This window comes from Hibiscus syriacus, unplaced genomic scaffold, assembly GCF_006381635.1.
Source record: "Hibiscus syriacus cultivar Baekdansim isolate YM2019G1 unplaced genomic scaffold, ASM638163v2 tig00002237_pilon, whole genome shotgun sequence".
In the NCBI taxonomy this organism is placed as follows: Eukaryota; Viridiplantae; Streptophyta; class Magnoliopsida; order Malvales; family Malvaceae; genus Hibiscus; species Hibiscus syriacus.
This window is the reverse complement of record NW_024061918.1, coordinates 19,009,588-19,081,676: the sequence shown is the minus strand read 5'-3', so window position 1 is coordinate 19,081,676 and position 72,089 is coordinate 19,009,588. Positions and strand designations below refer to the sequence as shown.

The following is a 72,089-nucleotide window of genomic DNA, read 5'->3' as shown; positions in this document are numbered from 1 at the left end:
CGGGATTCGGGTATAGGAGAAAAAGAGGGTTGTTTTGGGAAAATTTTAAGGTCACCGGTCGTCGTAGGCTGCGGTCGGAATCACTGAGCCGGCGGTGCCCGACCTTCCCTCATGTGAGGTATTTTAGAGATATATGCCAGAGCATCTCATTCTTCTCTCTTTTTAGAGAGAGGATGAAATTGAAGAAATGAGAAATAATGACTTTAATGGTCTGTTTTAGGGGTATTTATACCCAACCCAAAATGACATTGTTTTGAGGGGGTATTTGTAATTTTTAGTGTATGGGTAAATCATTCCTGCAGTTGCCCTAACTTTGTAACTTTACAATTTCATCACTGAAATTAATTTCCACATGTTTTAATTTGGTATTCAAATTTTATTTTGTTTATATTTTAGTAATTAATCGTATTGATATGTATTTTCGGGTAAAATATTTGATTTAGTCCTTAGATTTTAATAATTTCTATTTCGATCCTGAAATTTATTTATGGTTAAATTACACTGCCAGTGCCTCGATTGTACGATTTTTCTGATGTGGACATTAATTTTGTTTATTTTGCATTTTAATATTTTTAATAATATTGGTTTATTTACTATTGTAGTACCTATAATATAAGATATTTGCAATTGTTTTCTTGATCTTTTATTATTTTTATAATTTAATCACTAAATTTATTATATTTATTATTTTAATTTTTTTACATATTTGTAAATTTTTGTTAATTATAATGTTTTTAAATGTTATTTTTACTCGAGTAATTTATAGAAGCACACCTTAACTGACAAGGAATGTGTTCCTAAGGATTATTCGTATAATATACTATCCCATTTTTTATTTTTAAGTATCATAATTTAAATAGTATTCAAATTTGTCAATTTCAATAATTGGATGACGTATAATCGTGTAAGTACCAATTTTTGGACGTTGTGGGGGTGCTAATCCTTCCCCACATGTAATCGACTCCTGAACCCTTTTCAAATTTAATCTCTTGTCAAACACATATCAAATTTTTTCTTTTAAAATTATTTTTCCTAAAATTATTTTAAATGATATTTTTAGGTATTCGACTTATTTAACCCAAAAGTCGATGGCGACTCCAAATTTGTATACTTATGTATTTATTTTAAAATTCGACATGTCTCAATATTAAGTTAGATCAATCCTCGAAAAAGCCATAAAAAGCCGGTGGGGACCGTTTCGACAATATATATATATATATATATATATATATATATATATATATATATTATATATACATTATACTTATATAAGTATATACATATAATGAATGCATGAATATAAATGTATAATATACATTATATATACATGAAATATATTATCATGACATTCATCATATATATTATATATACACATTATATTTATAATATATACTTATATAAGTATATACTTATAATGTATGCATAAATATAACGTACATTATAATATATATACATGCATTATATTATTATAACATTCATCATATATATATATATATATATTTATACCTATACTTTATAGTTTATATACTTTATATTATATATATACACACTTATATACACACACATATATATATGTATATTATAAGTATAATGTATACTTATATTATATACTTATATAAGTGTATACATATAATGAATGCATAAGTATAAATTTATAATATACATTATATATACATAAATTATATTATCATGACATTCATTATACATATTATATATATACATTATAAGTATAATGTATACTTATAAGTATATACTTATAATGTATGCATAAGTATAATGTACATTGTATTATCATAACAATCATCATACATATCTACCTACATACATACAAACATACATACGTGTGTATATTATATTTTTTTTTCAATTTTTCTTCAACTTTTTAAATGAATGCAATTCATTTTATTTTACAATTTTTTCCTCACATTTACAATTATTTCGATTTGATTTCTCTGTTTTATTTAATTTATTTAAATTTATAATTTTATATTTGTTCAATTTGGTCCTTAAAATTATATTTGTAACTAAAATTGGCCCATACTTATTTATATTTGTGTAATTATTTTCGATTTGATCCCTCATCCATTTTTATATTAATTTCAACTTTGCATTTTATAATTATTTAGATTTGATCCCTCATCCATCATTATTGTTTAGTTTATTTAATTTTTTTAATTTCATGTTTGTTCAATTTAGTCCGTAAATTATATTTTTACCAAAATGTACCCATAATTATTTATATTTTTTGTAATTTACTCCAAATCATATACAATTAAAAATTACAATTCATCGTTCATGAAAAAAAAGAAATAATTAACCCAAGAATGACCCGACCTAAAGTCAATCCGTACCTGGTAAGATTCGACATGAATTTTGTCGGACAATTATGTGAACCGATCTGAACGAGATCCGACCTGAAGTCCATCCGAACATGAATTAACTTGGAATTTAACTGATTCGTACTTGAACCATTTTGAACTGGACATGTATCAATTCGAATTGAAATTAATCCGATCCAAACCCGACCTGAATCTGATGTTAAAATCAACCTAAAAATGACCCGAGTTAATTTGTCCCAGACCCAACTTAATCCAAGCCGAACCATTACCTGACATAACTTGTATCTAATTTGACTTGTCCTAACATGACAATAACTGACTGAAACTTTAACAATTACCTGATTTTACATCCCTATAATTAATGTTGTTGCTTCAGTTGTGCAGGTAAGCTTGGCCATTAAAAAATTGTTCAACTATTTTACCGTGTAATGATAGACGTGGTGGGATTGAAAAGTTTGAGTTTTGGTGATTGAAGCCATTAGGCTACAATCAAACAAGGTCGGTCTATTGTTAGTCAACAAATTAATTTATGAGAAAATAACTTCAGTGACCGAAAATGCCTTATAATATACGATTTTAACCAACTTTTTTTGGATTTTCGAAAATGACCAACAAATTCACAACGTGAACTCCAATTTCATAACACAGGTTCCAAATTCGCAACTCGAATAGGTAAATCACAACGATAATATGTAAATCGCGTTGCGAATTTGAAAATTACATTGCGATAGTACTGTTTACATTGCGATAGTATTGTTTACATTGCGATAATACTGTTTACTTATATCAGTAATTAGCATTGCAAATTTGAAAATCGCATTGCAATAGTACTGTTTACATTTCGATAGTACTGTTTACCTATATCGGTAATTAGCATTGCGAATTTGAAAATCACATTGTGATAGTACTGTTTACATTGCGATAGTATTGTTTACCTATATCGGTAATTAGCATTGCGAATTTGAAAATCGCATTGAGATAGCACTGTTTACCTATATCGGTAATTATCGTTGCGAATTTGAAAATCGTGTTGCGAATTTGGAAAATAACCAACAAATTCGCAATGCGAACTCCGATTTAGCAACACATTTTCCAAATTCGCAACTTAGTTTCGGAAATCGCAAAGCGATTTTCAAATTCGCAACTCTAATTACCGATATAGGTAAACAGTACTATCGCAATGTGATTTTCAAATTCGCAAAGCGATTTTCAAATTCGAAACGATAATTACCGATATAGGTAAACAATACAATCGCAATGTAAACCGTACTATCGCAATGCGATTTTCAAATTCGCAACGCTAATTATCGATATAGGTAAAAAGTACTATTGCAATATAAACAGTACTATCTCAATGCGATTTTCAAATTCGCAACGCGATTTTTATATTCCCGTTGCGATTTACATATTATCGATGCGATTTTGGAACCTGTATTACGAAATTGGAGTTCGCGTTGCGAATTTGTTGGTCATTTTCGCAAATCCAAAAAATATTGGTTAAAATCGTATATTATAAGGCATTTTATGTCACTGAAGTTATTTTCTCATCTCAAATTCGTAACGCGAACTCCAATTTCACAACACATGTTCCAAAATCGTAACGCGAATAAGAAAATCGCAACGCTAATTACCGACATAGGTAAACAGTACTATCGCAACGCAAATAGGAAAATCGCAACGTGAATAGTAAAATCACAACGCTAATTACCGATATAGGTAAACAGTAAAATCGCAACACGAATTTCAAATTCGCAACGCTAATTACCGATATAGGTAAACAGTACTATCGCAACATTATTTTCACAAATTAAATTCACCAATTTCGTAACTTAATTACCGAAATAGGTAAACACGGTAGATAAAAAATCCGAATTCACCAATTTGAAAACTGAGTTGCGAATTTGACAAATTCGTGTTGCGAAATGTAAAATCTCACCTCTTAAAGAAAAAAATCATTTCGACTATTTACCTATATCGGTAATTTGCGTTGCGATTTTCCTATTCGCGTTGCGATGGTACTGTTTACTTATATCAGTAATTAGCGTTGTGATTTTACTATTCGCGTTGCGATTTTCCTATTCGCGTTGCGATAGTACTGTTTACCTATATCAGTAATTTGCGTTGCGATTTTGGAATCTGTGTTCCGAAATTGGAGTTCGCGTTGCGAATTTTTTGGTCATTTTCGCAAATCCAAAAAACGTTGGTTAAAATCGTATATTATAAGGCATTTTCGGTCACTGAAGTTATTTTCTCTTAATTTATCTGCCTTTAATGTTGCTCTAGAGTCTACTTGTATTTTATGTATGGGATTTTCAGCTAATTCTTTTTTAGCTTTTGGTGGGCTTAAAATAAAAATAATTACTCAATATATATATATATATATATATTTAAGTATTTAAATTATTTTTATTAAATTAAACCCTTAAACTATTATAGAAAAATATTTTTCGACTAATAAGATACATGTTGCCACGTCGTATGGTATTAGGTACTTGTTTTGACAAAAAAATAGTTTAGGGGCTTAAAGCAAAAAAGAATCATAGTTTAGGAACTTATTTTGACTAAAGAATAGTTTATATACTTAAAAGTGGTTACTTACAATAATTTAAGGACACTTATAATAATTTAAGGACTCAATTTGACAAAATAATAGTTTAAATGCTTAAAACAAAAAAACGACATAGTTAAGTACATTCTTTTAGTTTAAACCTTTCTCTTACCCGTTGTTTTCATTGAATATTCTAATTTAGTTGAATTTTATAGAAGTTTAACATTTCAGATCCCAACCTACTTTTTAAGTGGTCGATAATAATTTCGGGCGCAATTAAATTTTTTATAGATATTCATAACATTTTTAGTTTTTAACTTATGTTGTTATTGTTGGAATGTCTAAGGCCCCAACAGCTAAACTCCGGTAACATTTTAAGTACAACCGAATTTATTACACACAAGTTTAATATTCCGGATCACAGTCTACTTTCTTAACAACAGATTATATTCTTGGGCGCAACCAAATTTCTTATAGATATTCCTAACATTTTTAGCTTTTAGCTTATTTTGTTAATGTGAGAATGTCTAATAAGATTGATAACATTTACAGTTTAGAATTAACTTTGTTACCATTTATAATTTTTTAGGTGCAATCTAATATGTTACTACGATTGATAAATTTTACAACAAGGAACCTAAATTCATAAAGTCAATATTTCCTTTGCCCCATTTTACATACAACGATAACATTTTCATTTCCAACCATTATTGTTATCAGTACGATTAACTTTTTTCAGTTCCTAATTATAATATTATGTGGTTCGCTTTTAACATGTTGTTTTAACGGGTCACCATCGATTACCTTATTTTAATCGCCTCACATCAAAACTCCTCTTACAAATCTGTAGCTAGTTGGAATTGTAGGAGGATTCAAATTCCAGGCCCCATAGGCTTGCGAACTCTCTCACACTTCCTCCATGACCACTTTGAATTATAAGGTAACGACAGCATCATGAGTCAGGGCATACAGAGCATTGATCTCCTTTTTAAATACCAAGTTATCATCTCAAAATACTACATCACCCATCAATGTTAATAACAGTACTGGTGAAAAAATGGGCTAAATTACATAACTGACACCGTTTTTTTTTAATTTTCCCTTTCTGACACCGTTTGACCAATATTTCCAGAAGTAGCACATTTTCTGCTGAGGCAAAGGCGCGTCCCCGGGGACGCGCTTTACCCGTGTTTTCGCTGAGTTGGATGCCACGTGTGAAAGGCGCGTCCCCGGACGCGCCTTTGCCATATCAGCAGACACGTGTGGAAAGCGCATCCCCGGGGACGCGCCTTCCATTAAATGTCATAAATGCCCCCATCCGTTTTTCCTAACTACCCCTCCTCCTCCCCTATCAACCCTCCCTCATTCTTCACACCAAAATCATATTCTCCTCTCTTATATAACTCAAATTCTCCAACTATTTGAGTTTTAAATTTGTTATTAGTGGTAAGAAATTTATTTTTATGTTAGTATTTTTTTAAATAGTTATTATTTTTTATATTAATATATTTATGTAAATATTATTTTTTTATTAAATAATATTTATATATTATTATTTATTTAGAATTATTAATTTTTTTTGCTAATTATATTGTTTTGTCTACAGTTATAATGGAAAACGAAATGCTGTTGCGATTGGATATTGATCATATCTCCAGACATTTTAGCGATATGGTAATATTTTTTATAATTAATGTTAAATTTAAATTTATTTTTATTTTTTATAATGTTATTTAGGATGATCGTATTTTAGAGACTTTTATTAAATATCCACGTATACCGACACCGGAACGTATTTTGCCATATTTGGCTTCTGCCGGGTTCGGGTATATTGCAACAATTGTAGGCGGTTGCAAACTCGAACCTGTCCTAATTTCTGCACTGATTGAGAGGTGGAGGCCCGAGACACACACTTTTCACCTTCCATGTGGAGAGGCGACAATTACATTGGAGGATGTCTCTATGCATCTGGGGCTTCCCGTCGACGGAAATATGATGTGTGGTATGGCGGATGGTGATTGGCAATCAATGTGCATTGATTATCTTGGAGCTGCTCCGCCAGAGTTTAATGGAGGTAGAATAGCTTTTATCTTGGTTGAAAGCTAATTTTGAGGTTTTAAATGAAAATGCTTCAGAGGATCAAGCAAAGGCATGTGCTCGGGCATATATTCTACGAATAATTGGAGGAATATTGATGCCCGACAAATCTCGCAACTAGGTGCATTGTATGTGGTTGCGGCATCTAATCGATTTTGATGAAGCTGGAAGATATAGTTGGGGTGCTGCAGTTTTTGCATTTCTCTTTAGAGAAATGTGTCGGGCGACCAATTATAAGAAAACTGATATCGGTGGATGTCTTCTGCTTCTACAATCATGGGCGTGGTTCCGTATGCCTTTCTTATGCCCGATCGTGAATGAACCATACGTATTCCCCTTATTGTTGAGGTAATTTTCGAACTAAATTTTGATTTAAATATTTTCAATTAAATAGGGTGATATTTAGTTTATATTATATTTCATAGGTGGTCGATGAAAAGAAATGACCATAAAAGTATACCTACTGGGTTAGAGGAAATTCGTTTACTTATTGATACGAAAGCTGGGTCTGAGGTATGTTTTTAAATTTGTTTAATTATTAATATTTTAACTTAAAATGTTAGATATAATTAGAATATTTTATTTATTTGAATTGTATATTTATATTTCAGTTTCAGTGGATACCTTATGCGAGCGATGAAGTGAAAGCTTGCATCCCACCCCACCTTAGTGGGTTATTAGAGGTATGGATATCGGTTATACCTCTTATATGTTATGCTATTATTGAGTGGCATCCAGTTGATCGCGTGCTCCGTCAGTATGGTTGTACGCAATATATTCCTGGAGCTCCTAGGAATTTAGACGACGTGCATAACATAGATAGACGATGAAAGAAAGATGTTAACTGGGTGGTGAGACACAGAGATTGGATTGCGCTTTGGGAGAACCGATATACACTGTTGGCCCCTCGACAATATTACGCTGAAACTGGTCATATGGTTACGGATAACTATATGGACTGGTTTAATGAAAATGGGAAGTCGTTTCTACTTTCGGCGGAAGCACGAGGGGTTAACATTCCTAGGCGCCGAGAAAGACGTCAACCGTCTCAATATCATCGTCCCCCGACGCGTGGACGGAGAGAATGCGCTACCGGTTCTGCATCAGTCCCACCACAACATCCTTATTCGTCGATGCCGCAGGGGTACATGCCCAGCCCTCCACTTCATATGCCAAGCCCACCAGTTTATATGCCATCTCCGCAGGGTTACATTCCGAGCCCGCAGGGTTACATTCCTAGCCCGCCAGGTTACATGCCTAGCCCGCCAGGTTACATGCCTAGCCCGCAGGGTTTTATACCATACGGAGGTGCATATACGACTATGTTTAATGATCCAACATATGGTTCATATGCATCTTATTTGGCTGGTGGTGCTTCTCCGCAGACACCTCAATCTTCATCTAGATCACATACATCGATGCCAATGTTTCCACAGTTTTCACAGTTCCTGGGGAGCGGTGGGATTGTTACTAGCACTCCTCCAGGGTCGTTATTTTATACAGGCCCTTCAGCCCCTTCAGCGTCATCTACACCAAATGAAGAAAATGCTGCTGATGATGATAGTGAAGATGAGGAGACTGAAGAACAAGTTCCACGAAGAAATCCTCCACGAAATAGACAACCACCGCCATGTGGAACTCATTCGAGAAGACGACATCGGTGATCCAGTTATATTTAATGTTATTTAAATAATTATATTTCAGAATTTTATGTAATTTGGTTATGTTATTTAAATGTTTCATGGTTGTTATATACATATTTTTTAATGTTATTTTTTATTCACATTTAACATTAAATGTTTGATAAATGTTTTTAAAATACAAATTATATTATTCGAAATATAAAATAAAAATAAAAATAATATTATTCAAATTTAAATTTAAAATATAAATTATAGTATTCGAAATTTAACATTAAATTTCAACTTAATATTCCAATTGTATTCGAAATTAAAAGTTATATTCCAATTATAGTTCACAATACTTAAATTGAAATTAAATTTATCCATACATATGATTTTATCATTAACATATATATTAAAACGTATACATTAAAATCAACTTATGTTGAGTTCATCGATCGACGGAATCAGCCAAAAGGGGGGTGAATTGGCAATTTATTCAATGTCACATTTCAATGCTCATTCCATACAATTTCAATGTCACAATCAACTTATCACTTCACATTTATTCAATTTATCCATAACATTTTATCTAATTTATTCAAACTTCACATAACGTTTTAATTTAAGTTATTCTTAACTTGCTGAACTTTCAAAAGAAGTTAAATTTTGGTTATAATTTACCTTATTTACTGATATATCTAGTGTCCCCGAGGGACATGAGTGACATAATAGGGCAATGATAACATATTCTCTGACGAAATAATGGAAGGCGCGCCCCCGGGAACGCGCCTTCATGTGAATAGTGAAATAATAGGTACTGATATATCTAGTGTCCCCGAGGGACATGAGTGACATAATAGGGCAATGATAACATATTCTCTGACGAAATAATGGAAGGCGCGCCCCCGGGAACGCGCCTTCATGTCCCCTGAGAAATAATAGGTACTGATATATCTAGTATCCCCGAGGGACATGAGTGACATAATAGGGCAATGATAACATATTCTCTGACGAAATAATTGAAGGCGCGCCCCCGGGAATGCGCCTTTATGTGAATAGTACTCTGATTATAGACACTATTATATGCAACGTATTATAAACTTTCAAAACAAACTTCAGTTCACAATCTTTCAAATTCTCAAATTCCCAAACTCTAAATTCTCAAATTCTCTGAAAATGAGTCGTCTTTCTGCTGTTGTTTTGTAAGATGGAGAAATTAAGGAAGCTGAAGAGGGGGTTGTTTTTGAGTCAGATCATTATATCCCCTTAACCTTGAAGAGAAACATCACAATTGAGGAGTTAATCACAAAAATTTCGTTAAAGATTCGTGTAGCAGGGCAGAAAAGACTATCTTCACTTCAGTACAGATTTCCTATTGAACTTTTTCCGCTCACGTATACATCATTTCAGCTTTCAAACGATGATGATGTTTCTATGTTGGTTGATGCTCATATGGGGAGTTCACAATCTCTTATTGAAATGTATGCCACTTTTATTGAGGTTCGTGCAACTCGTGGTCTCTCATATTCCTCTCACTTTGGCATTGCATATCAAACTGATCAAGTTGATAGCCCGACACAACTGATCTGTAATGATTTCACATCATTAATGGCGGATCCAACGCCATATACCATGCCATCAAGTTCAATAGGAAGGCATTCATCTGCAACTGCTTATGATCTCAACCCACGTGGCTTCACCAATAATCCATATGGCAACATCTCTTCTACTTCAAGGGGCAGACATTCATCTGCCAATGTTTTTAACTTACATATGGAAATGCCAACGAGACGACAGTCTATTCACATCCCACATGATACAATGGCCTCAAGTTCAAGGGGAGGACACGCAAGCGGGAACTTATTTGACCTCAACATTGGATTATCGGAGGAACCCTCATCTCCACCCGAAGAACCTCTTCGGGAGCCAGGTGCAGATGGTGCTGAAACGGGATTATTCGTTGAACCTGACTCACCACAGTTTAACGTACATTCTGATGATGACGAGGATGATGTTCCGATAAATACAACACCAGCCGAACTTCCTGCACATATGTATGAGGCTGATTATGATGCAATGTATGAGCCTGAATTTTCAGATCTTCCTGATGTTGGCAACTATGGACTTCAATCATCAGTCAATGACGGTAATTTACATATTGGAATGGAGTTCACATCGAAGGAGGAAGCAATGATGGCAATAAAGAGTTACAATATTCGTAACTCAGTTCAGTCCCGAGTTGATCGATCTAACACGGAGAAATATGTCTGCTACTGCGTCCAACGTGACAACGGATGTCAATGGATGGTCCGTGTATCAAAGAGGAAGAGGAAGAACAACTTATGGGAACTAACCAGATACAACGGTCCTCATACATGTTGTGCAACAGGTATAAACCAGGATCATCCCAACTTGGACTCCAACATTATTTGTTGCCCATTGTGAAGCAAAGCTCTCATATAGCTGTTGCAGTGTTGATTTCTGCTATACAGTCACAATATGGGTACACTGTCTCATATAAAAAAGCGTGGTTGGAAAAACAGAATGTCATTTGCAAACTTCATGGCGAATGGGATTCCTCTTACAACGAGCTGCCCAGTTGGTTTCATGTTGTGCAAAGACTTAATCCCGGGACAATTGTTGAGTTCGAAACTCAACATCATTACGTGAATGATCGAATGGTTCGCGATCGCTGCCAATTTTACCGAGTCTTTTGGACTTACCCTCAGTGTATTAATGCAGTCAAGTACTGTAAACCAATTGTCCAAATTGATGGTACTTTCTTGTATGGGAAATACAAGCAAGTTTTATTATTGGCTGTGGTCCAAGATGGAAACCGCAATATTCTTCCTGTTGCGTTTGCCCTCGTTCAAGGAGAAGACACTGATTCTTGGGCTTTTTTCCTTAAAAATTTACGTTTACATGTTGTCACCAGGGAACGAGTATGCATTATTTCAGACCGAGGAGCCGGGATAAAAGCAGCAATGGACTCTTTGGGTACAATGTATAGACCTCCACATGTTCAACATCGTTATTGTGTCTGTCATATTGCTGCAAACTATTACGGAAAATACAAGAAGAACGATGAACGTCAGTTAGTCGTGTGGATGGGTATGTTACTTTTTCCCAATTTTTCTATCAATTTCTTATTACTTATTTATACTTCATATTAACTATTACATATTCCTAATGGCTTAGGTTACGAACTCTTACCTCAAAGGTTTGAGTCGATGCTACAAGAGCGGTTTGGCAAAAATAAGAAGGGGTGCGAGTACATTATGGACATCAGCAAAGAAATGTGGACAAATGCATATGACGGGGGTATCGCTATGGTCATATGACAACAAACTTGGCTGAAGCAATAAATTCAACCTTAAAGGGGGCGCGTCATTTACCAGTCACGGCGTTGGTTAAAACGACTTATTTTCGTTTGGGTCAACTCTTTGCAAAGCTCGGTGGACAAGCTCTTACTTGGATGCAAAACGGACATATTTACCACCCAAGACTAGTAGTTGATTTACAGAAAAAAGTGGCTGCATCAAATGGGATGTTAGTTACAAATTTTTCTTGCACCCGTGAATTGTTTCGTGTAACCGAAATGCCACGTCCGCTGCAAGGGATTGAAGCTAACTCTTTCAGAGTTAATCTGCAAGAGAGGTGGTGCGATTGTGGTTTCTTTCAAGCACTCAAATATCCATGCTCTCATGTCATTGCTGCTTGCTCACATTCGCATTTGGACTACAAAAATTATGTTGATCCCGTATACCAACTTTCACAAGTATTCAAGGTATATGAATTTGAGTTTCCGCCCATAGGAAACGAAAGAGACCCAAATGAGATTCAAACTTGGCTTACAATTGTACCAGATCCATTGCTATTGAGGGACTCAAGTCGTCCAAAATCTACTAGAATACATTGTGATATGGATATTCGGGAGAAGTCAACAGAACAAAAACGATGTGGGCATTGTAGAAACATCGGGCACAATAGAAAAAAATGTCCAGCTCTGTTATCATCATATAACCGTTAACTCTTATGTAATTAATATTGTATTTAAATGAATGTTTTTGTTTCTAATAATTTAATGTTATTGCATTTATATAATTTGTCAATGTATGTACACCTAAATAATTTTTTTTTAACTTTTAAATACATAAATATATTTAATATATTTATTTAATATAATAATTAATATTATTAGTTATAATTTTTTTTTAAAATATAATAATAATTCCACCTTCTAAGTAGAGAAAAATATTAAATTAAACAAATTAAAAATTATTAAAAAATTTATGTATACGATGACACGTTTCATGTTCTGATTGGAGGATTATATTTATTAAATTAAATTTTCAATAAGACTAATTTTATAAAATATGTAAATCTTGAAGATTAAATATGTAATTATACTAATTTATTAACTTATGCATCAATATTTTCGTTAAATATTGATATGAGATGACTAGATTGATAACATTTAAATAATTAACTGATAAAATTAATAGATCGATAATCAAAATCAAAAATAATAATATAACCATATGTGTAATATTATAATTTCATACATTTTTCCTATAACTACAATAAAATCAAAACTGGTTTTCATATATTGTTATATCATATTAATGTAGATAATTTACTCCACTTTTAACACACATTAACAAAATACATTTAATAATTCTTACATTATAATCGAAACATTTTACATAATATATTATTAATTTATAATAATAATAAAAATAAACTATTTATTATAAAACAAAATACGTGTCTGCTGAGTTGGCAAAGGCACGTCCCCGGGGACGCGCCTTTGCCAACTCAACAGAAAGGGTGCTACTTCTGGAAATATTGATCAAACGGTGTCAGAAAAAAAAATTTTAAAGCAAACGGTGTCAGTTATGTAATTTAGCCGAAAAAAAATGGGTGGACCCTAAGCCAAAGCCGAAGGGATAGGTAGGTAAATCTCGTATTCTTTTGTTTTTGCAAGTGAAGGAATACGTTTGCTGATGTCAATAGTATATCCCAAATGAACTGGAATACATGGCAGTTCATTTTTAGTAGGGATCCCAATGCCCACGTGGCCCTTGGTACCATCTGGTTCATAGGGCAGGCGTAGACTGACAAATGAGTTTCTGCTTCTTCGACTACTTTGTTGTATGGAATAAGGATAATGACAATTAATAGTTTATGCAGGCAGTGAAGCTGCTTTGCTAAGATGTAGCCTTTATCTGCATTTGCACCTGCACCTTGTCGTTTTTATTTGGTGCAGTTGAATGCCATTTTGGCTTCTCTTCTTTCTCCCACATATCCATATAGATAAGCTTCCATTCTTTCAGCCACGCGGTATATATATAAACACAACTCCTTGATTTCGAATTTTTTAATTTATCATATATTTTAGATTTTTTTTATTTTATATTGATATTCTATTTGTATCTCCTAGAATCTTAGAGGTATCTCTTAAAATATTAAAAGTTTGTCCCCTGAACCTAAAATTCTACGTCTGTCCCGGTGATAGGTACTAATAGCTAGCTCTTCTATGATCCTAGTTGGGAAAGAAGCTGCCATGCGGTTCCATTACACATCTCTAGGGCTTTTCAGGGTAACAACAATATTCTCCATTTCCCCATATGTTACTTGGATTGTTTGTTAAACATAGATTAAGGAAGAAAAGTTGGTTTCTTAATTAAAAGGGTAACTTAAGATTAAGATCAAATATAATATAATATAACATAATATACTTTGATTCACTAAGATTTTTTTAATTTTTTATGTACGGTTTTTATCTATAGCAAGACTGTGTGAATGTCTCTCCAATAATATGGAAAATACGATTGGAATATAAATTGTCTTATTAAGATTCAGTAATTGATCAGTCCCTCCCATCTGGTTATAAACATCTTTATGTTGACAATATTTTGATCATTCTCTTTCCATAACCACATAGTTAATGAAATTTTTTAGCTTCGATTCGAAAAAATTTGACTTGAATTAACTTTGAGTTGTTGATTCATGTTTGAGTACATACACATCATAGCAGCATCAATTTATGATGAGAATTGTAAATTATTTTTGAGACATCCTTTGTTAGGTTCAATCTACCGGCTTTAATTTTTCATGTCTGATTTTGATCATTCGAGTTTTTTTATGTCTGGTTTTTTATCTATATTAAGACTGTGTATGCACATTGATGCTTCTTTTGGACAAGTGTAGATGGGTTCTTTCGGAAAGAGAATAAATGTTAAACAAAATCGATCAAAAGATGACGAAAAAGAAAATTGAAAATAGGTAATGATTAATAAAATATAGAACCGATGAAATATGAATCGAATAAGGAATAGTTTAAAAAATATTATAAAAATACTTTAAAAGTTAAAATTCCGAAAGTCTTAAATATAAGTATCAAATAACGAAAAATATTAACAGTTATTCAAGAAAAAAGAAATATGTACTTTGTTTTCGTAAAAGTTAAACATCGACAGTTTTAGTTTTTATTTTTTATACAAATAGTACACTATTATTAGGGGTATTCAAAAATATTTGATCCGGATGATTTAATCTGTTGATCCGATAAAAAATACGGGTATTTTTTAAAAAATTTCAAATTCTGGGTCGGTTACCTGACCCGACATTTTCCGGGTCAAGCCCGAATCACAAAATTAAATTTTTTCGGGTACCTAAAACTTTCGAGTACCCAGTTACATTTATTTATTTTATATAAAATAATATTACATATTTAATTATTAATAATTTTATATATTCAAATTAAACTAATAAAATTAAAAAAAAACTCGCACAAAAAAAATACTTACATCTCCAATGTTGCTCTACTTTGGAGAATATCTCCACTTTGGAGAGAGTATTCTCTCCGGCCCATCGCCATAAACTATCTCCACTTTGGAGAATTGCTACAGTGTGGCGCGACACTGTAGCATGTGCTATAATTTCGTTTTTTTTAATTCAAGTAGATTAAATTACAAGATAAATAAAAATACATTGAAAGTAGATAAATAAACATACTAATTTTTTTGTAATTTTTCTGATTTTTTATATATTTTTTTAAATTCAAGTAGATTAATTTGCAAGATAGATAAAAACACATTAAAATTAGAAAAATAAATATACTGATTTTTTTTTGTAATTTTTCTGATTTTTTTTAATTCAAGTAGATTAAATTGCAAGATAGATAAAAATACATTGTAATTAGATAAATGAACGACTGAGATCAAAAGATTCCTTTCTTTATCAATGGTTGTAATCCAATTCACATGGATTGCGTATTCTAAAAGCACATGCATTGTGGTTATAAATACCAACATATGCTCTAACCATTTCATCACTTCCAAACTCATTTTCTTATTATCATAATTGTCTCTCAGTTAAAAAAATGAATTATGATTCTTCTTCTCCTTCAAAATCACCCGATAATAGGTTAAAATCCATAATAGATGAGTGGATAGAGAGCATCAAATAATTGTTGATCACATAGAAAGTGGTCATCGTCTTATGCTAGGTGAAGGCCTACGCACTAGACGTACTCATGGGGGCTGTGTTCCAGGCCGAAGAACAATCTTTCGTGATCGATAAGTAGAAACATCCAACCTCTTCAACAACTATTTTTCAGAAAATCCAACATACAATGAAGAGCAATTTCGTCGACGCTATCGAATGTCGCGAAATTTATTCTTGCTCATTGTTGCTGCTGTCAAAGACCATGATCTTTATTTTCTGCAGCGAATGGATGCAGTTGGGAAAATGGGCTTGTCTACTTTACAAAAAATAACAGTTGCATTTCGCATACTAGCATATGCAACTCCGGTAGATGCAACTGACGAGTACATCAAAATTGGAGAGTCTATAGCAATTGAATGTGTCAAGAGATTTTGCCGTGCAGTTCGAGAGGTATTTGGAGAACAATATTTAAGATCATCCACTACTGATGATGTTGCTAGATTACTTTATATTGGTCAGCAACATGGTTTTCCAGGAATGTTAGGAAGTCCCGATTGCATGCACTTGAGATGGAAAGATTGTCCAACAACTTGGGCGGGACAATATGCCGGCCAAAGTGGATCTCCAACAATTATTCTTGAAGTTGTAGCTGATTATGATTTGTGGATATGGCATGCATATTTTGGGATGCCAGGAGCCAACAATGATATTAATGTGTTGGAGACATCTAACCTTTTCTCTAACCTTGCTAGAGGTATTGCTCCTCCTGCACATTATGTCATTTGTGGAAAAGAGTATAATATAGGGTATTATCTAGCTGATGGTATATACCCCAAATGGGCGACTCTTGTGCAAACTATCCATTAGCCAATTGGTCCCAAAAAGAAATATTTTGCGACAAAACAAGAAACATATCGAAAGGATGTCGAACATGCATTTGGAGTTCTTCAAAGTCGATTTGCAATTGTGGCAAATCCAGCACGTTTTTGGAGTAAAAATGATTTGAAAGATATTATAATTGCTTGCATAATAATGCATAATATGATAATCGAGGATGAATGAGATCTTAATTCTCCAATTGTATAAGAAAGAGATGCACCGCCTCCGAATGTCGAATTTGTTGAAGATGAGGAGACTCTATTTCAAGAATTCCTTACACGATTTAGACAAATCAAAGATGCAACTACTCATTTTGCTCTACAAAATGCACTAATTGAGCATTTGTGGAATAAATATTCTAATTCCGAGAATTAAAATATATAATTATGTAACTTATATTTTTTCGCAATATTATTATGAATTGTAATTTTCTTATTTATTTGTATTTTCACAATGTTATTTATGAATGTTTTATTTATGCTTTTTATCTTGATATTTATTAGAAATGTATATGTTTTATTTTATATTTGCAAAATCAATATTTATAATAGTTAAATTTTGTGAATAAAGTAGAGTCGATGGTACTGTAGAGATAATGCTGGAGATGAATTATTGTTTCATCTTTAGAGTAGAGATAGAGATGTTGTAGAGTAGAGATGAGGACTGGAGATGGCCTAAATTCTATATTTGGATGTAAGAATATGTAATTCGAACATTTAATTTTGTTTATTTTTTTAAATTAATAATTTGAAAATAATAAAAAAATTGAGTACCCGATTATCGGGTACTCGCAACATTTGAGTCGGGACACGGGCTGGCCAATCAACTACCCGAAGACTTGGGTACCCGAAACCCCGGATACCCCGAATTTAAACACCCTTGCGCTATTATATTTTGTCAAGTTCTCATTATTAAAACTTACAAAATTGTCCTTTAAATATAAGGTATTAATTACTTTGTTTAATCCCTTGGCTATTAAAAGTTATAAAATTGTCACCCGACTATTCATATGTTTTAAATTTGTACTATTATGTTTAAAAATTGACGGTAGTCTAAGTTGGACGTTAACCTACTGTGTTTTGATAAAGTTTGATCCCAAAATCTAAAACGACTAGCATATCTTAGTCAACAGGTTTATGCCTGGCTCGAACTATCAACAAATTTTTAATGAAAATTTAAGAGTTTGGAATAGTTAAGTGACTATTTTATAACTTTTAATAGTCGAGAGACTCAACAAAACAATAACTTACAATCAAAAGATCATTTTATACTTTTAAAAATCGAGAACTAAACAAAACAACATCATAAACTCAAGAGATCAATTGTGTACTTTACCCTTGTCATTAACAGTGGTGAATAATGGAGAAGTTAATAATACTACTGAGTACATCTTAACTATATTCATATCCACAACATTGTGCGTTTGATTCACGGAATGTAAGATTACCAGTGGGAATAAAAGATTACCAGGGAATAAGATTACTGGGAATGTTGTATTTTGTGTTTGGTTGGTTTAGCAAGAATGTAAGATTACCGTGTTTGGTTAAAGGAATAAAATATTATTGGAATGTATATTTGACCAAATTGTCCTTATTATATATTTGTATAATATTACAAATTGTAAAATATTTATATATTTTCTTTAAAAAATAAATTCATAATATTTATATAATTTTTTTTACAAAATTAAAAGTATAAAAAAAGGTTTAATGAAATGGTAAAAAAAATTTTAATCCCTGAACTTCATATAAAATTTTAATTATAGATTTTTTTTTGTAAATCTAAAATAATTTAAGGATAAATTTTTAATTTAACCTTCGTAGAATTTTTATTATTCAATGACAGAAGAAGAATATTTTTGAAAAAAATAAAAAATTAAGGGCATTTTAGTCCAAAACACCGGTAATGTTACAATACATATGGGAAGGGAGGTAATGACATTCCCGGTAATATACCCAAAAAAATTTACTATTGGTAATAAAATATTACCGAAAATGAGATTTCCGACTAACCAAATATGGGAATGTAACACCCCTAAATGTGAAACGAAATTAACTGATCCAGGAAGCATATTATAGTCTAGGATTATCTCCATTTTTTAGTAATGATGAAATAATTGGGTGAAACATCTTATATACTTTCGGAGATGTCGCTTTCTCTGATAATCTTAAAATATATTAATAGTCAAACTTAACTGAGCTCACATCTCTAGAACTTATATAATTTTAATTAAATATAGAGGCTTGTTGTAGACGGGATGAATAGAAGCCTAGAGCGCAAATAATTAAAGCAGTTGCCATCACAAATGTTTGGCTTAAGAAGTCGATAAACACGAAAAACGGGCTCTTGACCCAAAATGGGTTGTCTCATGAAAAACGGACTAATATACGGTTAATATATAGTGTTATCGGATATATTAAAAGATATTTAATAAATTTAGTTTAGCGTTATCGAAAATATTGAGTAATAATAATGTTGTAGGTGGAAATCATGAAGAAATATTAAAAAATTTGGCAATTGACAAACTTAGCTTGTCAGTATGTATCGATACAAATAAAAATGTATCTATCTATAACAGTATAACACGTAAAAATATTATCAAACCGGTTTTGTTATGAAAAAACCGGTAAAGCGCTACCTAATATGTTGAAAGTATCGATTCCATTGAAATAAGGATAGACACTTTTAGAATTTAAAAGAGAAACAGTAATAGCGCCTATAAAGTGTCGATACTTTATAAAAATGTATCGATCCATAACAATATAACAGGTAAAAATATGACAAAATCGGTCTCGAAATGACAAAACCGGTAAATCGATACTGGATATGTTGAATGTGTCGATACTTTAATATAAGTATCAACACTTTTAGAATTTAAAAGAAGCATTTGAAGGAAATAAGGATTAGGTTTTTGGGTTTGGTTTGAGGATTTTGAATCGAAGCCAAGAAGGATTTGGGACCGATTATATAATATTAGAGGTAGAAAATAAATATCGATAGTTGTATATAATATTATAAGTAGAAAATGATATTGTAGGTTGTATAAATGTGTCGATACTTATAGTAGTGGCCATTCAAATTCTTTTGAAGGAAATCGTTTTAGTACAAGAGTAGTTATCGATATTTGCATATTGAATAAAGTGTATGCAACAAGTATTTGATTTTGATTTGCGTAAACTGATATATGAAGGAAAAATGAAGTCAACGGATCTTGAAATTGTTGGTGGCGAAGATGACTTTAAAATTGAGGCCGAGAGTCGAAAGCAACCAAAGAGTGGATATATGTACTTCTAGTAAGTATCAATATATTTTTGTTATTATTGTTGAAATGGTAATTAGATTAAAGTATTTAAGAACTTTAAATTGATAACAAATTTTAAATGTTGACAGTATGACTCAATGCTAAAGGATGAAGGAAGCTGGCAATCACATCGGTTCAGTATGTAAAATGAAATTGACATTGAGTATTATTTAGCGTTAATGTATTGATTAAGAAACGTTTATGCTTAATTTTAGGTGAGAGATGATGTGTTGGAGAAATGAAAGTCGATGAGTGATGCTGAGAAGGAACCTTATTTGATACGGTCAAAGATGGATAGACAATAATACAGAGCTTGGAGGAAAGCACATGAAAAGAATGTATCCATTAAACTTGTAAATACTTTGATACAAGATATATAAGAACAATAACATTCTATATTGTTAAAAACTGTAGGAAGTGTCGACAAGGTACATCATAAAAAGAGTGAATTCATTAATTGAACACCTTAAGGAGAATGAGCAATTGAATGTGCTGAAAGAAATGGGGTTTGGATCCTTGATAGGAGTGAGGGATCGACCAATTCAGAGGGAATTGTGTTGATCCTTGATGGAGCAATTTGATGTCCAACAATGTATGGTTAAATATGGTGATTATTCATTTTCTCTGGGGGTTCCATGTGTTGCATCTTATTGGGGGTTTCAAATAAAGGCAAAAATGTTGTAGAAGTCAGTAAGAATAAGAGCTGGAAATCACTTGCCTCCAAATATGATTTGAAGCACAAGGTGACATATGCTGAACTTGAAGAGGAAATCAAAAGTGGATCTTACGAGGGGGATGGCCTAAAGGCCCAAGTTCTATTGTACCTTGTCGTGATCTTTCTTTGTCCAACGAGTGATACATCAACGAGCAAGGACAATATGAAGTTGATTTGTGATGAAGGCTTGAAAGGTGAATTCAATTGGGCTAAATATGTCCATTCGAGATTGATTGAATTAATAATCAGCTTTCTAAAGGGCTCTCAGAGATACCTCAAAGGGTGCATAGCAATCTTAGAGGTAAATGAGTTGAAGAACGTTTTTGTTTTATATATAAAATGATAGTATAGTTATTATATAAAATGATAAATTTAATTATAAATGCAAGTTGCACTATTCAATTTTTTTTCATACCTTAATAGTGTGTCGGCATATGAAAGAACCGGAGTGGCACGCATCCGTGTATGGGGGAAGGAAGAGGTGGTTAGAGTGATGGAGAAGTTGAAGTTGGATAGACCGAGGAAGCACGAAAGGGTAATAAATGTAATTAAATAATATTAAGAATATAATCAATGTCTTAATATTGTAATTTAATTTTGAAGGTCATTGGCAAGGAGGTAGAGGAGGCAGTAGAGGAAGAGGAGAAGGAAGAAGAGATGGTAGTAGAGGAGGATGACGGTGAGGGGGATGACAGTGAGAGAAAACATAGTAAATTCGACATTTTGATGTCTTAATCGGTGGATGTAAAAAAATTCCTTTTTGATATTCTGCAAAGACAATCAAGAGTCAAAGAGACAATTGAGAGGCATAAGGGGGAAGTGGGTGGAAAAATAGATGGAGTGGTGAAAGAATTGGAGGTGTTGAGGGGTGAACTTAAGATGGTGACGGGTGGAAAAATTGATGGAGTGGTGAAGGAAGTTGTGGAATTGAGGAGTGAACTTACGGGAGTGAAGGGGGTGGTTGATAAAAAGTGGGATGAAGGGGAAAATAAAGGGTGAAATAAATGCGATGAAGAGCTATGTAGAGGAAAAATACGATGAATTGAAAAAATATGAAGAACAAAAGATGGAGAAAGTTATGGAATTGAGGAGTGAACTTACGGGGTGAAGGGGGTGGTTGATAAAAAGTGGGATGAAGGGGGAAAATGAAGGGTGAAATAAATGCGATGAAGAGCTATGTAGAGGAAAAAAACGATGAATTGAAAAAATATGAAGAACAAAATATGGAGGAAGTAAGGAGGAAGGATGTGGATATGATTTATACACCGGAGAGTGTTATAGATGCCGATTTGGATTCAAAATGTCCTGCATCCAAGAAGAAGAAGAAAAAGGTAAGCTGAATAAAAGAAAACTTAATTTGATTTTTATTATGTTGTTGTGACAAAAATTTGTATGCAAAATTGTAGGTTGAAAAAGTGAAAATTCCAAGTGGAATTGGTGATTACGAAGCTGCAATGTGTGATTATTTATGGAATAGTTTGTTAGAATCGTCGTAAGTGAAATATATTGCTTTGTGATTGATATTTAAATATTTCATTACAAAATACTAATCCTAATTCTTCATACAGATGTGTTGTAATCGCAATGGGACATCAATTCGCTAATGTATCCGACGTTGTAACGTTAAAGCCTATGGAATGGGTTAGCGGTGCGGTAAGTAGAAAGTAAAAAATGTTAAAACCTAGTGAATATGTTCTGATTGTTTAATTGTTTTTTAGGTTATTAATTTGGTCGGCTGGACATTAGTTTATGACCCGAAAAAGTTACTTGGGAAGATTGGCTACCTTCCATACCACTTAGCGGTGAGTTAAATTAATAAATGTTGAAAAGTAGTGTTCTAGACGGTAAATTAATAATGATTGTCGCGTAAATGCAACAACATGCGTTGGAGGCCAACGACAACGTAATTGTTGATGGTATTTCTAGTTTTTGGGGTTCCATATTAGATGACTATGTGAAATTCACCGAGTGTGACAAGGTAAGACACCATACGAATTGCAAATGATGTTTTCAGATATATAATGTTCAATTTTGTCAAATTGGGTGTGAAATTTATTGCAGGTCCTGTTCACAATAAACTACGAAGGTTCCCATTGGTATTTATTGGTGTTGGATATGGTAGAACGTGTTGCAATGGTATATGATAGTCTATTTTCATCTCCAGCGGCCAAACAGAGAGTGAAGGATGCTAAGAGATTGGTATATATGAAAGGAAATTATATAAATTATAATGTATAATTTGTTTGGATCATAACTTGATATTTTTTAATGCAGATGATAATATTATATAGATATAGTAAGCAACGCATTTGGGTAGAAGCATGTGGCCGTCTAAAGGTCCCATTGAAATAATTCAAATTTGTGGAGCATAAGATTAATGAGCAATTGAATGGTTATGAGATGTTACCATAAGCAGGTTTCATAATTGACATGTGTGGTATTCAAATTTTGTAACATATATGATTGCAGCATATATATGATTATACGGATGAAATCTATCGGTTTTAGAGGGGCAACTGGTGATTTTGTAAGTGGAATGAAAAATTAGTTTGTGGTTAAATTGTTAAAAGTCGTAGATTGAATGATGTAGTTTACAATAGTTATCGTATTGACAATTTGAATATAGGTTGTTAGAGAATGGGATCGTACGCGAATGTTAAATGATCTCGTAAGCCATGATCAAAATACACGAAGAGAGAAGATGACAAAAGCTGCCATGAGACACATGAATAACAAAAGGGCGCGATGATGTCAATGTAAGGGAAATTTTGTATTCGGTTTATAATTTTGTATCTGAATGTAATTATGTATGAGATGAGAAAAGTTGGCACTAGGTTGTTGTACATGTTTCTTATACATAGTAGGAGTAATTATGTATGAGATGAGAAAAGTTAGCAATAGGTTGTTGTATCTGAATGTAATTATGTATGAGATGAGAAAAGTTAACAATAGGTTGTTGTACATGTTTCTTATACATGTTGATACTTACGATATATGGAGATTGTTGTCTGCATCATTCCAAATGTCACTAACATAATTGTCATCATGTGCGGGACTAAATGGTCATTCCATTCCGTATTCGGAAAAATCAGTTGATGTAGGTTGTGTGATTGTTTCCAAACTGAGCTTGACTTGAGGACATGTTAGTTTGTTATGTCCCTCACCGTTGCAGAACCCACATCGCCTAATTTTCTTCTCGACCTTGTTCTTTAGTACTTCTTTTCGCTTGCGTTGTTTTTGTTTAGGGTCGTGATCGTTGTTTACTACACTACTCCAGTTGACTGGATTTTTCAAACCAAATGAGTTTTCAAATTCTATTGTTAGTCTTTTCATCTGATCTCTTGCAGTTTTGAAATGCGCATCTGTCTTTGATGCAATGTAGCATAACCGACTTGACGTTGCACGTAGAGAAGTGAACCTTGCCATTTGCATGACTTCTGGAGGCACATTCAAGTCAACAAAACTGGTCAACCATACAAATTGTCATTGTACATAGTGTTGAACGCAATTACATCACCAAAGCATGTGTAATCTGATCTCGATGTAGAATCCGACCAAATAAGATTATGCATTGCCCCTGATTCCTCTACCTAGTAAGTCATAAAAAACTTGGGATCATCATGTTTCTTATAATCAAAGTAAGCAATAAGCGCATTCACATCCCCATTGACGATTTTCTTTGCTTTACCTCTTTCAAGTGCATTGTAGAGGTCTTTATGTGTAAATCCAACATTATGATAGCCCCTTGCTTGTTACGTTAAACAGTTCATTACTTGTGACGTGCCAACACCGACCTCTTTCAATATTGTTGCCTCATCGATATCAGCCTTACTTACAGCTCTATTAGAACGCCCAAATGGTGTCATAGCAGGTGTGCACAATGCATGATTATGTTTCTGATAAGACTTACTTACAACCCACTGATCTTTTGTATTTGTTGCTGTAACTACAACTTTAGCCTTGCATCCCGTTCTTGTGACTGGTGTATGAGCACGTTGTCGATCAACAATATTGACTTTAGATACTCGAAACCCTTCTTTGGAATAACAAAATTCTTGTGTCTTCACATTCCCTTCCATATCAAGCCGTGTTGTTCCCCTACGTGCACTAAAACCATGTTCCCGTGTGAATCCCTTGTAAAAGTACAAAGCTTGATCACGTGAAGAGAAGAGCTGACCAACCAATCTGTCAGATTCATCAACAACATATACTTCATGGCATTCCCCGGTTGGCTTAACATTATCTAATGCAATATGATCCATATGGAAAAAATTTTGTTGTGCAAGTTCAGTGGTCCCAACAGGAGTTGATGGAGATGTAAGTAGGGGTTTATAGAACAACATGTTTCAATGGTGCTTTCAATAGGATGTGGTAGTTGAAGGGTAGGTACAACATTAATTTCGTTGGACATATTTAGGTATGTACAATAACTACAAACTAGGTGCACACTTAAAGTGTCGACACATTTAAAATTGTATCGATCCGAAAAACATCGAAACCGATAATTATAATGTAATAGGTAAATTTACATTGTATCCGGTATAAATATACCGATTTTATGAGAAACTAGGTCTACATAATATATAAACACTTTTTAAATTTGTGTCGATGCGTTTTATCCAGAATGAATGACAAACTAGGTGCACAGATATAGTGTCGATACATTTAAAATTGTATCGATCCCAGAAACATAGAAACCGATAATTATAATGTAATATGTAAATTTACATTGTAACTGGTATAAATATATCAGTTTTATGAGAAAATAGGTCTATATAATGTATCGACACTTTTTAAATTTGGGTCGATATTTTTTGTCCAAAATGAATGACAAACTAGGTGCACGCATAAAGTGTCGATACATTTATTAAAAGTATCGATCCTAAAAGCATCGAAATCGATAATTACAATGTAATAGGTAAATTTACAATGTAACCGGTATAAATATACCAATTTTATGAGAAAATAGGTCTTCATAATGTATCAACACTTTTTAAATTTGTGTCGATACTTTTTGTCCAGAATGAATGAAAAACTAGGTGCACGCATAAAGTGTCAATACATTTAAAATTATATCGATCCTAAAAATATCGAAACCGATAATTACAATGTAATAGATAAATTTACAATGTAACCGGTATAAATATACCAGTTTTATGAGATAATAGGTCTACAAAATATATCGACACTTTTTAAATTTGTGTCGATGCTTTTTGTCCATAATGAATGAAAAACTAGGTGCACGCATAAAGTGTCGATACATTTAAAATTGTATCGATCCCAAAAATATTGAAACCGATAATTACAATGTAATAGGTAAATTTACAATGTAACCGGTAGAAATATACCGGTTTTATGAGAAAATAGGTCTACATAATGTATCAACACTTTCTAAATTTGTGTCGATACTTTTTGTCCAGAATGAATGCCCAACGAGTTGCACGCATAAAGTGTCAATACATTTAAAATTGTATCGATCCCAAAAATATCGAAACCTATAATTATAATGTAATAGGTAAATTTACAATGTAACCGGTAGAAATATACCGGTTTTATGAGAAAATAGGTTTACATAATTTATCGACACTTTTTAAATTTGTGTCGATACTTTTTTAAAATTAAGTGTGTTTTTCCTTCATTATTTATATGTTAAAAGAATTGATACAAACTCCAAATCAAAAACCCTAAACCTAAAGAAAGAAGAGAACTCTTCAACTCCGGCGAATACCAGCGTTCATAACAGTTACGATCAGATCTTCAAGTAACTTTATCGATATTTTGCCATAAATTAGGGTTTGATTGATTTCCAGATTAGACTTTTTTTTCTTAATATGTTTGTGTTCCAATGTAACAACATCCACACCTAAATGGCTCCAAAACGTCAGAGGCGCAGTCTTTCTCAAAGCTCTTCTCAATCAAGCTCTTCTCAACGACAACCTCCTTCTCAACCAATTGCTTCTTCTGAACAAATAAGGTCGTTCAAAACTCTGAACTTTAGAATCGATGAGGAGAAAGAAAAATGGCAGAGGAGTTTCAAAGTAAGAAAGATTCGTCCCAAACGTGTCATTGACCTAGGTTTCTTGTTCAATGATAAATATGATTTTAGTTTTAAATCCACATTTACATCTTGGGGTTGGCTTGAATTCCTTGGTGTAGAACCAAAATATCACCCCAACTTAGTTAGAGTCTTCTACAATAATGCTTCCTTCGAGCGTGAGCCTACTAAGAATACTATAATAAGAATTAATACCCATGTCATGGGAAGGATATATATATATATATATCTCCGGATACTATTGCTTCGGGTATAGGTGTCGAGAATAAAGGGGATTCAAATGAAAATGATTTAGTTGCTACAATACAACGGGTTACTAGAAATAGCCCAATTCACCTAGATGTAGAGTCGAGAGTGTTTCACAAAATGCTCACGTGGTTTATTCGACCTACTGGGGGAAAATATTCAACGATTCGAGACAACGATTATTGGTGGATAGCAAAGTATAGATCTAAAACGGCTCCAAACATTGCTAAACTGATATTTAAGACAATTGTATATATGGTCACAAAGGTAGCATCAATTTTAACTTCACTACCATATGGATGTGTCATCACCCATCTGTTAAATAAGGAAGAAGTTAATTTTTCGCTTGAATCCCATGTTCGATTAACCCGCAAGATTGACATGTTGTTTATTACCAGAGCGGGATATGATTTTGTTGAAAATGTCGGTTGGAAGCGTGTCAAGGATGTCGGATTAGATCAAGAGAATGAGTACATGGATCCCATTGGCCATGAAGATGACCAACCAATGGGAGACGCAACGATGGAAGAAGCTCCAGAAGCTCTAGGTGGAGAGGATGTCACAATTAAGATAGTGATGAAATACATGGTCAAATTTCGGGAGCATATTAATTCCCTTGTGAGTGAAATGCGAGTCGATATTGCATCATTGCGCGATGAAGTCTCCATCTTGCGTGACAAATTACATTAACGACATCAAACGAGTTAGGTAATTAATTATTTATGTTAGTAAACATTTAGACGTTGTAAAATGTATTTTATTTTCTTTCAACAGATGTGGACAACCAAGCGCTCAATGAAGATGACGATGATGATGATGATGATGATCCAAACAAGTATATCATGTCTGCAACGCCACTTGTAAGAAAACTTGTAATTTTTTATGTCAATGGTTTCCTTGCCTACTTCTCAAGACATTTAAAAGGTTTTAATTCTATTCATTTGTATCCATTATTTTAACATATAAGCGTACAACTTTAATCTCATTTTTTTCATGTTGTAGATGTTATCCTCAGAACAGGAGTATATAAATTTATACATTTTTGTGTACAAAATTTTACTGTTGCCATTTGGTCTTCCAAGATGAGGGTAGAACTGTTAGCAATTGAATTCCTATAGCCAAAATCGTTAATAAACAATTAAATGTTAACATTCAAACTTGATTACAATCTCAGGCATAACATCAACCGTGTACTTCAGAAACTACCTTTGTTGTCTGACCAGTTTCTATTCATTTGGGTAAGATGAATATCATTACACTTTGCTTACTTTTATTTCTCTATGATTCCTATATATTTATGTTCGACTATTTGTGAACAGGATCAAGGAAAGTGCAAAAAACAAGATAATGTTACCTACTATAAAGATCTCAATGATGTTTGGAACGCGTATCCTGATTTTAACGCCCTAAATACACTGTTGTTCAATGATTCAACACGAAAAATGATTTATAATATGGTAAGTTACATTTATGCCATATGTTTTTCCAGTTAAACATGTGTTCATAAATTGACTGATTAATAATTTATGTTTTTATATAGAAATACAATTACATATGTCCACATCCCTTCAACGCTCCCTATTCGGACGACAATGCTCTAGGTATGACACAAATTTATTCCTTCTTATGCGAATTTAGATTATTGTTAGTAAAATTGCACCAGATTAGTTTGATAATTGAAATTATTTATATATGTCCTCAGAAAAAGGCGGAAATATACGAGAGTATTTGGAAAATTTGTTGAAGACGCCTAATGTTCAGGACTTCGTTAGAAATAACCTTTTTTCATCGGATTAATTTCGTTGTGGGTACATTATTTGAACATTGTTATGTATAAATTTGTTGTGTATGTATCTTTTGGTTTGATTATATTGTGTGTGTATTTTCATTTGATTCACATAATACACATAATGCATTATTTTCAATTCAAAAATACTAAAACATATAACACAGTAATTGTGTATTTTAATATTCCACAGTATAACATATGACATATACAATAAATATTACATTCGGATGGGCTGTGCATAACAATCCATCTCCTCTTCTCTTCCATGAGTACTTTATTCTCATGTGACAAGTGTGATAACCCCATCAACTCACAACTCAACTTTGAACTGAATCAATATTGTCTTTTACCGACTTGATGGTTCATAACGCGGGTTACTTGAATAGTATGAATCAATTATACAATTTTCATGTTCAATTTAACATTGCATTTCATGTTCATTTCATATTTAATTGGAGTTTGAATTTATATTTCAATTTGAGTTTGAATTTCAATATCAATTTCGGCTCCACTATAAATATTAACCCGAGCCTTTGTTTCATCCAAACAACAACTTACTCAGTGGATACATTGGGAGGTAACATCAAATTCCATTTCTAAGGTAACAACTTACCTTTTTCAAAACTTTATTAACTTAGACAATTTGCATGTTATCCTTGATTATTCATAATTTCCATTATTTTTTTCCCAACTTTAAACGCGAGGGAAATCCCGACCATCGTAATTTTTGGTTAACAAGAAGGAAGATTGGATATCCGAAGAATTCCTTTCGGATATTATCCATTTCAGCCAGCTCATTGAGATATATTAACCCTAAACCGAAACCATCTTAGCAAAACATACTTGATGTAGAAGCCACTGTAGATTTAAAATCTCAACGGTGATGCATTTGGTTCTCAAACAGTTAAAGCGTTGGAAACGGTTCAGACGTATGATCTGGGTGGTATACGGGAAATGCAACAAAGGGCAACTAAAAATCCCGATAATTGAGGGTTACAACTTGTAATAATAACAAAAATAATTGAAGGGTACACGTGTATAAAATGTCGATACTTTGCTAAATTGACAATGTAAACGGTAAAATTCTACCGGTGCAATGATAATAGGCGTACATGACAAGCGTCTCAACTTGTCATTTACGACTATTTTCATTATACCGGAGAACTTTTATCCGTTTACATTGTTAATTGTACTGGTACTTATGCTTTACATGTGTATCGTACATTATTATTAAAAGATTTAGCGCTTAATTCTCGATAATTTTTGGATGCATTTTGTTGCATTACCCGTGTACCACCCAAATCATAAGTCCGAAATACTTCCGATTCTTTAAATGTTTGAGAACCAAATGGATCGCCTTCGAGATTTTAAATATGCAGCTGCTTCTACATCAGCTATGTTTCTCTCAGACAGTTTCGATTTACGGTTCTCCTATCTTAATGAGCTGGATGAAATGGATAATATTCGGAAGGCATTCTTCGCATATTCAATCATTTCTGCTTGTTACTCAAAATTATGATGGTCGGGATTTTCCTCGTGTTTCATTTAGGTTGATTGCTCCGAATATATAACGACATTTGATCTCCGAATCATTGTTGTTTGATTGGTCGGGCTTTTATATCCATATTTGTTTCTTTGTATACCGATACATTTGAGAATTGTTGAAATATCAATACTAGTTATTAATGTATTTTATATTTGGGTGCAAATGTATCGAAACACATTATTAAAGTAATAGGTAAATTACAATGTAAGTGGTAAAAATACATTTTTTAATGACAAAATTAGTAAACACAAACTTTGCTCAATATTTGCCAAACGAGATGCACTCATAAAGTGTCGATACATTTATTGTAAGTATCGATCCTCAAAATATCGAAATCGATTATTTTAAAGTAATAGGTAAAATATACCGGTTTAATCAGAGAATAGGCAAACATAAAGTATCGATAATTTTTAAAATTGTATCGATCCCAAAAACATCGAAACCAATAATTATAATGTAATAAGTAAATGTACAATGTAACTGGTAGAAATATACCGGTTAATTAGAAAATAGATCAACATAATGTATTGACACTTTCTAAATTTGTGTCGATACTTTTTGTCCAAAATGTACAATAACTAGAACTAATGTACAATAACTACAAACTATGAGCACGCATAAAGTGTAGATACATATAAAATTGTATCGATCCCAAAAACATCGAAACCGATAATTACAATGTAATAGGAAAATTTACAATGTAACCGGTTGAAATATATTAGTTTTATGAGAAAATAGGTCTACATAATGTATCGACATTTTCTAAATTTATATCGATACTTTTTGTCCAGAATGAATGCCCAACGAGGTGCACACATAGAGTGTCGATACATTTAAAATTGTATCGATCCCAAAAACATCGAAACCTATAATTATAATGTAATAGGTAAATTTACAATGTAACCGGTAGAAATATACCGGTTTTATGAGAAAATAGGTGTAGATAATGTATCGACATTTTTAAAATTTGTGTCGATACATTTATTAAAAGTATCGATCCCAAAAACATCGAAACCCATAATTATAATGTATAAGGTAAATTTACAATGTAACCGGTAGAAATAAACCGGTTAATTAGAAAATAGATCAACATAATGTATTGACACTTTCTAAATTTGTGTTGATATTTTTGTCTAGAATGTACAACAACAAAAAACTAGGTGCACACATAAAGTGTTGATACATTTATTAAAAGTATCGATCACAAAAACATCGAAACACATAATTATAATGTATAAGGTAAATTTACAATGTAACCGGTACAAATATACCGGTTTTATGAGAAAATAAGTCTACATAATGTATCGACACTTTTAAAATTTGTGTCGATACGTTTTGTCCAGAATGAATGCCCAACGAGGTGCACGTATAAAGTGTAGATACATTTAAATTTGTATCGATCCAAAAAACATCGAAACCGATAATTATAATGTAATAGGTTAATTTATAATGTAACTGGTAGAAATATACCGGTTAATTAGAGAATAGGTCAACATAATGTATCGATACATTTTTAAATTGTGTCGATACTTTTGTCCAGAATGAATGTCAAACGAGGTGCAAGCATAAAGTGTCGATACCTTTATTAAAAGTATCGATCCCAAAAACATCGAAACCCATAATCATAATGTATAAGGTAAATTTACAATGTAACAGGTAGAAATATACCGGTTTAATTAGAAAATATGTCAACATAATGTATTAATACGTTTTAAATTTGTATCGATATTTTTTTAAATTACGCGTGTTTTTTTTCCTTCATTATTTATATGTGTTAATAACATCAATACAAAGTAAGTAACAAATTAAGTTTATTATGGGATTCTTAATGGGTCCATCAGTTTTAATTTTGTTAACATTTATTCTTAAGGTAAGTTTATCATAACTGATAACAAATTAAGTAATTACCTATTTTGTTATCTTCGGATTTCTAAGTCCCCATCAACTTTAATAATGCGCAACCTATTACGTTACATAAGCTCTACCTAATATGTTATTATGCTTGATAATGTTTCCAGTAATTGACCAGTTATGTTATCCTTGGTAACATTTTAGGCGTTTACCTAATATATTGTAATAACAAATTAAGTAATTAACCTATTTTATTATATAAGCGTTACCTATTACATTTTATAAGCGCTATCCAATATGTTATTGTGCTTGATAGTGTTTCCAGTAATTAACTAGTTATGTTATCCTTGGTAACATTTTAGGCATTTACCTAATATGTTGTAATAACAAATTAAATAATTAACCTATTTTATTATATACGCGCTACCTATTATATTATATAAGCGCTACCTAATATGTTATTGTACTTGATAATATTTCCGGTTAAATGATATAACATAACCGATCTACATTTTAACCTGTCACATGTTAACCAGTCAAGCCATTTTCAGTCGTTTTTTAACCGCCACACAACAAAACTTCCTGTTGGGAAGTTATATGGTACGACAGCCTTAATATACGGTTAAAAATGTGTTATCGATTTTGTTATTATTTAAATAATAAAACCGGTAAAAATGACCGAAAACATTATTATTTCTATCAGTTTTAATTACCAATATCAGTAAACGCGGTAGAAAAACATGATAAAAAAATAATATTTTAAGTAGCGCTTTACCAAAAATATTATTTTTTTTACCGAGTTGATTTACCTATATCGGTAATTAATAATAATAACAAAACTAGTAGAAATAATAATATTTTTAGTAATTTTTACCGATTTTATTATTTAAAATAATAATAAAATCAATAACATTTTTTTTAATCGTATATTAAAACTACTGCACACGTGCACGTGAGTATTTACCTTAAGTTATTAGCAGTACAAAAGAGAGAGAATATAGCAACAATTTGCTATTCAATGAGATTGGTGCAATTTCAGATGTTGGATCGTACTTTCTCTGTAACTTGTCTTCTCGGGATCTTCCCCGAAACCCACTTTAGTACACTGTTAATGAATGTCACCCTCCGTAATCTTTTGAAAGAAGCCACCTTCGAATAAAATAATCGGTTAAAACACTTACGAAGAAAACAGGTATCATTCATACCATACCTGTTAAGCAATAAAAGTTCGAACACCTTCTTCTGTTAGGTGAACGAACTACGTATGCAATTGGGACCCCCCCAAGCTTCAGCATAAGGATATCTGCAGTGTGGTAACTATCATGTCTTTACTAGGGCAGAGTTTCAAGATAGATAATGCAAATAGGGGGAGGGGGATTTGTCGGGCTTACCGGATGACAGCCGCATCCAATATTTCAGGGTGAGATGCAAGTATTCCTTCGGCTCTGCCGGTGCAATCTGGTGAGAGTTTTATGAAGCAAATGAAAATGGTTTTAGTTTGTGAATCCATGATCATCAGCTTGGGCAATGCAACACATTTATTGCAAGTTAAGATCACACTAGATGAATATTTAACTGTTAGAACGGGGCATTAAGCCAAAAATCAACAGGCAAAAGACACAGATAGGCTTTTGCATTCTGGCAATATTTATGAGGTCGAAACCCAACTGATGTACCACTTTTATGATCACCACTTCGATATAATAACTTTGTTTCATCAAAGCACAAGTTACTTGGAAACCTTTGTACTTAATCTCAACCCCTTAATTCCGTCGTTAACATAGAGATTCCCGTCCTTGTCAAAGTATCCAAGATCTCCTGTATGTACCCAACCCTTTCCATCTATCGTGAGTTTTGTTGCTTGTGGATTGTTGAAATAACCTGAAAATGGTTATTCAAATTGCAGTGTCACAGAAAACAACACACAAACTCGAGAGGATCACCTAAAGTTATTCAACGCTCGTGCCAGGCTGACAAACTGTTTGTACATACATAAAATTTAACTATATCGAAACAAACTCTTAAGCCACGGCAAATAAAGATTGTCAGATATGATGCATAGCATGGAGTCATGATGATGATACAAAAGAGCTTAAAAAGAAAATTATCATTTTACATATATGACCAAGTTCATATGTATCCAACAATTGGCTGTTAACCTTGCATTATATTAGGCCCTCGGCCCCATATTTCGCCCAACTTATTAGGAGGAAGAGGTTTTTGGCTCTGTGTACAGATTATTTGGGCTTCAACGATTGAAACCAGCAAGCCAGCTGAACCGGTATGTCGTACACCAATTGAAGTATTTTCCATTGACACAAGGCCACACGTTTCAGTCATTCCAAAACCCTGAAACCACACACAGATCAATGATGAGATTGGAACTTATCTAGTGCAAGCTATTCCAAAAATTCAGAAGGCCAGAATTGGAAAGTTTTCTTAATCCCTGATCCCAGTAACAAAAAAAGTTCCAAATCAGAACATTCGTTTACAGTCAACATCAAGGAATGATGTTTCAGCATTCATTGCTACCCATGAACATGCCCATAACCAAAGAGGCAAAGATGAATTTGGATCGAAGACCACAGTGACTACCATAATTGAGATATTTGCGCAACTTTTTATGCTTTTATAGGACCATATCGGTAGAGGCAATAGTATAAGTCGTGAACTAATCAAAATCTGTCCCAATTAAAATCAAACTAAAAATACCTGCATAACCACAGCCTGAGGAAAATTCGTTGCACATTCCTCCATCAATTCCTTCCCCAGAGGAGCAGCACCAGAACCGATTTGCCTCACCAAAGAAAGATCAAACTTGTTAACAACAGGCTGCTTAGCCATGGCAAGCACGATCGAAGGCATAAACCACAAATGAGTTGCTCTATACTTCTCTATATTCCTCAAAAACATCCCAAGTCAAAGACATTGACACCAACGAATTCGCCTTCTGCAGCTGCCCGTAAGCTATAACTGCCAGCCCAAACACATGGAACACTGGCAATACACACAAGAAAACCCGGTGCATTTCCCCCGCAAGTTCTTTATCCATGGTTACCATCAAAGCCGCTGCAATGAAATTCCTGTGTGTCAAAACAACACCGTTACTGACCCCTGTCATGCCTGAAGAGTCAGACGGGCTGCCGTATCAGTCTGCTTAACAGAAATCACATCCCCCGCTAAATCCAGAAGATCGTGAAAAGACAGTATCTTTGGGATATTTTTCACTTCCGATTGTGGTTGGTTTCGTCCAGGACCAAGCAAGATTTCAGGGAGCTTGAAACCCTTAACCTGTCCAACAACTCGGGCACAGTCACAACAAGCTTGGGATTGGAATCTTTGACTTGTTTGGAGAGTTCATGGAGGGTATACAAGGGGTTGGCCGTCGTAGCAATGGAGCATATGGCGGTTACAGCGAAGAAACAAAGAGAGAAGTAGATGGAATTGGGTGCAAACATCAAGACTCGATCGGTTCTGTTGACACCCAGATTGAGAAAAGCATGGGAGAGCTTGAGGACAGTGGATTTGAGTTGAGAGAAGGAGAGAGTTTCATCAGTATCAGCATCGATGAGGGCCGGTTTATCAGGGTAACAACCCATGTTTCTGAATAGAAAAGAAACAATGGAAACACTTGGTTCCTTGGGGAGAAGAAGGGGTGGTCTTAGAGACCTGAAAATACCGTCTCTTCCATACCCATATTTTTCCGTCAAAACCTTTTCTTTTGTTTTTATGTCGGCCTGGCTGGGAGCTATATAGAGCAGTAAACAACGCCACCCTCGCCCACTTTCCTCCCAGGCCGAAACTCCGAACCACTATCTCATCTCCCTAATATTAAAATCGGACGGCTGTAAAATTAAAGGCATGGTCACCTATAGCTATATTTTTCTGAGTCATCACATAATGAAAAGTTATAAAATGTTCTTCTGGTTATAGAATTTTATTTTTTAGTCTTTTCATTATTAAAAATTATAAAATAATTAATTAACTATTCATATGTTCTAAACTTGTCTTTTTTCAATTAAAAAATAAGTAGCATCCGACTTAGACATTAATATGATGACTGAGATATGATAAAATTATATTTTATTGATTTTTATTAGCATTGTTGTTATTTTCAAGTATTAGCATGACGGGATAATCTTTCAAGTACTAGCTCAACATTATTGTAAATGGAGAGTCGATCCATAAAAATATATGACTCAAATGATTATAGTATCAGATTTAATCAAGTACTAGTCATCAAGTTAACATCTAACTCAGGAAAAAGCCATTTTTTATTATAGAAAATGACGAGTTTAAATAAAAAAATAGTCAATTGAACATTTTGTAGATGTTAATAATTTTAGGACTCAATAAACAACATCCTATAATTGAGGAATTATTTCATAAATTTTGATAGTTAAAAGATTCAAGAAAGTAATACCTTATAATAAAAATCATATGTGCACTTTACCTAAAATAAAATAACTAAACAAATTGAATCACAAGTACTATATTAAACAATTATCGATTAATAAAAAACTGTAATACCTCAAATTTTGGCTAGTGATTAAAATGTAAATTTTGAAAGTTTTATAGCTAAAGTATAAACTTTATAAAAGTTTAGGGACAAAGTATAATTTTTAAAAGTTATATATTTTAGCTTGGAAATGAACAATTTGTTCTAAAACAAGAATTTTTGTGGTAATTAGATTTTCAGTACATGAATTTTGTTAAAAGTTATAAAGCGATAAATTTCGGTATAGAAATCAGATAATGGATCGAGTTGGAATTTTATGAAATTTTGAAGGATGATAGATGAGGATTGGAAATGTTATTTCCATATTTTAGATTAGAGAAATTTAACACATATCAGTGTAATTTTTCATATTTGGCCGAATAATGGAATTTTAGTGACTAAAATGTAATTTTTGAAAATTTAATGGTTAAAGTAGAAAGTCAAAGTCAAATTGGTTAATCTTTGACTAAGTAATATTTAATGGAAGATGTTGCAATGACATTGTAATTATCAAGTTTCATTAATGGCAATTTTGGGATTTCTCATTAATTGAATTTTAAATTCAATTATATTAAGTTAAGCCAAGTGTATTAAGCATTAATTAGTTGATAAATCAATAATTTTCAGCCATCTTCCTCCCTTAGGCCGAAACATCATTGCTCTCCAAGGTAAGATATTTGTTTTGATTTTTGAAGCTATATACTTGATTTTTGGATTAAGCTATTAAATAAAGAATTAATTTACATGAAATTCTCTATCATTTGGTATAGATATTACATAGTGAACATGCCTATTTCATGAGATTGAAAATTAGGGTTTATGTAGGGTTTATGGATTTTGAAGGATTGATGAAAGATTATTATGTTTTTTTATGTTGGAGATTAATTCTAAAGTATGTGTGATGATCAAAATCATGTGTTAAGCCTTATATTAGGTTCGACTAAACCTAGTGTTTATGTGAATGATTGGATTTTGATTCTATTTGGTGTTGTGATGATTATAATAGCATGAATTTGATGTTAGGAGGTTGAATTCATGTTTGAAATTGAATGAAAACCTTGCCCTAAAGTACTATGTAGGTTCGACCATAATGGGAAATTTAGGGGGGGAAATATTGAAATATTTCCTATGGTATTGAATTGATATTAGAAGTGTTCTATGTGTTTTGGAGATAAATTTGGATCAATTTGAAAGCTTGAATAAGAAAAAGGGCTAATTTACAAGTTTTGAGAATTGTGGGACATTATTGCTTAAATATGATAATTGGAGTGTCCAATGTTGAATTTTAATAGTGGAATGCTAGAAGTTTAAGTTAGAAAGTTGTTTGGAACCAAATTGCAAATTAAGTAAACATGAAAGGTAGAATTCGAAAAGTCCCAGAAGTTTATGGACTTGAAAGCTAGTTTATTAAATGTGAAAGTACCATTTGAGTTAACTATTTCAGTGCTGGAAATTTTATTAAGATGCTGATTTTTGGAGTTTAAATATGAGTTGGGATCAAATTGGAGGTTTGTAAAGGTGGGTGGTTGAATTCGAAAAGTCTAAGAAAGTTTAGGATGAAATCTCAAGTTTTTTAATGTTAAAGTATTGAATTGAGTATATTAATAAAGCGTGGGATTACTTTTGAATGTTTCAATTTACATATGACATTTTATATGTTTTATCTCACCTTGAGTTATTACTGTCTCATTAAGTTATACTTAACGCATGTTGATTTTCATGTATAGGTTCTGATAGAGATAAGAACGTGCAGTGAGAAGTCTCTCGAGCATCTTTTTCGAGATCATATATATTATCAATATTAAAAAGACATACTTGATGGTACTTTTAACTAGTAGTAGTATGTAATTTATGTTATTAGTTTGTTTATTTGGATTTGAATTAAATAATATGTAATAGTAAAGTATGACTATTTTATTTTGACTAGACTAGTTATATTTGTATTTATGAATGAATGATTTATATATATTATCATTCTTTAAATGGTTTTAAAGTTTAGCAGTATTTAGACAATTTTATATAGTTCATGAAACAACTCTAAATTGCCTAATTGTTGCCTTAAATTGGATTTGTTTTTTAATGATTAAATATTGTTTTATGATTTCATACAATTAATGAAATAGTTTTAAAAGTTGAAATAATATTGTTTTAAAATGAAACAAAATTTTAAGTATTCATGTATTATGAATGTATGAAGTTAATGTAATATATTTAATTCGTATTTCGAGATGTATAAGGGTTATGAGTATTACAAAAGCAATTATCGAGGCACCATTTTTTCTGAACTTCCCCATATCGATTTATTAAATTAATTATCAATCAAAATTGCAAAATAAAAAATTTATAAAATAAAATGAAGAAATACTCACAATATATAAAAAAATACATTTTAACGCATATGAATAATACAAAATATTCATATTTTTTTCATTGTATTTATTCTTTCGATGCTTTATATAATACTTTGGATGAGTGCTCACATTAGCTAAAGGTTAACCCACATTTGTGTGCATTCCTTGTTTGGTTTTTTTAATTTTTTTCCTCTATTGATTTTGTTTCCTCTTTCCTGTCATTAACTTCTAAACCTTTTTTTACTTCCGTAAAAGTAACTCCTTCCATTTTGTTTTAATATTTTTGGAAGAAGAGTCTACAACGCACGTCACATATCACAACATACCATTAAAATGACGTATCGAAACACACTACAAGTAAATTTTCCCTTATTATATAAATATTTAAAAGTATAATAATTTATTTAAAATTAACCATTAGTTAAAAATTAGTTTAACTTTTAATAGAATTATAATTAAATTATGATTTTTATTAAAAATAATAATTAATTTAAGTAATTTAATTTGTTTAGATTTAAAATTTGTAAATTATTTAAGTTAAGAATGACCAACACCAACAATCATTGTTAGAGACCTTAACTCGTCGAAAAACTCATCAAAAAATATTATATTACAAATCTAACACTGGTGTTTATCGTAGCTTGGTTCGCCGTTGCCCAACAATCACCCAGAAGTCGCCCATTGTCCAGAAACTTTGTATAAAAGTCAGTCGGCGCCCCCTCTCTATCTCCATTTATTTGCACGAAGAATGTGAGTTTTAATTTTGAATGTTAAAATAACATTCCAATCCCCCTATTTGTGTTTTATTTTGAATGGTTAAATTGCATGAAATGTAAATTCAAATCAAATCAAATAAAAAGAAAATAAGGGGACTGAAATGTAAATTTGCGCTAAACGTTTGAGGGCACGAGTGTGATTAACCCAAAAGTTCTTGCTATATAACCTAGCTTTTTTTTTGTTTTGAGTTAATTTCCAACCCTAACCTAAAAAATAAAAAATCTCCCACTTCTCTCAACTTCCCTCTCCCCTTTCTATCGATCGTACGTTTTTCTACTTCCACTCGACGTCGCTGACCGCCATTCAACGGTGACCCAATACTTCACTCATCCCTAAATCCGACGAGAGATCTCAACCGACTACTTTAATCGACCCAAAGCCAGTGTTTCCTCTTATAACCTCTCCCTTCTCTTAGATTGAAACATCCGATAACCCCCTATGCCGTAAATCGATGCCTCCGACCACCACCAACGGTGGTCGAGTTATCCACGAAGCTTAAACCTAGACTTAAAAGACCTCGAACCATTCCTTCATTCAATAACTCACCTAAAACTAACCCTAAAAACCATGCAAGAACCCCCAACTCTAAAACCGATGAGACGATATAACTTATTCTTAGCTGGAGACAAACTGCATTGCGATCATCGTCATGTTTAAAGCCCAAGTAAACGTCTTTCATTCTTTTTTTTATATACATATTTATATATATAATTTTAACGTTAGTAGTCCTACCTTACTGAATTTATGTAACTCAAGAATATTATGGTCATGTGCTACTTTTGATGTTTTCTTATGACCATTTTCAGTTTTGTAGTTTTTCTTAAGCTTTGTAAACTAAGTTAGGTTAACCTTTCAATCTATTGATTACTTACATATTTGTCTCTGTTGTCCTTTACTGACCAGTTCACTTTTCTTTTAATGGAATGTAATCTTGTAGTAATCATGGTCATGTGTTTTCTTCCAAAATGTATTTTTCGAAAGTTAAGTGTCCAAAGTATAAACTTTAAAAAAGTTTAGGGACCAAAGTATAATTTTCAAAAGTATGTATTTTGGCCCCGTAAATAAATAGTTCACCCCCAAGAATGATATTTTTGTGAGTTTCATATTTTTGATCTGGAGTTTGTATTAAAGGCTATAAAATGATAAATTTCGGTAAAATATTCGAATAATTAGATTGAATAAAAAAATTCAAGAAAATTTGAAGGATAGGATGACATTAAAAAGTTAATAATGTCAATTCCATCTTTTAAATAAGTAGAATTTAACATGGATCATTGGATTTAAGTTGTTTTTTTATATTAAATTGGGACTGTTGGATTAAAGTGACAAGATTGTGAATTTTGGAAAAATACAAGGACAAAGTTGGAAACTAATAAACTATTGGTTCATATTTGACTTGATGATGTAAGGATGATGATATCATGATGTAGCTTGGTAATTTTCAAGATATTTTAAAGGTAAAAAGGTCTTTTTAACATAAAATGAATTTTAATTAGTTTTAAGCCATTTGTGTTAAGATATTATTAAGGAAAAATCAAGAATTCTCTTCATATTCAATCTCTTGGCCGTGTACTCTTTAGGTAAGGGAGAAAGCTTTTATTTTTTATTTTCAAGCCAAATTATTAAGTTTTTGGATGAAAGCATGAAATAGAAAATTTACCTATATGAAATTTCCTATCATTTGATGTAATTTGCTCATGATTTCCATGCTTAAATAAAAAATATTATAATACCTCAAAATTTTGGCTAGTGATTAAAATGTTAATTTTGAAAGTTTAGTAACCAAAGTATAAAATTTGTAAAAGCTTAAGGACTAAAGTATAATTTTAAAAATTTATTTTCGATCGTTAATGAATTGTTAACCCTCCAAGAATGATATTTTTGTGGGTTTAGATTTTTGATCCGTGATTTGTATAAAAGACTATTAAGCGATAAAGTTCGGTAGAATATTCGAATAACCGAATTGAATCGAAAGTTTACAAAAAATTTGAAGGATTGTACTATGGGGTTAGTAATTTTATTTTTATATTTTTAATAAGTGGAATTTAACATGGATTAGTGGAAAACTAAGCGGATTTTTCCATATTAAAGTGAGATAGTTGAATTAAAGTGACTAAATTGAAATTTGGAAAAGTGCAAGTGAAAAGATGGAAATCAATAAATATGATTTTTATATTAATATAAAGGTGATGAAAGCATGGCAATGAGGTAAATATTATGATTCATTAAGGGTAGAATGGACTTTTGGGATTAAAATGAATTTAAAATTCATTTAGTTAGATTAAATACAAGTGTCTTAAGATATTTTTATATAATTTTCATGAAAATTTCTTCATCTTCTCCTCCTAGTCGCGAGTCTCCATAGACAAGGTGAGCAAGCTTTATTTTTTTAAAATTTTGAGCCGTTTTATTAGGATTTTGGACTATGTTGTGAAATAGAAAAATATTCTACATTAAATTCTCTTTCATTTGGTGTTAATATTTCATTGATTCCTTGCTTGAATTGTTGAGTTGGTGAATATGGTGGATGAAGGGGAAGTTAGAATTCAATTAAATAAGGTTGGATTTTGATGTTGGAAGTGTTATGGAATCATATTCAAGCATGAAAATGGATTACATATTATTAAAATTCCTTGGAGAAGCTTTCGGCCACCCTATTATATTAGGAAGAAATATTGAATTTGATTGTTTTTTATATGGAATGATTTGAATTAAATGGAAATGTGGTATAGATGATGAATTCATGCTTGAATCAAATTAAAGATAATAGGAAACAAATTCCCTAACATTCGGCCATGGTGTAGAATAATTGAAAAAAAGTATAAAAAAATTTCCTAAGGGCTTATAATGGATGTAAGAATGATCCTATATGCTTAGAATTGTGTTTTGGATCAAATTGGATTTTTTTTCTAAGTTTTAGGACCTTTATGTATTCTTTGAGAAATAGGAGGATTAAAATACAAATGGTGGAAATTTAAGGTTCCATGTTGAAAATTATTGTTGGAATGTTTAATTGGGTTGATTTGGAGAGTTGTATAATTTTAAGGACCAATTTGTAAGTTTTGGTAAGGTTGATGGTGAAATGAAAAAATGTATAATGTTGGTGATAGTATTGAAATCGAATGGAATATTGAAGGATCATTTTGGATGTTTTTGGAATATTGTGATGATTATTTATGGCTAAATGTGAAAGTTTGAAAGATTAAGTGAATTATTGTGAAGAATGATTAATAGAGGGACTTGAAAGAGTGTTTTGAAAGAAATAAAATTAGCTTTGATTAAGTGAAAGAAAAGTTATATCGAATATACATGAAATTGCATCTTTATTTTTTTTATAAAATATGTATATATTATATTAGTTAAAGTACTAATATATGTTTGAAATTTATATGTCGGGAAACGATTGTTGTACAGATCGTGATCGAAGTCAAGCTCAAAGTGAATTAAAAGAAAAGGATAAAGTCCAGGAGTCAAGCGATAGTAATAATAAAGCATTAATGAGTCATCAAGTGAGTGCAACTAACTTATTGTTAAATATAATATGAAGAAGACTTGCACTGAGTCAACCTCGTCCTATTTAAAAAGAAAAGGTTTGAAAATCGTATTTTTAATACATATATTTTATTAGTGATTTATTACAAAGTATATGAATGCTTTGAGTATGAACTGCCCAATGTATAAATTTTTATGAGACTTTGATATTTGATATGGATGTTTTTATATATGAAATAGCATATGATTTTGATAAAAGCCCATTGTATGTGATAAGAGAGTTAATGGTACAATTGGCATGCCATGAGGTGGAGTGTTATTGATTTATCATACATAGATACAATTGTATACAACATAGTTACATGATACATTTATATATATTTGGGATCATAGGTACAGTGTTGTTATGTTCTACAATACATGTACATTCATAGTGCACCTATAGCGCAATCACAGAGCACTTTATGTGCAAAATATTCACAGGCAGTTATATTGCACATAGCATAGAACACTCAATCTTAGACTCACGTACTATGCATTCTCATGATTATACATTGGGTTGTGACATGAATTGAAATAGAACAATACATATTTGATAGATGCATTTAAAAGTAAAATTCTTATAGCCAACTTAGATATGACATTTAAAGTCTTATAGATACATAGTTTAATTACATATTACTAGTACATGAATTTTATCTTGACAAGTATCTTTATTTTATTCATGTTTTGATTTAATAATGTTTTTATACTATGATAGTTGTTATATATATATATTTTTTAGAAATTATATTTTGTTACTTGATTGCCTCACTAAGTGGAAATTTAGCATGTGATTGTTTCACAAGTAGGTAAAGCCAAGTAATCGGAGTAAGGAGCCAGGCCGATATCCTATATTTAGAAGATCAACTCACACATCCATAATCAATATAACATCTTTTCAATGTTTTGTCATTCTTAGTTGGCATGTATATATTTATGTGTTTTGATGCTCTGATTCGATTATGTCTGAAGTTGTTTTTTTGATTAAATTATAAATGTTTAGTTTTGAAAAGAAACATTATTATATATGAATAGTATTTTTATTAAATCATATTTTATTTCCATATAGATAACTTTTACTTTAATTATTATAACGTTTAAATTATAATGGTTGATTTTAAAATAAAACAAAACTTTTTGATTTCTAAAATAGTAAATGTATTATACGATTGATGTGACATCTCTAAATGTATTAGAAGATCTCTAAATGTATTATACATTCGATTATGTCTGAAGTTGCTCATTGTATGTTGGATTGAGAGTCGTAGGTACATGTGCCATACCATTAAGTTGATTACTTTTAAGTTAAGTTATGGTACATTCGTGTACATTATGTATTGCACCGTTGGTGCTTATGTTATGATTTGCACTTGGCGTGCATCTTATGATACATTATGATTGGCACCGTGATGTGCCTAGTGCACACCTTTTATTCTACTCACGTACCTTATATTCTCTTAAATATACATTGGGCTATGAAAATAAAATATGAAAGTTATGAATACATTATGTTGGCAGGAAATGTGACATGATTATTTTATCTAATAATATTTTCATGTCTTGGATAAGATCATGGGATTATATAAATTTTCAGGTTTACGATGAAGAAATTGTATTGAATAAGTCGGTTTGTAAGTTTAACTTTTTATTTAAATTATTTTTAATGTGTTATAACACCTTAGCTTATTACTGCCTCACTAAGTTATACTTAGCGTTGATGATTTTCATGTGTAGGTTTAGATAAAGAATAGGGCATGTAGTGAAGAGCCTCCTGAGCATCTTTTTGGAGATCATATCTACTATCAGTATCAGTAAGACATTTATGATGTTACTTTTGACTTTTAGTGGAATGTATAATTATGTTAGTAGTTTTACTTATCAGATTTACTTTTAAATAGTCTACAATAGTAAACTAGGACTATTTTATTTTGTCTACTTTAGTTTTATTAGTATTTATGAATAGGTAGTATATATATATATATATATTATGTTTTAAATGGTTTGAAAATTTAGCAGAATTTAGGCAGTTCTAAATATTTTACGAAACAAAACAAAACAAATATTATTTTATGATTTCAATGTGATTAAAGAAATAGTTTAAAAGTTGAAATAGGCATGTTTTAAAATGAAACAAATGTATGTAAGGTTGATGTAAATCTTTAACTTGTATTTCGAGACGTATACGGGTTATGGGTGTTATAGTTATGCACAACAACTAAAGTCTATAACATCGAGACTACTTAGGATAGAGGTGATCTGGAGGTTATAGCAAATACTTTCTATCTTTACGGTGAACTTGTATTTGTTTTAATTGACCATGGTTCTACGCATTTATATATTAGTTCAAAACAGATTAGAGAACTAGAGATTCCATTAGAACCTACTTTTAGTGATATAGTGGCGACAAATCCATTGGGTCAAAGTGCACAAGTTTAGTCGGTTTTGTAGCAATTTCCCGATAAAGATTCAAGAAATTGAATTTTTGGTAAACCTAATGGAACCACTGTTCAAGGAGTTTGAGATTATTTTGGGCATGGACTGATATCTTTTCATCGTGCCATAGTAGATTGTCGTTTAAAGCGACTAATACTGAAGAACTCGGAAGGTACAGAGGTGATAATAGTGGGAGAGAGGGTAAATCCCTTATTCAATGTGATTTCAGCTATTTTCGCTAAGAAACTATTATTGTAAGGGTGTCAAGCATTCTTAGCCAACATGGTGGACACTCGAACTTTTGAAGTTAGGTTGGAAGTTTGTGTAAGTATGAGGACTAAATTGTAAATAATGAAAATATGTAATTTAAATGGCATATATGAAAATGTTGATATACAAGCTTGAATACATTGTTAGCATGCTTTATAGTGATCGTTGTTGAAATTGAAGTTAAATGGTAAAGGAAATGATAGAGAAGTGGCAACGAATGATGTGAACGTTGCTCTTGTCGAGGGGACAAACCTGGGAAAGTTATAGACTCGATGAAGAAGCGAATGGCTTTGAATGGGTGCTTTGGGAAGGTGGCGACAAGATTAGGGTTTATGTAGACTTTTAGTTATTGGAAAATAGACAAATAAACAATATTAAGACAATAAAAAGAAGGCTAATAAGATTAAAGGAAAATAAAAGATAATAAAAAACAATGTAATAGATTAGGGCAAAAGATAAAGCATGTAAGAAAAGAAGGATGTTCTTATCTTCCCTTATAATAGGCGCCTAATATGTTTATGGTCTGATTTGATAGGTTATACGGGTGTGGCGTGATTGATGGATAAGTTGATGATGATGGCGTGTGGATGATGAAGATTGATGGATATATCCTATCTAACCCACCTAGTCGCAATGAAAAGGAAAACTCGATAATACGGCTCTAACCAGCCATCCTAGTTACAATGAAACGACAAACTGGAGTGTGAAGATCTCTCTCTCAAGAACTCAGAAGAGCTAAAGGAGAAGATGCTTCGAAGGGACAAGGCAATCATCTTTTGAAAAAAACGATCTCTCGTTGTATTGTATATAAAAGAAGAAAAGTTGATGAATACAATGAGAGGGGAGAGCCTTCTTATATAGGGGTTGGAGAGTCCTCGTTCTAACATGAATAACTAATATAATAATAATAATAATAACAGAAAAAAAAATAAAATAAAAACTCTCCTAAATTCATGTTTATGGGTGGCATTGATTGGTGAACACTGATAAAGCTTTTGATCTAACGGTGAAGATGAAAGATGGCTTGAAAGGCTCTTGAACTTGATGAAAGGTCCATATCTCCCTTCTAGAAGATGAATGGGCAGAATGTCTTGTGATAAGTAAGGGGGAATGGGCCTTGATAAGTTATCAAGACTTTTAGATAGGGGCATGGCTTAATGGGCTTGTCTGGAAATGATGATAGGCTATCAAAGGTTACATTTCAATGGCTTATTAGGCCTGATCCTATATAAAAGAAAGTAAACTAAGAATTATTAATTCTATGAGTTAGCCTAGGTTTTATAGAAGCAATATTGGGTAACTTTACAAATATCGAGCTTAGGATGGCTCAAACCCAGTTCTGGGCATATCATCACGGGCTTCATAATTGGTCCCGGAAATGACTTGGGTATTTGAAAACCACGTTGATGAATGAGAAATGAAAAATGATTATCCTTCCTTGAACTCTTCTAATTCCATATGGGGTTGAATGCCCTTGCTGACGAAAGCTTGGACTGTAGTATGGAGTTGATCCTTGAGTAGTTTAGCTCATCCTCTAGTAATTGGGCCTAGAGGTAATGTACGCCCATCCTTTGGACATGCGGTGCATGTATCATTTCCCCTTTTGAAAATGATTTGTACAAGAATCTGAAACATCGAAAGGAGATAAATCAACAACATTAAATAAATCACTCATATTATACTCACTTGGAAGGTCAATGTGATATGCATTGTCATTAGTTAGTTCTAGCACTTGGAATTATCCATCGCCTTGTGGGTCTATCTTTGACTTTTGTTCTTTGGGAAATCATTCTTTTTACATATGAACCCAAACCCAATCGCCACGGCTTCTTAAGATTTCTCTATTCTTTGTTTTGCCTTGGCATGGAGATCTTTAACAAATTCTGTTTTTTGTTCACCATCCAAGCTAGTGATCTCAGTTTGCTCATCGGTTTGTGGATAACAAGTAGTGGAGTAAAGGAGTTTCTTATTTATCTTAAACCATAATACCTTCCAAATATGACTTACGACTTATGTGTCTTGATCGGACACAATGGTACGAGGTATGCTATGAAGTCGTACTATCTCTCATAAGAATAAATCTGCGATGTGTGTTGCATTATCAGTTTTGTGACATGGGATGAAATGTGCCATCTTGGAAAACTTATCAACAACCATAAATATTTCTTGGTTCAAGGGAAGCCCAAAATAAAATCCATAGAAAGATCAGTCCAAGAGCCTATTAGGATTTACCTTGGATTTTGCTTGTTTGCATGTAATGCATGAAACATAAGGTTTTTCGCATGTGTGGCCAGAAAAAGTGTTCATGGATCATTTCAAGTGTTTTATTAAGTGTCCTATTAGTCCTCCCGAATGAGTCTCATGGACTAGAAATTCTCGCAATGATCATTGTGGTATGCACAACGTGTTCATTCCAAAAAGAAAACCATCTACAAGATAAGACTTGTTAAAAGAACCTTTAAAACAATGGTTTTATATTTAAGAGAAATCTGGGTCAAAAGGATAAAGATCTTTAATATGTTCAAAACCTAAAATAGTAGCATGCATTTGTGTAATAAGTGTGTACCTTTAGGATAATGCATCAGCTTCAATGTTATCTTTCCCTTGTTTGTACTTAATCACATAAGACAAAGATTCAATAAATTCAACCCATCGAGCATGTCGTTTACTTAACTTACCTAGACCGGTTAACCACTTCAATGATTCATGGAATGTGTGTATGACAAACTCTTTAGGAAGAAGATAATGATGCCAAACTTTGAGTGCACGAACAAAAGCAAAGAGTTCTTTATCATATGTGGAGTAATTCAAATATGCACTTTTGAACTTTTCACTAAAGTAAGCAATAGGTTATTTTTCCTGCATGAGTACTGAACTTATGCCTATTCCTGAAGCATCATATTCTAACTCAAAGGTGTTAGAATAATCATGAAGATGAAGAATAGGTGCCAAACATAACTTACCTTTTAACAAGTCGAAGGTTTCTTATTGTTGTAGACCCCATTTGAATCTAACCAATTTCTTGATGACTTCCGTCAAAGGTGAAACAATGGTAGAAAAGTCTTTGACGAAACATTGATAAAAACTCGCTAAACCATGAAAAGATCTTACCATTGACGAAACATGGACAATGTTCTCATCAGAGAATTTCGAAGACTGATCGAACGTGTCCAATATGAGATTCAAGAGAAGAGAAGTAGATAAGAATGTCATCAAATTAAACAACAAAAAACTTACCTATGAAGTCCTTCAAAATATGATTCATTAACCTCATAAAGGTGCTAGGTGCATTCGTGAGTCCAAAAGGAATGACGAGCCATTCTTAGAGTTTAAACTTTATCTTGAAAGTTTTCTTCCATTCATCACATTCTTTAATTTTGATTTGATAGTAACCGTTTTTCAGGTCAATCTTTGTGAAGATACAAGATCCATGAAGTTCATCTAATATGTCATCAAGGCGTGGAATAGGGTGCCTATATTTGATTGTAATGTGGTTTATCGGTATACAATCTACACACATTCAAAATGTGCCATATTTCTTTGACACGAGAATCACTAGAACGACACAAGGGCTAAGGCTTTCCTGGATGTGGCCTTTTTGTAGTAATGCTTCTACTTTTCGTTCGAACTCCTTGGTTTCTTTAGGATTAGATTGACATACTGGTCGGTTCAGAATAGTAGATCCCAAAATGAAATCAATTTGGGATTCGATTCCTCTTTTAGGTGGTAAGCCTTCCGGTGGATTGCTTAAGACATATGTGAAATCTTGCAAAAGAGAAACATGCACATTAGGCAAATCTGTGAGGTTAGTCGAAATCAAAATTGTGGTTTCTTTGAAACAGATGAGGATGCAAGAACTGGTTTGGGAAAAGGTTTCTCTCAAGTATTTTGAACTTACATAAATGTTTTGAGACACTATTTTTTTCTCACAAGTATGTTCACTCACCTCCTGTGGGTCATTCTTTTGGCTTTTATGGGTTGAAACCTCTTTTTCTTTTTCCTATTTCTTCAAATTCCCAATCTCCTCAAAAATTCTCTTTTGATATTGAATGATGTCATTTGGATACATTGGATTGAGCATGTAAGACTTGCATTTGATGATGATGGAGAATTTGTTTGCTTTACCATAGTAAGTGATGTCATTATCATATTTCCATGGCCGTCCTAAAAGGATGTGAGATGCTTTCATCAGAAGTACATCACACCAAACATCATCACAATATTTACCCATATTTGAACTAACTAGGGATTGTTTCGTGACCTTTAACTCGACACTCTCAGTGAGCCATGTAAACAATATGACTTTGGATGTCTTTGACAAGGCAAGTTAAGTGTGTCCACCAAGTAACTACTGATCACATTGGCACATCTTCCATTGTCAATGATCAATGAGTATACTTTCTATTTAATTTGACATCTCGTGTGAAAGATGTTTGTTCGTTGAATATCTGAGTCATCAACTGTTCGTATATTTAAATTTTGCCTTACAACCATGCAATATACGTCAAATTCATCAATCTCTGAGTGATTTGGCACATTTTTTCCAAACCCTCCGAACAATCTATTTCGGTATCAATTAATTCATCATTATATTCTCGATTACCATTGTTCTCATATTCAGACAATCGTGACTGATATGTCCATAACCTTTGCATTTGAAACAAGAGGGTTTTATATCGTGGGATTTTTTAGGGTTTTTAACCATATCTTTTTAAGCCCCTTGGGCTTTTCATCCCTTGTTTTCTTATTCGTGATAGAAATGGTAGAAGATGAAGAGGGTTTAGATGAATTACCAAAGGAAGAATATGAAGTACCTTGGTAGTTTTCTCGGATTTGAAATTTCCTTTGAAGTTATGCTTCGATTTTTATGGCTCTCTTCAATGTTTCTTCAAGATTTACATATCCATGTATCTCAAGAAGATTGTTTGTGTTTGTGTTTAAGCCGTTAACAAATCTTGAGATTGTATCTTCTTCATCTTCTTTTATGTTTACTCTGTTCAACAAGGACTACATCTCCTTGTAGTAGTCTTCAATAGAATTTCTTCCTTGTCAAAGTCTGTTAAGTCGTTATTTCACTTTCTTTGTGTAGTTTGTCGGAAGATAACAACATCACATAGTATTCTTCAATAGTTCCCATGAGATAATATTCTGGATTCGGTGATCTTGAATTGATCTTCGTGTCTACATCCACATGTGTGAGCGTATCTTTTGAACTCTATGGTTATGAGTGATACTTGCTCTTCTGGATAACATTAATGGTATGAGAACATGAGATCAACTTTCCCTTCCCAATCAATGTAGCCATCTGGATCATATTCTCCATTGAAAGATGGAATTGTGAATTTTGACTTTGTGAAATTTTTTAATATTTGGAACCTAGGTATGGCACGTCTAGAAACCATCAGATTGTCGTTGGGTTGTCTCGGGTTACCGGTTTGTAGTGGTTGTTGTTGTTGTTATCTAAATGTGTTGTTAAGTTCAATAAATTGTTCTCTCAAGTCTTCCATTGACACTGAAGAGCATGAAGGGTTTGGATGATGTTGACTTTGTTTTCCATCCTAAGAATCACAACAATCAAAGAAAAATTTAAAGTGGAAAAATAAAAGAAAAACAAGAAAAACTTCACAAGTCACTCCAAGAAAACAACACAATGAGAGGCAAGAAAGCTGATCTTGTACTCTTTAAAACTTTTCCTCTCCAAGAGTCTTTTGATGTTCTTATCGGAGTTTGATCACTAACAAAAGAATATAAGAAAACTAAGGAGTTCTACGAGGCCAAGGAAATATACACTCCACATGAATGAGAATGCAAGGAAGAAGAAGTATGCAAACTCTTTGAGTCATACTAACACAAGGAAAAATGTGTTAGATGGTGTAAAGGAACAAGAAAAGGTAAAACAAAAGAACCTAGAAGAAATAGGAGTCAAAGAAAAATTTATGGAAAATCCCAAACCTGGAGCAGAACCTAAAATGTTGGATCAACTTGAGCAACATTTTTGAGGGGTTGTCTATCTCCAAAAATTCTGATTTTTTATGCTCCATAGTGAGTGTAGTTGTGATATGGAAATTTTCAGCTCAAAATTCCTTCTGGAAAATTTCAAAAATATCTAATAGTGTGAAAAGCGCGAATCTGTTGAATAAACTTGAATGTCTAATTTGAGGGATTGAATAAACTTCGATTTGGCTAAATTTTGGACCATTGAACCTTCTTTGTATGAGATATGATCCTGTAAATAATCAGCTCCAAATTCCTTCATTTGTTTTTCCTGATTTGTTTTTGCATTTTGATGAATAAAAAGAGCAAACTAACAAGAAAGAATCGAAACTAAATTAAAAGAATGCAAAAAGAACTTGGAAACAATAATTTTTCATGAACTAGCTCTGTTGGGGTAATTCGCAATTGATGCTTAGATTACAAGTCAAAACTCTTTGATTCTTCCCAATAATTTTCCTAAATCTTATACCAATTGATAGAGAAGTGGCAGGGGATGATGGGAACGTTGCTCTCATTGAAGGGGCAAACTTAGGAAAGTTCTATACTCGATGAAGAAGCGAATGTCTTTGAATGGGTGCTTTGGGAAGGTGGTGGCAAGATTAGGGTTTATAGAGAATTTTAGTTTTTGGAAAATAGACAAAAAACAATATTAAGACAATAAAATGAAGGGTAATAATATTAAAGGAAAATTAAAGACAAGAGAAAACAACGTAATAGATTAGGGCAAAAGACAAAGCATGTAAGAAAAGAAGGATGTTCTTATCTTTCCTTGTAATAGGCACCCAATGTGTTTATGGTCTGATCTGATAGGTTATATGGGGTGGCATGATTGATGGATAAGTTGATGATGATGGCGTGTGAATGACGAAGATTGGTGGATATGTCTTATCAAACCCTTTTACTCGCAATAAAAAGACAACCTCGATAATACAACTCTAACCAACCCTCCTAATCGCAATGAAAATGCAAATCAGAGTGTGACGATCTCTCTCTCTCAAGAACTCGAAAGAACTAAAGAAGAAGATGCTTTGAAGGCACAAGGTAATCAACTCTTGCAAAAAGGTCTTTCGTTGCATTGAATATAAAATAAGAAAAGTTGATCATTACAATGAGAGGGGAGGTCCTCCTTATATGGGGTTTGGAGAGTCCTCATTCTAACATGAATAGCTAATAAAATAATAATAAAAATAGTAAAAAACAATAAAAACTCTCCTAAATCCATGTTTATGGGCGGCATTAATTAGTGACCATTGATGAAGCTTTTAATCTGACGGTGAAGATGAAATATGGCTTGAAAGCTCTTGAAGAAATGGTTCCCTTCATTAAACTCTTCTAATTCCACATGGGCTTGACTGCCCTTACTAACGAAGGCCTGGACTGCAGTCTGGAGTTGATCCTTGAGTAGTTTAGCCCGTCCTCTAGTAATTGGGCATGGAGGTAATGTAAGCCCATCCTTTGGGCATATAGTGCATGTATCAGGGACCATTTTGAATATTTTGAAATTATTAGGATGAATTCTAAAGGAATTCATATTGGGGGTTGAAATTTAATTTTGAAAGACTTAAAGTTAGTATTGATTATGTGAAATGAAATTATATCGAATATAAATTAATTGCATTTTTAACAATTTTATGCTAATATGCACCTATTATGTTAGTGACGATACTAACATATACTTTGAAATTTATGTGTTATGTAAATGACTCTCGTGTAGATCGTGACAAAAAACAAGATCAAAGTGAACCGAAAGCAATGAAAAAAAGTATGAGAGTAAAGATTATTGACTTAAAGGTTTGATAGTGAGGCATTTAAAGTGAGTGCATTCTTACTTATTTTACATATATGATATGAGGAAGACTTGCGATGAATCAACCTCGAAAAAATTAAAAAGAAATGGAAGCAAAGTAAGGGGCGTAGCGGGCATCACTTTCTGAGGAATCAGATATGCTCAGTATTAGTATGACATCTTTTGATGCATTTTACTTTACTAGTTGATGTATATTATACGTTTTGTGTTGCTTTGATATGCGGTGGATTTAATCTGGTTTGTAGTATACAAAATATACTAACTATTATGAATATACCAAGTTTTTGCTTGAAATCGAAATATATTCAAATGTTAAATTATTATATTTTGATTTTAAGGGATTAAGTAAATTTGGTGAAAAAGGTTAAATTGAATAAATTATAAAGAAACAGAATATTACCAATTTTTGAATAGAAAATTGTTTTAAATGTTTTATGTGATATCTCTGACTCGTATTTGATGTCAAATATGGGAAAGGGGTGTTACAGGTGTTGGTTTGGCTAAGCTTGTCACTGTTTCTATGGATGAGCAAGGGAATGAGACCTTTGACACTAGTGGTTCTCTCGATAAATTACGTAAAGTTAGCTTTTATTAAATTTTCTTTCCATATAACGCATGCTACCGTCCTTTCGAAATAGAGGGTCTGAATCGAAATAGAGTGCTGCATCAAGACGCATCAGTCATTACAATCTTAGGGAATGGTGATGTGTAATTGTTCTGTTTACCGACATTGTTTTCCCTCGTTTATTAAGCTAATAAGTTTACTTTGGAAATTTCTCAAGAAATGGTGGCAACCGTTAGGCCATTAAACGAACCGAACTAATACAAACGGGGTATGTTCATGTTCGTTCGTTTAACTTTAACCGAATAAATGAACGAACACAAACATAAACGAACAAAAAATTTCTTGTTCATGTTCGTTCGTTAAGGAATGTAGCTTGTTCGTGTTCGTTCATATTCGTTCATTTAAATGATAAACGAACACAAATGAACGAACATAAACGAACAGATGTTAATAAATACAAACGAACGAACGTAAACGAACACAATAAATGAACATAAACGAACATAAATGAAAATATATTTCTTCTTTCATAACAATTTTAGGATTATATTTTATTTAATTGTTTTGAGTTTTTTTTTTTATTTAAAATTAATTGAATTTTAAAATATTTATGGGTATTAGATTAAAATTTATTGGAGTTCAATATTTTAAACAGGTCTAGAGAGATTGGGCTAAACATAAATGAATGCACATAAACGAACATAAACAAACATAAATGAACGAAATAAATGAACATAAATGAATGAACATATTACCGAACTTTCACGAACGTAAATGAACGAACGAGCTCTCTGTTCATGTTCGTTCATTTAATTAAACGAAAACAAAATCTTGTTCATGTTAGTTTGTTTAATAAATAAACTAACATAAATAAACTTCCCGCCGAACGGTTCACGAACGGTTCGCTAAACGTTCGATTCATTTACAGGCCCAACAACAGTGTTTGAATTTTAAAAACAATCCAGTGTGATTAATGGCGTTTGTCTTTTAAAGTTGTAATGATCAAATATTCATGTTCTGATGTTTCAACATTCGCTATATGTTCGCTTAATTCATTACTTCGAATTCTGAGGGGAACACTACAAGAAAATACACCTTTAATGACACACGCTAACTTATGACTTGCAAAAAATGTGTCATAAAAAAATGTCATGTTTTTTAAAATCTGAACGATTTATGACTTATAATAATGTGTCATATTTAATAGTCATAATCCAAAAAATTTAGAAAAAACACGGAGTACACTTTTAATTGTGTGTCATCTGTAAAAGTCGTCTTTTAATTTTCCCCCATTATATTCATCCTTTCCCGCTTCTAGTCCTGGCCTCCTCGATTATCAGTTCATGCAAGCATATTGCTTCCTCCCTCTTTCTCTTTTTCCCTTTTTCTCTTTGCATCAGTCCACTGGTTTCGTCATTCACCACAATGCAAACGAAGGGAGTCAAAATTCAAGGGTTTCCACAGGTATTCCTCATTCTCTATTCCACCATTCAATTTGGGTTTGTTGATTTCTCAATTGTATTTATTCATATCTCGTTTATTGTTTATAGCAAATTTGGGGTTTTGTTGATTTCTATTTTGTTTGATTTAATGAGTTTGATGCTTTTAATTCATATATGTTGAAATTGAATCGAGATTTGTTGCTTGTGTAATTTTCTATTATTTGATTAATCGCTACTGATTTGTTCATTTCATAGGTTTTTTAAGTTGGTTATTTTGGTTTTTATACTTCAGTGGACTCTTGTGCTATTTCTTGAACTCTTTTTGCTTTTGGGGTTTTGATGGATTATGTATTTTGGTTCCAAAATGTTGAATTTTGATTGTCTTTTGATATATGTTTTTTTATGCTTGTTGAAATGTTTACAGACATATCTTGTTTCCAAAGCCTATTCGTTTACCCCAATGCCGATTATTTGTTGCTTAAAAGCTTTTGCATTTACCACATTGATCCTATATTCTTGTGAATTACTTATGTTATATTCCTGTGAATTTGTATGTAAAACCCTTTCTCTGTTGCAACGGGAGAAACAATGTGCGTTTGTTAATGTTCATTTTAACTGAAACTCAAAGTTGTGTGTTATCTTCGGTGGTTGACATGATATTCCGTAATATGAGCAGCAAACCAAGCAACTCTTACTTTCTTTTCCACTAGTACCATAGTGTTAGGCATATGTGAAGACATGGAGTTTGCTTTTCCAGTTATCTGTTCTTCTTTCTTGTCTACTAAACAATCATGAAACTTAAACTTCTACGGAATTCCAACTTTTGGGTATGGTTAATTTACTAGTGAATTAAGGTTTATAAAGAATCATTGGGTGAATTAGAGAAGGTGGAATTCCAATTAATTTACTAGATTTTATGAATATGTTTCCTTATTTTGAGTTTATTTTTCCAATCGATTATTCCCATAGTCCTCAAATTATTTGAGTTTATTTTTGTGAATCGAATCATTGTGGCTTTCCTTATTTTCAATTGGGTTTTCAAATAATTTATCTAACATTGTTAGGGTTTGTTCCAGTTTCGATTGGGTTTTTTAGATTTTATGAATGGGTCATAACCCTTGAACATTGTTCTATAGCATATTACAAAATGAATTTGTTAGGATTACTTTGTACTCGGTAATTTGGGGTAAACATTTTGTTCTTCATATCTTACATAAATATTTCATCAATCATCAGTTATAAAGTTGTAGTTTTGCTAATACTTTATAATTATTTAGGTTGGTAAGTAATGGTCGATGGATAAATCATGGATTTCGTCTGATAGGTTATCTGATGCATATAAAGTGGGTGTAAACACCTTTCTAGAGTTTGCACAAAGTAATGATCCAAATTCAGATCTTATTCGATGTCCTTGTATACATTGTATCAATTTGTGTGCTTCAATGACACGCAATGTAAGTTATACATGCGTGTCATAAATTTATGACACACAAATGTGTGTCATCTTCATTTATGACGGGGCTTCAATGACAAGCAATGTAAGTCATACATGCGTGTCATAAATTTATGACACACAAATGTGTGTCATCTTCATTTATGACGGGGGCTTCAATGACGCTCAATGCACGTCATAAATGAGCGTCATAAATGTGTGTCATAAATGCGTGTCATAAATGTGCATCATAGATTTATAACACACAATTGCGTGTCATCTTAAATTTATGACGGTGGCTTCAATGACGCGCATTTGTGTGTCATCTGCACCCATAGATGACGCACAATGAGCGTCATTAAAGGGGTTTTTTTTTCTAGTAGTGGAATGGATATATGAATCAATTAGTCCATGATATGGGCTACTTAAAGTTGTGACGTTAAATGCATTTTTATGGTTATTCAATGTCATAGCGTACAGCTTCCATCAAAGTGGTATGAGGCTTGTTGAATTGCAACTGAATCTCATTAGTAGCTCATGGGTTAGGTAAACATTTTCTTTGCATTGAATCCTTGCAACTCAATTAAAAAATATGATCTATAGTTTGGATATCATTCCATATTTGAAGAGGAGAAAATGTCAAACTAGATCGTGAAAGTAGCTGGCATAATCTAAACAAGTCCGTATGCATACCAAAACTGAAGAATGAAGACCAATTTCAACCAATGTTTGTCAAATTTAAATGAAAAACAGATGGTGGGCACATTCTTCTCTTGACATTTAGATTTTCCTGCTTTTCCTTTTAGGTTTAGTCTTTACAAATTGTTTGTCATGATTGTTACTGTTTTCTTTTGTTTACGCTAATTGTTGTGTAGTTTATTTTCTGTGTTTGCAACTGGAGAGGCTTGCTATGTATCATAATTTGGATAACCTACCTTCGAAGATAGATAAGAAATGGGAAGATCTTAGTCTCAAAGAATGGATTGAGTTTGACTCGTGTGGAATTATTATCTCATTTTCTTCCATAGTTCCATAGTTTTCATTGTAGCTGGCAAAAGTTAACTGAAATATTACAATAAATTTTATATGTCACTTATTCTTTCGATTTTTTTTTTGTTTATCCATGTATTTGGAGATGGTATAAACAAACCTGTTGTTGACAGTGAAGTGGTATCAATGTAGCCTATGAATCAATCAAACATCGTCACTCAAATAACTAAAATATCTCAAATAACTCCGGAATTACTTTGATTTCCCCGAATTTAATTTATATCACTCGCACAAAATTAAAGTATTACAGGAACGTTTAAAACAAATTTAAATTAGAAATTAAAAATAAAAGTAATGATTCAAATTCAATTTAGGATTAACCCGTAATTGAAAATTTGAAAATTAATATAGAATTAATATGAATTAAAATAAAAGTAATAATTCAAATTCAATCTTGAACGAAAACGAATGTTCATAATGGTTAATTCACGAAAGGTCTATAAGTTGAATGGTTTCATCTCTTTTATACACGATGTTTGAAAAGATCAACTTCATTGTAGTTGCTAGTAATTAGTTTACCAAATATTTCAGTCGTTGAACCCCTATTTCCTCTGTATGCACCAAAAAAAAAAAAATCAAACTACTCTCAATATCACTACTCATATAAACTAAACTATGTGAAATTCTAATTCAACTTTACCGTAAAAAAGTTTTGGACCAATTAAAATTTTGATTGACTTCTATATACTTCTATACGTACATGTCACAATCGTCCCTGAAGTCAATACAAAATAATTATATTACTCAAAATATATAGTTATCATAATTTAAACTTCAAGTAACATACATATTTTATTGCTTTAGTAAGTCAGTAAAATTAATTGGAAATTATGCGACATCTTCAAATAATCGACTCTAACGAGGATAAGTCCCATAAATATGAGGAGTTTTAATCAACTGATATTACATGTAACACCACGAATGAGAAAAATGATTTATTAAAATTGATGAAAATTCTACTAAATTTGCTGAATCAAGAGAGTCCAAAATATAATTTTGTTGCTCCACAACATTAACAACAAATAAAAACCAGTGTAAAATCAAAAGTAATGATAAAAATTAATAACAAGTTAAAATTAAGCATCAATTTTAAAATTAATGATCAAAATTAAAATTTATGTATCGAAATTAATATTACCATGATTCAAATAATCACAATTAATATCAAGTAAAATAAAGTATCAAATTGTTAAGGTTAATAATAACAAATAATATAAAACAATATGAAATTAATGCTAATAAAAAATAATGAATAAAATAAAGAATTGATAATATTGTTAATTAAAATCAAAGAGTAAATTTGAAATTAATTATCAAAATTAAAAATAAAGTATAAATTATAGAAGATTTAAAACCTACAAGTATAAAATATAAGGGGAAAGTGAGGGAATTTGCGTACAATTTGACCATTTAAATTAAAACAAAAGTATAAGGGTAGTGTAATTTAGCCATGTCTATTAAAACATAAATATGGTTGGTCTAAAATAATAGGAGAAACTATTGGCATGCAATTTAACTTTTAGAAATAAAACACAAATAGGGGTTGGAATGTAATTTTACCATTCAAAATTAAAACTCACCTTCTTCTAGCAAATCAATGGAAACAGAGAAGGGTGTCAGACAACTTTTATGCAAAGCTTCTCCTGGGTGATGGGCTACCGAACCGGACTACGACAAATACATCATTTGATTTGTATAATAATATTTTTTAATATATTTTTTTGATGAGTTTTCTGACTATCGGTGATAAATATAGATGATGATTATCGGTAACTATTGTTGATGGTCATTCTTTTTTTTTAATTGTAAGAAAAATAGTGAACTAAGTTATCACTGATCTCAGTGATGGGTTGTATTCATCTACTTTCGCTTCCCACCTACGCTTATCCTTTTGCTCTCTTCCTTTGCTTTTAGCTCCGCAAATCCTCAGATCTACTCTTTCACTCACCTGATTTTCGTTTCTCGGAAGCTGGAGATCCAGAAAGGAAAGTGTGGAACCTTCTCTCTCTCCCGATATTCGTTGGAGTTACTTTTGCTTTTTGCAGGTGAACGTTACCGCAACCATATTCCACCGGTGATCTCTACAGGTGACTCCGGCTACCCCATTAAAGTTCCACAGCAGAACCTTCGTCGGAAAATAATCCCGCCAAAAAATAGCAACTACTTCTTACTTGCCGGTCAGGTACATATAGTAGTTGGCCAGATATTTAAACGTATTATGCTACTTTTACGACTAGTTTTGATTCTGTATTAATAGTAGGTGTATCTATGTGATTGTTTAGTATTTTTATTTTTGGAATTATCACTTACTACACTATTATAATCATATTTATATTACTTGATATTAAATTAAAAATCATTATAAGGCACTACTGGATCTATATTTTGCTATATTGCTCTGGGTAGGAGTTACTAGATCATTTTTTTTTCATTGTCCTATACCTCTAGTATCTTATATCATTATTTATATTTCAAATTGAGTATATCTGTTATAAATATTTATAAACTGTTTTTGCTTTTTGGGTGTTGCATTTTCGGGTCTGAGGATTTTCAGAAAGGTTTCTTCTTTGGATATTCTTTTTCATAGTCTCACATAGCTTCGATTATAGATGATTACGTGAGGTCATGTCATTCTTTTAGATCCCATAGGGCGTATAGGGGGAGGGCTCAACGGAGTGGTGTCAATGAGACTAGACTTAGAGTTTGTTCGTTAAATGTAGGCACATTAAATGCTAGGCTGCTGGAGCTGACCGACGTACTTAGTAATAGGAAAATAGATTTTGCATGTATTCAGGAGACTAGGTGGAAAGGGGCTCGCGCCAGAGAGTGTAATGGGTACAAGTTGTGGTATTCAGGAGTAGATAACGCTAGAAATGGGGTGGGTATCTTGGTATCCTCTAGTCTCAAGGAAAATGTTGTTGAAGTTTGTAGATACCGGGATAGGATCATGATGATTAAGGTTATTATAGAAGCGGAAGTGGTTAATGTCCTTTCAGTGTACGCTCCACACGTTGGCCTAGGGGAGGGGGAGAAACGTTGCTTCTGGGATCAGTTAGATATTGTACTTAGGAGCATCCCGGAGGACCAAAGAGTTTTCATAGGGGGAGACTTCAACGGCCATATAGGTAGTGCAATCGACGGGTATGACGGTGTTCATGGAGGTTTCGGTTATGGTAACAGGAATGATGAGGGGCGTACGTTGCTTGATTTTGCTACTGCTCACGACTTAGTGATCACTAACTCCTTATTTAATAAAAGAGATGCGAACTTGATTACGTTTCACAGTGGGGGACATTGTACCCAAATCGACTACATCTTGGTTAGAAATCGGGAACGATGGGCTTGCATTGACTGTAAGGTGTTCCCTGAAGAGGCATGTACATCACAACACAAATTGTTGGTTTTGGTGTTCCGCGTACCCAACGGGCGGAGCACGCATAGGAGGGCTAAACTGGGTAAACCTAGGATCCTCTGGAAGAACTTACATGGAGCGACAACTGATGACTTTAGGAGTAAGCTTTTGTCTAATACAGGTTTTGAAACTACAAACTCAAATAACGCAGATATGTTATGGAAAAATATGGCAAATTCCATCAGAGAGGTGGGCAAGAAAACCCTTGGGTTGTCGACGGGGAAGGCCAAGGAACATAAAGAATCGTGGTGGTGGAACGACGAAGTCCAAACTAAGGTGAAGACAAAACAAACTTGCTTCAAGGAGTTTCTTCAATGCAATGACGACGAAGAAAGGTCGGGAGCTAAACAAAGATACCAGGAGGCAAAGCGGGAAGCCAAGAAAACGGTAGCTAAAGCAAAGGATAAGGCATATGAGGAAATGTACAAGAGATTAGACACTAAGGAAGGACAAAATGGCATATTCAGACTTGCAAAATCTAGGGAGACTAGGAAAAAAGATCTAGGTAACATTAGGTTTATTAAGGACAACAATGGTGTTCTTTTAACGAAAGAACAGGATATTAAGAGGGTTTGGGGTAGTTACTTCTTTGGCTTATTTAATGACGGTGCCTCTCCATGTAGAGATAATATCGTTGTTGGGTCAGCCGACCATCATACTACGGCCAATGACTGCCCTACAAGTAGGATTGGGTTTGAGGAAGTCAAAATGGCTCTTAGAAAGATGGGAAGGGAGAAAGCTGTCGGTCCTGATCAAATTCCTATCACTGTGTGGTTAGCCTTAGGAGATGAGGGAGTTAAGTGGTTGACCAACATCTTTAATATTATTTTAGAGACTGCCAAGATGCCAGAGGAGTGGAGAGAGTCTACGGTGATACCAATTTATAAAAATAAAGGAGATCCCCAACGTTGTGGTAACTACAGAGGTATTAAACTACTCAGCCATACCATGAAGCTATGGGAAAGGGTGATAGAGGCTAGGTTGAGACAAGTCACTAGGGTTTCGGAAAACCAATTTGGCTTTATGCCAAACAGGTCTACCACGGAGGCGATTCATCTACTTCGACGGCTTATGGAGAAATATAGGGAAAAGTCTAGAGATCTCCACATGGCGTTCATTGACCTTGAGAAGGCCTATGATAGCGTTCCTCGCGATACGATATGGAAGACTTTGGAAACGAGACGGATACCAACTGCTTATATCCGGACGATTCGTGATATGTACTGTAGATCTACTACTTACGTCAGGACTACAGTTGGCGACACCGAGGCATTCCCGGTGGAAATCGGACTCCACCAGGGGTCGGCTCTTAGCCCTTACATCTTCGCCTTGATTATGGACGACATCTATTGTGCGACACCAGACGGTGTACCTTGGTGTATGCTTTTCGCTGACGACATTGTCTTAGTGGCTGAAACAAAATCTGAGTTGAATAGCAGACTGGCTACCTGGAAGACTGCTTTGGAAGAAAAAGGTTTAAGGATCAATATTGAAAAGACAGAGTATTTATGTTCAAACTTCAGTGGGAACCAAAATGATGAAAATGTAGAAGTATGCATCGAAGGACACGTTCTTCCCTCAAAGGATTGTTTCAAGTACTTAGGGTCTATGATACATAAAGATGGGGGTGTAGATGATGACGTTACACACCGTATAAAGGCGGGATGGCTAAAGTGGAGGGCTGCTACTGGAGTTTTGTGTGACAAGAAGGTGCCTCTAAAACTTAAGGGAAAATTTTATAGAATGGCAATAAGACCAGCGCTGTTGTATGGATCAGAATGTTGGGCACCCAAGAAGGATCACGTTAGGAGGATAGAGGCCGCAGAAATGAGAATGCTTCGATGGACATGTGGTAGGACTCTGTGGGATATGACGACAAACTCTGCTATTAGGATGTCCTTAGGGGTGATGTCTGTTTCCGAAAAAATGAGGGAGGGAAGACTACGGTGGTTTGGACACGTCCTTAGGCGACTACCGTCGGATGCGGTCAGGAGGGTAGAGTCGATTACAGTCGACGGTGCCAGAAGGAAAGGACGACCAAGGCGGAAGTGGGATGACTGCTTGAGATCTGATTTGAGGGATTTAGGCCTTACCGAAGACATGACCTATGATAGGAAATTATGGAGGCTTAAGACTAGGGTAGTCGAGTAGTGTGGGTCACATCTATAGGGTGTATCATCTTTGTCTTCTTTTAAATGCATTTGTAGTTATTTCCTTGACTTTTACTTTTTATACTTTTCTGTTATTGGTATTTATGAAATATTAGAACTGGGCTTGCTATCGTTGTCTCATGTGTATCATTCTCATCATGTTTCCTATGTTAATTTTAGCCGGGTCTTAGGTTTCTGTCTATATGCAGAGACTCTTTCGCAGGGATTATTTTGCAGGGATTACTCCCCATTACAGAAGCACATATGATATTAATGACTGCATATGAATACTGTTTAGCTATGTATTTATGTAATTATTTATACATGCATTGCATTTTATCTATATTTTTAATTTTCTGACTGCCGGAGGTCTTTCACGGAAGCTATTCTCAACCTGGCGTTGGGGGCAGCCTACTACCCTACCTCCCCCTTACCCCATACATATGGGAATTGGGTTTTGTTGTTGTTGTTGTTGTTGTTGTCAGTGATGGGTTGTATTGAATGAGTATCAGAGGAGCCAAGGTTGACCCTAGGTCGGAGTAGGAGGGGCACCCGCCCAGAGCCTATAATAATATTTTTCATAGTAATATCTAAGCTATACATGCTAATATCATATAAAATAAGAATCTATTTCTTTTATTTTGTCCCGTGCTAAAAAATTAGAAATATAAATAAGAGTTCATTTCTTTTATTTCTCTCCGGATCAAAAAATACCCCGAGCCGGCCCTTAGGGGAGCACAACTCCACATCTTCTAGAGGATGAGAATCCAGGATGGTCAGGTCGAAGTAGGCGGGCGAAGCCAACTTGGCAAGGCAATCAGCAACCTTGTTGCACTCACGAGGGATCCATTTGAAAGATATATCCCATGGACACCGACATAATGCAGTTATAGATCGGACCAAGGATAGGTGACTATGGTCTCGATCACTAGCAGTCCAAAACTTAATGGCTTGCTTGGTATCAGATTGGACGATCAACTTGAAGATGCCAGAGTTTCATGCAGCAAGAAGACCCTCATGGATGCCCCAGAGTTCGGCTTGGAGGACAGTGCTTACTCCAATATTTTTACAGAAACCCATAAACCAAGTGCCCGACGAGTCCCGAATCACACCTCCAATCAAGCCAGTCCGGTTGATTGTCGATACTCATACTGCTCTATCAGTGTTTAGAGAAATCCATCCCACGGGTGTGGCAGTCCATGTCTGTTGTTGCTCTATGTGGTTCCATATTCCACTTGTATTAGAAGAAGAAGAATCAAAATACCTTGCCCAGCTGAGGCTTTGCAGCAGGAATCTGTCAGCCAGAAGGTTAACATTATGGAAGATAGAGTTGTTTCGGTACTTCCATATTTTCCATGAAATAGAAGCAAAATAAACAACCAGGGGTCCCCATCGATTAAAGGCTTTCGAGCTTTGAGATTAGACTGGAGCCAAGAGCAGAGATCACTAGTAAAGAACTCCCTTTGCATAGGGACAGGAACAACCCAGGTCCAAATACAACGGGCATATAGCAGTCACGGAGGGCATGAGTAACAGTCTCCAGGATGGCACCACAAAGGGGACAAGCAGGGTTGTCAGTTAATTGATGCTCAACTCGTTTACCATTGGTCATAAGCTTTTCTTTGAAAACTAACCAAATGAAAGTCCGTATTCGTTGAGGAACTTGGAGCGACCAAACAAGAGGCCAAAAGTTGTCAGTGATATCCCATTGATCTTCAAGAAGTTTGGCATAAGCAGTTCAGATGGTGAAACACAAATTACTAGACCAGGGTCATATGGGACGGTCATCAATGTTAGAGCTACAAGGTGGTCTAACTTTGATAGTATGATGAATAGTGAGAGGATGGAAACATTGGGCAAGAGCCACTTCATCCCATTGGCCAGAAGAAGATAAAAAGCTTTGGAAGTTTAAATTGACATGCAACCGAGAATCATCGAGAATGTGTTTACTTAGAGGGCCAAGAGATGGGACCCAGGTATTATCCCAAAATCTACCACATTCCCATTACCAATCGACCATGACAATAAGGAATTTAGAGTAGGCCAAATTTTAGAGATTCCACGCCAAAGGTGTAAGCAGTGAGGACGAGCGATCGTACTGGGATAGGCTTCAAGAAACTGACATTTTTGCTTGAGCAATGAAACCCAGTAAATGTCGTTTTTAGTGAGGAGGGTAAACCCCAATTTTATAAAAAAAGCATTATTTTTCGCGGAAGGACGGATAATACCAAGATCCCTACGGTCAGTTGGTTGACAAACCACGTCCCAACAAACCAGAGATGCCTTTGGATTGGCAGCAGAGGAGCTCCAGATGAAGCGCCTTATGTGAAGCTCGATCTCGGCACAAACTCTCAGAGGAAAGGCCTCTATCTGCATAAAATAGATCGACAAAATAGATAAAATGGATTTTGACAAGGTGATTCTCCTCGCCAAAGAAAGCGTTTGAGTAGCCCAACCATTGAGCTTGGCATGGAACTTGTCGATATTAAAGTTGAAATTGGTTGTTCCAATATGGCCCATGAAAACCAAGGCCCCAAGATATTTATCAAACCTCTCCACTTCTTGAATTCCAAGAGTAGAGCATATAGAATTTCTCACATCAACTTGGGTGTTTGGAGAGAAGTACACGTGATTTCCTTTTGTTGACCGTGTCCCGAGTAATATCCAAATTCTTCTAAAACATTATCAATGGCGGCCGCATAGGAAGGGTCAGCTTTAGCATAAAGCATTAGATCATCCGCATCATCCGCAAAGAAGAGATGGGATATTTGAGTTCCATTACGGGCTAAACTAAAGCCCTTCTATAAGCCAGAGTTCACACAGTATTGAATGCTATGCCCCAGACATTCCATGGCAAGAACAAATAAATACGGCGAGAGAGGGTCGCCCTGACGGACTCCCCTTTTAGGTCGGAAAAAAGTAGTGGTAGTGTCATTCCATTGAATCTGCACAGTAGAAGAGGTAAGACAGTGCATTATGATCCGAATAATGTTATGGGGAAGACCAACTTCATTAAGAGTGTCATGGATAAAATCCCAACGAAGTCTATCAAAGGTTTTCTCGAGATCAACCTTGATCGCCATCCAACCTTGTTTGTTTTTTAACAGTCTCATTGAGTGAATGTCTTCTTGGTTGATAATGATATTCTCTGTAATGGATCGACCAGCAATGAAGTTGGTTTGATTAAGGCTCACCAAGAGGGGCATGACACCCTTAAGGTGTCTGACAATGATCTTAGTGATGAGTTTGTACATTATCGTACAAAGACTATTGGGCGAAAATCCGATAATGTTACCAGAGCGTTAACCTTGGGGATGAGAACCATAATAGTTTTGCTTAACTCGGCTTCAATTTCACCACCTGAAAAAAACTCTCTGGATCATATCACATACCAAGTGAGCAATTAGCAGCCATTGTTTCTAATAAAATTCGGCATACAGGCCATCGTGACCAAGGGCTTTTAAAGGAGCCATATCAAAGAGAGCATCGCGTATCTCTGAGAGAGGAGGGACACTACCAAGTCATGGATAGGAGGGAAATAGCCCTTGAAAGGAAAGCAACCATAGACCATTTCACTATTAGCAATGATCGAACTATAGAAATGAACAACATCCTCACGAAGGTCATCTTCAACATAGCACCATTCCCTGTATGTAATTTTAAGTGCTGAGATTCGGTTGCGCTGCTTTCTTTGGATTGTCTTTTGGTGGAAATATTTAGAGTTCCTGTCCCCTTGTTGAGCCCAATCCAGACGAGACCGTTGTTTCCAAAGAGTTTCCTCGAGGTCAAGGAGATGCTCGAGTTCGGTAAGAAGCTCGGCTTTAAGGGTAGAGAGGAACCGAGAATGTCGGCGATTGAGAGATTTATGAATTCCTTGGATCCTGTCCCGGAGAATTCCATGAGACAACAACAGAGCAGAAATGAGCAATAAATCTAGAGAGCGAGCCAGAATAATTCCAATTATCCCTGACTATGCGACTAAAGTCCTCATGTTTTGTCCAGCCAAAAAATATTGAAACTGAGAAGTGTGATTGTCAGTAGGATATTTTCCAGCACAAAAGAACAATGGTCGATGATCAGAACTCATGCGGTAAAGGTGACGAACAATAGTGTCCGAGTAGGTGTTATCCCAGTGAGAATTACACAACACCCGACCAAGAAGGGCAAGAGAGGCACCACAGTTCCAAGTGTATTATGGCCCTTGGAAACCCTTATCCCGGAGACCATTTGCAAAAACAAAATCTTGGAAGCCTTTAACCGGATGCATGCTACTGTTAAGTCGATCGGAGGAGGAAAGGGTAGCATTGAAGTTGCCCATGAGAATCCAATGAGAGGCAATGGAAGCGGCTACGGAACTTAAATGGGGCCATAGTCATTTTCATTTGGAAGCCATCGGGCTTGCACAAGAACTGGCATAACCAGTTCCCACCAAAGAAATCTGCAGCTTCAATAAGATATGAATGAGGAAAACCAATGGAGGCAATAAAAGTGTTAGCCTTGTTACCGCTGATACGAGTCTCCACAAGAACAATCAAGTGAGGTTTAAACTCACGAAGATATTGGCGAATAGCTAAACGAAAACGGGAGTGGTCGCAGCCTGTACATTCCAACATATAACTTAAATATCTATAAAATATGATAGGAAAGAGAGGAACCTACTTAGACCTCTATGATGTCAGGAGGGACTTTCTTAGAATCGGTTTGCATGGGGCAAGCAACATGGCTACTGGAGGCGACTCCCAAGTTGGCTTCCAAGGGAATGGCATCAACTATAGCAACCAGGTTTTTGTCTGGGGGGGATAAACCCATGATTCGCAAGTCTTGGGGCCACATGGGGGGTGATGCCATTAATTATCATTAATTAAAAGAATGGAGTGCTTTTATCAATCGAGAACAGTTATACGAGAAGAGCTTGCAGGTTGGCCAAATGAAACACTTTGATTTTGGGGCTAGGGTTGATACTGTGTGAGGATCACGGATAGTTAAATAATTTACAAATCCTAATTCTAAATAAATTAAATTATTTAAATTAATTATTTTTTTAAAAAAAATCATAATTTATTTATAATTCTGTTAAAAAGTAAAACTAAATTATAATTAATGATTAATTTTAAATAAATCCTTATACATTTTAATATTTATATAATAAGGTCAAATTTACTTGTGATGTATTTTGGTATATCGTTTTAGTGGTGCTTTGCGATATGTGACGTGCACCGTAGAATTTACTATTTCTCGATTATCCTTCCCTCGTAAATACAAAAGTAATTAATTGAGTTTCAATTTTTTTAAATATACAAATAAACATATTATATTACTTTTTAATAGAAGTTAAATTAAAAAAGATAAAAGTACAATATTACAAATTTTAAAAAATTATGAGAGATTTTTTTTATTAATATGAAGAAAATATAAAAATAATATTTATTCAAAAATAACTCTAAATTATTTAATAGTAAACATTCATATTCCTAATATTCATGATGCTCTAATTTAAGACCTTAAAAAATAATAATATTTTTATTACAAAAATCATTTAAGAAAATATTTTTAAGTGAGCAATAACAAACATTAAGTATCAATTTCTTTTAAAATGTGTAGGTTATTATTAAAGTAGTGGCGGTATTTAAAATTAATTTTACTTTATATATTTTTATATAAAATATATATTAACTTTTGGCTTAATATACTTAGTGTCTAATTTTTTTGGGGTAAAAATAGAGTCTAATGTTTTCCATATTTCACTTTAGGTGACTACCGTTAAAAAAACTGTTAAGTAATATGTGTCACGTCCAATTTTTTATAAAATATTTTTATATTTTAAAAAATAAATGTTACACGTGTCACTTAACGATTTTTTTAACGGTAAACACCTAAAAGTGTAACGAAAAAAATTAGATACCTATTTTAACAAAAAACATTATTTAAGCACCAAAAGTCATTCCAAAGTATAGTTTAAAAACGTAAAAGTGTATTAAGCATTAAATTTTAAATATTTTTAGAGTATTATTTGACACTCTTACTAAATATATGGTACGTCACCATGGGATGAGTCTACCACGCTCGACGACTACCGCTGAGCACCACTAACTATGAACACTGCTGAGCACCATTAATTTAATTTTTTTAAAAAAATTAAAATTCTAAAGGAATCTATAATACTCCAAACTTTGGCTAGTGGCCAAAATGTAAATTTTGAAAGTTTAGTGGTTGAAGTATAAAATTTGAAAAAGTTTAGGGACTAAAAATATAATTTTAAAAGTTTTTATTTTGGTGCATAAATGAATAGTTTACTCCTTAATTGAAATTTTCATGGGAATTAGAATTTTGATTCAAAATTTGTACAAAAAGCTATAAAGTAGTAAAGTCTGGTAAAAAATTAGATAATTGGATCGAAGTGTAATTTTAAAAACTTATTAAGTGTAATTGCTTAATTGATGAAAACCTATGCTGAAATTTAACATTTAAATGCTGATTTTTAATGTTGAAATGTTGTTTTGGATCAATTTATAAGTTGGTTAAAATTGAGGACCAAATCGTAAAATATAAGAATCTTGTGTTTGGTTTTGAAATTTGTATAAAGTTGATGTGTATGATTTGATGTTTAATGCTGGAAATTTAGTGTTTGGAATCAAGTTAAATTGAAATGGCAAAAAGGCTATTTTGAATAAGTTGTTAAGGTCAAGATGAATTCTAAAAGAATTCATTTTATGGTTAAGTTATGGAATTGAAATTAAATTTGGAAGTTATTGAAGAAATTTGAATATTGAAGGACTTAAAATGTATATTTTTAGTATTAAAGTCAATAGTTATATTGAGAAGTATATTTCGTAGCGAATAAGTATAGAATTAATTTTTATGATTTAAGTTACTACATTTTTCCTATTTTAGTATATCATTAGCATATGCTTTGAAATTTATGTATTGTGAATGTGAATTCTATTTAGATACTCAACAAAAGTGTGATTGAAGCGAACCAAAAGCTAAGGAAAAAGTAGCTGAGTAAGGAATATCGAAGTAAAGGTCGATTAGCTAGGCATTAAGGTGAGTGTATTCTTACCTATTTATTTAAATTATCATGATACGTGGAAGACTTGCAATAAGTCAACATATAATGTTTTCGAACCAAATAAAAATGAATTTTATTATGAAATATTTTCATAATATGTTTTAAAATAATTTAAGAATGGTTTCCTGTATGAACTGCCTAATTACAATGATTTATGTTATTGTTATTTTTTAATTGCAATTGGAATCTGATTTTGATTTAAGCATATTGTATGTGCATTGAGAGTTAGTGGTGCGATTGGCATACCATGAAATTGAGTGATTATATATCTGGTACAATTATGTACACATGCCTAGCACTATATGTGCGTTCTCGACTTCAAGATGTGCTGACATTGTGAGTTGTCATTATCTGATCTTTGTTTTCAATATAATTATGTTGTGTTCTACAATACCTATATTTATGTCTGACACCAAGAGTGTGTTTTGTTCTCGCAATTATGACTACATATTGTGCACATACGTCTGACTCATGTACCTTGCATTCTCCGTTGTGTACATTGGGCTATCTGTTTTAATGATATGAAATATGCAAGGTTGACTAATTCATGGAAAAAAAATATTTCTTTGAATATTTTGATATGTTAATATGGATTTATAATCTGAATGACATTTTTAGGTTTCTGATGAAAGAAAAGATTTATTCAGTATGTTATATGTTCTTATATTTTTATAAGACATTTCTGTAAGAAATTTTTTTATTCATTTTTATGTCGATATGATTTATTTATTTAGATAATGTCTCACTAAGTTGTTACTTAGCGTATGAATATATTTCAAGCATAGGTAAAGAAAAGGACAAGTCAGTCGAGTAGGGAACATAACAGGCATCATTTTATTTTGGATCATACCTACTTCCAGTA

At 33.1% G+C, this 72,089-nt stretch overlaps 2 pseudogenes; one reads left to right on the top strand and one right to left on the bottom strand.

Annotated features, from left to right (window-relative positions):
• The first annotated feature begins 14,822 nt into the window (after nt 1-14,822).
• LOC120141235 lies at nt 14,823-17,147 on the top strand (annotated as a pseudogene).
• Nucleotides 17,148-33,478: 16,331 nt separating this feature from the next.
• On the bottom strand, nt 33,479-67,412 carry LOC120141224 (annotated as a pseudogene).
• Nucleotides 67,413-72,089: the final 4,677 nt, after the last annotated feature.